At 32.0% G+C, this 72,089-nt stretch overlaps 4 protein-coding genes and 1 pseudogene across 4 annotated transcripts; 2 read left to right on the forward strand and 3 right to left on the reverse strand.

Annotated features, from left to right (window-relative positions):
* The first annotated feature begins 2,102 nt into the window (after nt 1-2,102).
* Nucleotides 2,103-6,376, forward strand: LOC7468901 (TPR repeat-containing thioredoxin TTL1). The gene is made up of 7 exons (XM_024600974.2): nt 2,103-3,413; nt 3,593-3,788; nt 3,928-4,100; nt 4,576-4,909; nt 5,011-5,215; nt 5,328-5,428; nt 5,710-6,376. The coding sequence occupies exons 1-7, from the start codon at nt 2,410-2,412 to the stop codon at nt 5,860-5,862; spliced, it is 2,166 nt and encodes a 721-aa protein (XP_024456742.1). The 5' UTR covers nt 2,103-2,409; the 3' UTR covers nt 5,863-6,376.
* Nucleotides 6,377-14,030: 7,654 nt separating this feature from the next.
* Nucleotides 14,031-15,537, reverse strand: LOC7468902 (uncharacterized). The gene has a single exon (XM_002307350.4). The coding sequence runs from the start codon at nt 15,358-15,360 to the stop codon at nt 14,335-14,337; it is 1,026 nt and encodes a 341-aa protein (XP_002307386.1). The 5' UTR covers nt 15,361-15,537; the 3' UTR covers nt 14,031-14,334.
* Nucleotides 15,538-31,604: 16,067 nt separating this feature from the next.
* LOC7486606 (F-box protein AUF2) lies at nt 31,605-32,801 on the reverse strand. Its single transcript, XM_024600560.2, has one exon. It carries the CDS (start codon nt 32,664-32,666, stop codon nt 31,728-31,730), a length of 939 nt encoding a protein of 312 aa, XP_024456328.2. The 5' UTR covers nt 32,667-32,801; the 3' UTR covers nt 31,605-31,727.
* Nucleotides 32,802-51,167: 18,366 nt separating this feature from the next.
* Nucleotides 51,168-52,315, forward strand: LOC7486607 (NDR1/HIN1-like protein 13). The gene has a single exon (XM_002306545.4). The coding sequence runs from the start codon at nt 51,279-51,281 to the stop codon at nt 52,050-52,052; it is 774 nt and encodes a 257-aa protein (XP_002306581.1). The 5' UTR covers nt 51,168-51,278; the 3' UTR covers nt 52,053-52,315.
* Nucleotides 52,316-70,655: 18,340 nt separating this feature from the next.
* The window catches only part of LOC7468903 (probable trehalose-phosphate phosphatase C), a 2,632-nt pseudogene continuing 1,198 nt past the window's right edge, over nt 70,656-72,089 (reverse strand).

Here is a 72,089-nt window from a genome sequence, read left to right on the forward strand (position 1 = left end):
AGTTATTCATCTCTAACTACTTTCATGTAGATAATTATTCAGCCTTAAGAAATAGGTTTAAAAAGCGCATATTAAGGCTTTGATATGCGAGACTTATATTGTTGAAGAAATTTCAATTTTTATCTTATATTATTTTGAGTCTCACTAGAGAATAAGAATCAATCACACTCCTAGAAATGATGATAGTGTAGAATGGCCTTTGAGTGAGAACTTGTCGATATGTTTTCATCTTAGACGACCATTATCAAAGAAACTAGTAAAAAGAAGATATTTGGCAAGCATTGAATTCAGATAGATATATAATTATATGTTATTTAACTAAGATGAATTAAGATTTTTTTTAGTAAGTCAATTTTATAATTATATTATCTTAAATTATCTTACAAATTAAATTCAGTAACTTCCTTGTAGGCAATATTATCAATTATTGTTATCCCAAAATCTAAATGTTAGTGAAACTTAAATTTTCTAATTATAAGATGAACAATTTTTCACATGGTTTAAAACACATGTAAATGTTTAATAGTTTGTAACTCCTAATTTTAGAATTAGATTTTTTTTTCTTTGACCATTAATGGTTATTAACTTTAACCAGATATTCAACATGGGAGCCAATATTGGTAGATTGAAATTTTTATCTTTGGATCCTGAAAGAAAAGTCCAATTTTATAATGGGTATTTTGTTAATGGATATATGTTTCATATTGATAGTATGGTGATGGTATAAAGACCTTTAATAGTAGAATTTATGTAAAGGGTTCAACTTCCAATGAGTTTAAAGTTAATTAATATGACAAGTTAGAAGAGGTGATTGAATTGCAATATCATAAATCGCAAGATATAGTATTTTTATTCATTTATTATTAGCATGATATTGATAAAGAAATTAGAGTAGATATTCACCATGATTTGGTTAAAATTAATAAAAGAGATAGACTTTGTAGCATCAACAATGTTTTTATGTTGTTAAACAACTCTTTCCTTTAGAAAAGATCATAACATATTTGATTGGTTATTTGTTGTCAAAACAAAATCTAGGAGTTGTATCCAAATAGTTGAAGATGGTAATGGGAAAGTAATTGGATGAGATGATGTATTTTACATGGATGAGTTAGTTGATCCATATTGAGTAGCTCTATCTACTAAGTTAGAAAATCTAATTTTCATGTCACTAGGAACACTTACGTTGATGTTGATGAGATAAATATGATATTGTGTACTAGTAGATATATAGAAATGGATGAAGATGATGAGATTGACCTTGATTTCAATGAAGAAGATGACGTTAGACATGATGATAAAAATGAAGAGTAGGATTCTGATTAAAATGTATTAAATATTTATAATTGAAATTGAACATGTAGAAGATATTTGTTGGTGCTTTATAATGCATTATGTTTATATTTATATGATAATTTTATTGTATATTTTTTGGATATGAGCTCATTGTTTCGATCATTGAACATGCGCTTTTCGTTGTGGTTGTGGATTTAATGTGAGCAATTATTAGCTTGAAGATGTTTGTTGTTGCTTTTGTTATTATTGTGTGTATAGAAGATAATTGTTGGTTTAAAGATCATAACAACAAACCAAAAAAAATAATGAAAACATTGACGGAAATATCATTTCAACGATAATTTCAATGGAATCTTTAAATATATTCTCAAACTTTTGACAAAATTTATAAAATGTTTAGGATTCATTGAAGAAAATTTTATATCGGAAATCCCATGTGCTGAAGTTCGTATATTAGCCATGATAAATTCATGATACATGAAGCAACCTTTGCATTCATTGAACATGCATGGGGCCAGCTGGTTGCTTCTTTGCATTTTAGCATTCCAATTTGAAGTTGCAATATTTGAATAGGAATTTGTTTTGTATCAAATGGGATATGGGTCTACCCTATTAAAAAAATTTCCGCAAAGCATTCTTTTAACACTAAAATACAAATCTATATGAAACAAAATATGTTCCCCTGCCTATGCACTTTTTATTTTCTTTTCATTTTTTAAGTTGAAGCCTCAGCTTGGATACTCTAAACATGTAAAGTTGGTTTCTTAGAAGCCACTCTTGGAGTTTAGGACTTAATATATACACATACCTTCTAAGGAGGAGGCCTATTGCCTCGAATCCTTCTTATTCAAGCCATTCATCCTTCTTTTCTCTCTCCCTCTCTCTCTCTCTCTCCCCCTCTCTCTCTGTGACAATTTCTTCCACATCAATTCTTTTAATTGATTCCGGCGAAGGATTTTTAACCTTTCTTTTCATTAAAATTCCAAACCCAGAAACATCATGCTTACACTAACATTCTTATATTAGTTTTTTATTTTTTTTGGTTAAGAAACATTTTAATTCCTCTGTCCATAAAGTATTATCTTAAGAGGCAATATAAACCTGGTGTGAATCATGGCAGAAATCACAACATACTCTATGGAGAACGATTTGGGCTGTGGCCTGATAGGGGGAGCTTTCCTACGCCGGCATTTCTGGCCGACAAAGACCTCAGTGCATTCACTTCCTGCGAGCAGCACCAATATCATAAGCCTGCCCAGTATTGATAGTAATTCAAAGAAGCCTCCTATCCATAATTCAAAGAGGCAACAAAACAAACCCGAGCCTGTCATCCTTTATTCCTCCAATTTGCCCAAGTCTTCACCAAAAGTAGGGAAAAAACGGCATAGTTTGGTTCCTCCAAGGCCTTCGACTTCTCATCAAAAGAAAGAAGGTAGGAGACCCTCAGATGCTGCAAGAAGCTCAACATCATCCTCATCAAGCTCAGGACGGGTTAAAGTACTTCAAACCGACAAGGCTGAGCTAAAATGGGACTCTACCAGTGACTCCATAGAGCTTAGCAGAACTGTCATAGCTAATCATCGAAAGTCCAATGACAACAAAGCTCTTGTTCGAGCCACTTCTGGCAATGTAATGTTGTTAGGCAATTTAGGCAACCTAAGACAGTCTAGAAATGGGGATTTTATAGGGAATAATAGTCCTAAAGCTACCATTAAGACCGTGGGTTACCTTAACAAGAACCTTCAAGAGGTAAATTTCTCTCCTAGACCCAGAAATGGCTATAGTAAACTTGGCAGTAATGGTGTTATGGGCAACATTGTGAGGCAGCCTAGTGATGAGTTGCGGCAGGGACAGGATCTGATAATTAGCATGGATCCTGAGGTTTTAAAGAATAAAGGAAATGAAAGGTACAAGCAGGGAAGATTTGAAGAGGCCTTGGCTTTTTATGATCGTGCAATTGCTCTTGATTCAGCAAAGGCAACATATAGAAGCAATAGGAGTGCTGCTTTGATAGGATTAGGCCGTCTTATAGAAGCTGTTGTTGAGTGCAAAGAAGCTATCAGACTCGATCCTTCTTATCAAAGAGCCCATTACCGTTTGGCAACCATATATTTCAGGTATGCCTTATTTGACTGCCAATAGAGAGTTTTGTGTACTAAACAGAGCTCGTAAATTAAAACTTGTGTGCTTTTGCTGTTTATTCTATAATAATTAACTTTTATTTATGTATTTATGAATGATAAAACTGGAACGTTAGAGAGGTCCTATAATAATTAATGTGAAATTCATCATGCAGACTGGGAGAAACAGAGAAGGCTCTGAGTCACTACAAACAGTCAGGCGCCATTACTGATTCCAAAGACCTTGCTCAAGCTCAGGCTCTTCAAAAGAACCTGAACAGGTGCATCGAAGCTCGAAAACTAGAAGAATGGTCTCGATTGCTGAAAGAGACTGAGCGCACAGTTTCCTCTGGTGCTGATTCAGCTCCACAGGTGAGCAATTTTGAACCTTTTTTTCTCCTCTCTTTTCTTTTAATACAATGGAAGAGGACAATAGTTCCAGTACAATTGTATCTACTACATGTAGCTATTAAACTTATTCTTAAGCAGGTTACTTCTGTTTTACACTTAGGTTTTCGCTATGCAAGCCGAGGCACTACTGAGGCTCCACAGGCACCAAGAAGCCTACACGGCCTACCAAAAGAGACCGAATTTTTCTGTTGAATCCTGTGCCAAGTTATTTGGCCTGACTATCGCATCTTATCTCTTAGTGATTGGGGCAAAGGTTTACATGGCTGCCGGCAGGTTGGTAAAAGTATTTCATTTGGTATGTTAGGCTCTTGTATCCTGAATTACTGATGTCAAATGTGTCTCTACGCAAGCAATAACTTAAGAAACAGGAGAATAACACTTTATTCTCAGAATTTCCACTAAAGAAAGATGTTGAGCAATGAAAATGTTGATCGTTTGAGCCATCTCTTTCTCCTTTCCTAGAATTTCCAGAGGGATGTCATCAAAAGGGGAATGTTGTTCTCGTTTACTTTTTCATTTTTTTTTCTTTTGATAGATGCTCTTTGGACTTTATTTAATTAATTAACATCGAATAGCGAAATTAATTAGCAAATGATGGTATTTTGGTTTCGAAGTCGAGCTAATTTTTGTAATGATACTAAAATGATTGCATTGATGAACTTATTCTGTAATGCTGATGAATTTACAAATACTCAGATATTTATCACAAAATCGAGCAATTTTAATCAAACTTGGTTGTTGTTAATAGGTTTGAAGATGCAATGGCTGCAGCCCAGCAAGCCGCTCGACTCGATCCCGGCAACAGGGAGGCTAGCACAGTATTAAAGAGTGCTAGAGCAGTAGCATCTGCTAGATTGAGTGGCAACTTGTTATTCAAGGCATCAAAATTCACCGAGGCATGTATCGCATATAGTGAAGGCCTCGAACATGACCCTTGCAACTCAATTTTACTATGCAACCGAGCAGCCTGTCGGTCTAAGCTTGGCCAATTTGAAAAGGCTGTAGAAGACTGCACTGCGGCTCTTAGTTTGCAACCCAATTATAGCAAGGCAAGGCTAAGAAGGGCTCATTGCAATGCCGAGGTAAATTTGAGCACCACTAACGACTAAAGTGTTTCAAGATGGGCCATTTCTCTAATTTCTGACCGATAAGTAATTAGTTTATTTATTTATTGCTTGATTAGCTGGGAAGATGGGAGGCTTCAATTCAAGATTTTGAGATGTTGATAAGAGAAAGTCCAGCAGATGAGGAAGTGGGCCGGGCCTTGTTTGAAGCACAGGTTCAACTTAAAAAGCAACGTGGCGAAGACACCCAGGACCTCAAATTTGGTTCTAATTTGGTGTTTGTTTCCAGCAATGAGCGTTTTAGACACTTTGTAACTTCACCTGGTAAGTCCAAAACTAAAGCTTTTGCTGCTATGGATCTTGAGTGTGTGTTTGTGCGTATAGGGCATGTTTTTTATTTGACGAGGACAACAAACCTTTGTGCATGAATTGGCAGGGATGTCTGTGGTGCTCTTTTGTAGCAAATATAATGGTCAAACAGTGTTGCAGCTGATGGAGCAAGTCTCCAAGAAATTCCCATCCGTCAACTTTCTCAAGGTTTGTTATCTGCAAGCATTACATTGCATTGCATTGCTAATTAAATAAACCCAATTAAAGAAGAAACCCAGTAAGATTATCCAATAATAACAAGTTTTAATGACTATGTGAACTGCCCTGACAATTTTTGGCAGTCTAATTATGAACACACCGACCATAATTAAGCAGTACTATATTTTCAAAGGAAATTATATGTCAGAGTTGAATCCCCAGCTCGAAGCAAAAGGTCAAAGTGGACAGTAAGTCATAATAATTGATCGTTGTTGCATTGATGGTTTCAGGTGGAGGTTGAAGACCATCCCTACCTGGCAAAGTCAGAGAGGGTGACATTTTTGCCATCGTTCAAGATATACAAGAACGGATCGAGGGTTAAAGAAATTCCCGGCAACAACCACGATTTATTAGAAAAATCAGTCAAGTTATACAGCCGTTGAAGACAATTTGACACGAGTGTAGACATGGAGACAGGGAAGAAAACTCATTCAGAGAAAAATAATGCGGGCTGGTTGCGTTTGGTCTACAACTTTGCCAGCAAGGAACATAAAAAAGAATAGATCAGATGAGGAATCACTGTTGCAGCACCACAGATTAAACTAATGTGGTGGAATTGCTTGATGATAATTAAATTCTTTGACAACTTTAAATAGATTAAACTAAGATCAAAGGACGATTTGTGCACTCCTTTATTCTCCCCACCCCAGGTTTTTTATTTTTGTTTTTTGTTGCCGGATCAGCAAACTATCCAGAATGCTGATGATTTGTTGAAAAAGAAAGGTGAAGAATTTTTGCAGCGGATTGGTTAAGGAGAGCCGATGATTTTACCAACAAGAGTGTTTTAAAAGATTGTTCACTAAAAAAAAAAAAAGATTTTTTATAAATATTGTGCTTGGTGATTATTAATGGAAAGAATATGATTTCTGTTGATTATTACAGAGATTTCCCTATGATTGATATTATGGTGTACTTGGTATCCACTGTTTCATTGCTATTGTGATTGGTGATCAGACAAGGAAAAATATATATCTTACTTCATCAACAGCTTGTCAAAACTCAAAACTAGAACTCTGAGTAGTAATTATTATATAATTGATTATATATCTTTATATTTTTAATTATATTTATTATATATCTTTTTATCAAGTTTTTTTAATCAAATTGATAGAATTGTATTATACATTCTAAAATTACCAGTGAGTTATATAAGGATATAGTAGAAAGACTACTCAAAATGAATTAAAAAATTAAAAAATTTCCAAGATTAAAATTAACAAAGATATTATTTTTTAAATTAAAATTATATTCTTGTATAGTTTATGGACATTTTAAAAATAAAAAACATAATTCCATCTATTTGAATCAAAGAAAATGTATTGAAGAATTGTATATTATACACAATGATATAATAGACACAATTATAAACATAAAGATATATTGAAAACTTTTATTCAATTATGTAAGAATTAATCAACATATTTACCCTTATAATTACACCATAAACTAAATGAAAAATGCTATTTTTTTTTTATTGTTACTCATGACTTAGACATCCACTATGGATTGACAAAGTGCAGTTAGCTTTTTTTATATTTTAATAGTTATTCATTTTATTTACTGAATTTTTTTTATTTTATCATTTCATATTGTGATTGTGTTCGCGTGGTTTAAGGAATGATAATTATTTTTTGTTCATGATTCATTGTATTTGCGGTGTTGAAAAAAATCCTAGGTTTTAATTGATGCTTGATTTTATATAATAGGATTTCATTTTACCTATTTAAAAATATTGAAACAAACAAAAAAAATATTATATTTTTGTCCTAACTTTTTAATTAGTCATGATACATGAAAAAGTATACTTTGGTTCCTAAAGTTTTTTAATCTTTTTCTTATTTTTGGTTCCTATATTTTAAGAGCCCGTTTGGCAACGAGGTAGAGGTTGCGTTTCTTCAAAAACGCACTGGCTCAGTGTTTGGTTAAGGAAAAAAAGTTGTTCACTGTGTATGGGTCCCACAATGAATTGCGTGCGAAACGCAGGCAATTTGAAAGCAGAAAAATGCTGCTTTTTTGCGCGGCTCTTTGAGAACAACCATGCTACACTGTTCAAATAGTGTAGCATGATACACTGTTCATTGAACAGTGTATCATGCCTCCACTGTTCACTGAACAGTGGAGCATGTGAACAGTGCGAATTGCACTGTTCACGTGAAATTCCTCTTTTTTTTTTTTTTTTTTTTCAGTGTGTTAATTTTTTTAACATTTGTTTTTTAAAAAAAACACTAGTATAAAATGAATTGATTAAATTCACTCGCATTGTAATATCAATTTTATACCTGATAATATTTATCTACGCTAAAAAAATTATGAAAACTGTAATTCTTATCGGATGAATTTTGTACGTAATGGAATTATAAATAGTTTAATGAAATAATAAAAAGTATTTTTTATAAAGTATTTTTTATTTCATGATGTAATAGGAGTAATTAATTCTACAATATTTAAATTTAAAACCATCAATATTAATATATATTTTTTTAAATTATTTTATAACCTCAATTTCAAAAGCATTTTTAACCAAACACATTAAACTACTTTTTCTTCAACCTCAATTTCAACCATGGTTTTAACCAAACACCTATTTTTTTCAAACCAACCTCAACTAAAAGTACTTTTTATAAAACAACTTTTTTCAAACCACAACCACAACAGCTACCGCAATACCAAACACACTCTAAAGATTTCATGTTTCAATCCTAAACTTCATTTATTTTACATTTCGAATTTTGAAATTTAAGAGGAAAGAATAATTCACCAAAAAATAGAATATGAGAGACAAAAAAAGTATATTTTTTTCCTAACTTTTTAATTAGTCATGATGCATGAAAAAGTGTACTTTGGTTCCTAAAGTTTTTTAATCTTTTTTATTATTTTTGGTCCCTATATTTTGAGGGTTTCATGTTTCAATTCTAAACTTCATTTATTTTACCTTCCAAATCTTGAAATTTAAAAGGAAAGAATAATTCACCAAAAAATAGAATATGAGAGAGAAAGTGCTTAATTGATCATATTCTAGTGATACAAAAGCCTATTTTGATATCAATGAATTTCTTTTGACGAGAGAAATGTCATTAGATTGTTTTTGAGATTTCATTTCGTTGGAAAAAAAAGAGAAGAAAAATGGGGTTTTCAAAAATAAAATAAAAGAGAGAACGATATGTTGTTTATCCTTAAATATTAAAAAAATAAATAAATAAGGTCAAGCATAAGTATATGGGTCTAGCCTTGCAAACTCAGACATGCTAAGCCTTTTCTTTTGTTAGGCCAAACAAGTGGGCTCAATCTTTTAGGCCAAGGCCTCTTGCCTTTTCCTACTGTATCTTTTACAAAAAAATTTAGATTTTGGTTTAAATACACTGTAATAAATTTTAAATTATTATTTAATTTTATCATAATTCTTAAGTAATATTATATGTTTTTTTAGAATGTTAACAATTTCTATTTTAATTATTATATACATAATATGCAAAAAATAAAAAAATATACTCATGATTATTTTATTATGCATACTTAACATAATAGATTTTTGACTTCATTTTATTACTTTAATTATTTTTTTACCTGAAATCACATAAAATATGATACATTATTCTAATATTCTTTATTAAAAATTTATTTTTAAGATCATGATAAGTTTTTATTTGAAAAATTGTTCTTCCTATTAAAAAACATCATTTTGTTAAAACAATAAAGTGAAGCTATAATAAGAAAATAGAGTTTAAATTGAAGAGATGTAGTTTGTTTGATTATTTTAAATGATTGAAAATCTTAAGAAACTTTTATATTAATTCTTACTATCTTTTATTCAAGAAAAACATGCTATTAATAAACAATCATGTCATTTTTTTTTAAAGATGATTGGTTTTTTTTATGATGATATTATTGATTGCTTCATGAATAATTATGAATTAACTTGATATGCAAAATTTTAAAAATAATTTTCTCATTGATGTTGAATAAGAATGAAAAAATCTATTTTCTTATTTTTTTTTATTTTAAACTTATATATTATTTTCTCAAATTTATTGTTCTTATACTTTTTCATATTGGTGTCTAAAAAAGATCAATTCATGGTCTTTAGTTTTTTTTTAATTGAAAAATTGCTTTCATGATCATAATAGGTTTTGCTTAAAAACAATGCTTCTGTAAATAAAAAAATTTTTTTTGTCAAAATAAAAATGAAATGCTTGAATAAGAAAAATAGATTTTTATATTTTATTAATTAAATTATGTTGCTTATAAAATATTTTTTTTAATATTAAAACAAGAATACTACATGAATTAGAAAAGGTATTTTTAACATAAAAAATATTCTTCACCTCATTAATTTCATTCATTGTCTTTTCATGTGAACACTTATTTTCATTATATGCATAATTAAATAAACAATATATTTTTAAAAAATAAAGTTATTAAACTTGATTGAGTCCATGATTTAGTTCATGAGATCAACATGTTAACTCGAGTCAATTCAAAATGATATTGCTTTAATATTTGTTTTTTTTTTTAAAAAAGAAAGTTAAGATGATGTCCTCTTGAAAAACATTTTTTTAAGTCAATCCGGGTTTTGAATGAGTCAATTGGGTGGCGTGTGATCCTGCCGGTTCTATCGAATTAATTCTATATAATTTAATTGAAAATTCAATCTAGATCAAAATAAGTTGTAGATTAATTCATAAAGCAATACTTAAGCAACCATAGTAGTTATTATACCGAAGCAAAATGTTACCGTACACAAAGCTCTTCACTGACCATTAATGAGGAAGTGTGCTCCAAAACAACATCGTGTGTTGTCCGAATGTGAATCAAACCATAGGATGATTTGTAATTTCATGAGGATTATTGTAAAATGTGGTTGGTCTTTTATCTGTTTGAAGAAATGTAGATTGCCTTCAAAACGTCCTTGTTTTAATGGGCTCTAATCCATAAGGACGGGCCTCTCTGGGTGCTGAGTTACAATCGATCATTGGCAACCGAAGCCCACTCGTGCTTATTCATCACCAGTAACTCATAATAATCCTGTAAGGCCACCAAATTCTTACACAATTTATGGTGATGATTTTTTTTTTTTTTTTTAACTTGGGATGGCCGGGTCAGCTTACGCGCACTACAACTAATCCCCGGATTCACTGAACATCCTGCAAGCCCAGTAGGCAGGTAAGACACCGTGGAGGTGACAGTCGTGCACGCTGAGGCTCGAACCTTGCCTCTGCCGCTGGGCCAGAAGCCTCGGTGCACTATGGTGATGGTTTTGATAAGATAAAGGGATGGTTTGAAATTATGTTTGGTTTAAAGTGGTTTTTATTTAAAAATATATTAAAATAATATATTTTTTAATTTTTTAAAATTATTTTTTATATTAATGTATCAAAACGGTCTGAAAATATAAAATAATTAATTTTAAATAAAAAAATTAAATTTTTAAAAATCTCCATTTTAACAAAGATCGAATACTTATCATGAATTTTATATGAATAGATTTGTCCCAAATACAATCACGCTTGCTACTGTAAAATGAATTTTTAATAGAAAATGTCATCGCAAGCATATATTAGAATGTCATTTCTAACAATTGTCGAGTGACATTTATTTAACTTTAAAGGTATATGTATCAATTTTACTAGCAATAATGGTGCACGAATTTTCTTTAGAGTATTTATTATATTAGGGTTGCATAGTTAATCTTGGAATATAATATGTGACTTTTTAAAATATGTCCTTTATATATAGGCTATATTGTCTTTCATGTGGACCAAGATTACCTACCATTTTCTACAAGTATCTAGACTTTTAACTATTATTCAAGAATTGCTGCTAATAAGCGACAACTTTGCTGTTTTAATAATTTCACAAAGAGTTTGTTATCTTTTTTCTAGCTGTCTAGCTCATACAGTTAATCTTTAATTGTCTTAGCTATTTTTTGCTTTTTCTTTCTATATATTATCTCGGGAAAAAACTTGTTGGTAATATTTGTTTGTGAGTATATTTAAGTTATGATCTAGTGAATCTTTTTCTTTTCTCTCTTTTATCTTTTTTTTTTCTTTATTTTCTCTGTAAAAAACAACAAATTCTCTTTCTTTATTTTATCACAAATTAACCTCACATCATCACAAATTCAGCCACCATACTACTCAATTTGTCTGGATCATTATTTTGATTCAATATTTTTTTAAGATCCCCAATATGTACGACACCCATTTTTTTAGCCAAATAAAAATTACCCCTGAGTTGATATTATAATTACAAAAGCCCATTATGAAAAGATTAAAAGCTCCTTGACCTTATATTTATTTTTTTTTATTTTAAAGGCATTTTGATTGTTTCATTGTGCATTTTAATTATTTATTATTTTTTATATTTGATCAAATACTAAATTACCCCTTAGCTAACATTATAATAGTGAAAAAATCATTGTAAAAATACAAAAATACCTCTTAATGTCAGGCTTAAATTTTTTGCTTCTAATGATATTTTGATCGTTTCACTGTGCAATTAAGATGAAAAATAATATATTTATCCTTGATTAATTTGAAAATGATAAATGGACTATATAAAAAGACTTTAATGCCCTTGAAAGTCAGTGTTAAGTTTTTTTAGTAGAGGGATAATACAATGATTACATTGTTATGGTGAATAGTAACAATTAGTCTAAGGCCCCCGTTTGTTTGCTGGAAAATAGTTTCCTTTTGAAAATTGAATTTCAGAAAAATAAATTACGGGAAAGTGAATTATTTTTCGATGTTTGGTAGTGTAATGAAAAATAAGTTGGAAAACACTTTCCAGTGTTTGGTTATGTTATGGAAAATGAGCTGTAAAATAACTTATTAATGTTTTATTTTTTCAAGTTTATTAAAATAATGAGGAATAAATCTTACAAATTAAAAAGTTGAATGAGAATGAAATTGAAAAAAACTATAATTTCATAAATTATCTCAAATAAAATAAATAATAATCAAAATAATAGAGATCAAATCTAAAAAATAAAAAAAATTAAAAGATGAAGAAATTAAAATAATAATAATAAACATTTTATAAATTATTTCAAATAAAATAAGTAACAATCAAAAGAATGAGGACCAAATTTAATAGATAAAAAATTTTAATTAAAAAATAATAAGGGAAAAGCAAATAACAATTAAAAAAATGAGGACCAAAGTTAATATAAAAATTAAATTCTAAGGGATGAAATTGAAAAATAAATATTCAAAACAAAATAAATATAGCAATCAAAAGTTTGAGGACCAAATTTGATATAATCAGCAAATAATATGACATTTCTAAATTTTTCACAACTTCCGGAAAGTGTTTTCCACCCAAAATAAAAGGAAAACACTTTCCTGAAAACCAAGCTAAATTTTTCATTGACCGGAAAGTGTTTTCCGTTGACCAACTTTTTTAATGACAAACAAACATAGAAAAGTTTGGAAAATGGTTTTCTAAAAACCATTTTCCGAGAAACAAACATACCCTAAGTATTTTTCCAAATAAAATTAGGTTTTGTTAATGATAATTAATATTGTGGATAAATTCCTACAAAATATTCTCAGTACTGTGAAGGGACTTGCATCATAAATTTTGTCACATGTGTATAAGGGCATTATAATTAGTCATTTTTTATACTAGGCTGTTTCAGAATGGCTTGAGACATAATTATTAGGACAGCAAGCATTCTCCCTTATGACCGTTTCTTTCTCTACAGTGAGGATAGATTCACAACTGAAAAGACATCAACTGCAGTCACCATATCGGTATAATTATAGAATCTCGACAACCTAAGTAGGATGACAGATATTAGATCTCAGATTCTCAGTTTTGCATAATCCTGGCGGCCAGGTAAAGAGCATGTGAATTTACAGTGTGCATTTATCTTGTTGGGCACACACAGAATAACAAGCTGTTGCTTTTCTGACAAATTATTGCTTCAGAAAGCTTTTCTATGACCAGTTGCTTCTAAATTTCTAAACTGCCTCCTGTTACTTCTTGGGGGTATATCAGTAGCCAAAAAATGGAATTGAATTTAGCTTGGTCTCGAGTTCAGTCCCATGTTTATGGATTCATGGTTAAATTTGAAAATCTACATTTTAATGACAGAATACTTTTTTTTTCCTTTTTTTTGACATGGAATGAACTCTCTGATTGCTATCCATGAGTTAGCAGCAGGAGTAAATTTGACAAGGGCGAACCAAGCACTCCATCAGTTCCCCTGTCTAACTTTTGAACTTCCGGTGGAATTTTACTGAAATTCTTTTGTATTTCGATGAAAATTTTGCTCAAGATTCTTATTCTCCTCCAAGCCAAACCGTAAGCTCATTTTTTGAAAAATGAATCTGCAAACGAACTTGTGAGAGACAGGGAACCTGGATCAAATTGCATGTGACACTTCAATTGTCTCTAGTCTACGCAGCACACGAGCAAGCACTATGTAATAACGTAAATGATATGAAGTTGGTAGATTCAACTATCGTCATCCTCCATACAGCTCAAGAAAGCACTGGTAATAGAAGCTCAAAAAATAAAATAGAAAAAGAAACTGAGAAAATACTAGTAATAGACAATAAAAGCTTTACACTGATCAGATTCTGAATTGAGTAGGGTAGGCAAAATTACAGTACAAGATATACATGGCAGCCAAATTCTTAATTTCCAGGGAAAGGATAGAAAAGCTGTACAAATGTATCAATACTTCAAATCTTATCAATAATAGAACTAGTAATGGTGATCGGGATTTGATTTCCAAATCCCACACAACAATTCTGAAAGGAAAAAGAAATTAATTATTGAACAGAGAGAAAGTAATTACTCGGCAGGGACTTTGTAAAATGGAAAATGTAGCAGGATCACCAGGTTCATGATCATCTCTTCCAACTTCTACTTCTTGATAATGGATCTCTCATTCCACCAACAACCCATGTTTCCTTTGCTATATCAGTTGAAAGTTTATTGAAATCAGTATCATAACTCATCACTACCAAGTTCTCTTTTTTACTATTTCTTTTCTCTTCCTCCATTAAAGCCTTTAAATTCTTTCCTTTCTTCTCTTCTTCCTTCCTGTCTTCTTCTTCTTCTTCTTCTTTTTCGTCTTCTTCTTCTTCCTGCCAACTCTTTGCCGGAGCAGACCTACACCTCATAAGCAGGAGAGCATTAGGTGGTGGAACAGAGGGTGCAGCTACAGACTCATCATTGCAAGACCTCTGTTTCTGTTTAATTTCTTCTTTGAAGAGACCAGTAGTGCTATTCTGATTCTCTTGCAGCATCATGAACCATTTAGAAAATATGGTTCTTGAATCCTCATTGTCATTTCTTCCCTCGACACCAACATGGTTTTCTTGATATCCCTCGTACTCTTCATCAACTTCGTCATCATCACTGGTGATATCTGAATGAGCTGGAAATGAACCAAAGCATCGAAAATCGAATCTTATGTTTCTTAAACATGTCAAGAAATGCATTATATCTTTCTTGAATCCAAGTGAGTCAATCCAAGTTGATTTTTTGGTATGTTTCCTGCTGTTGTGAATTTTTTCAATCTCTTCCATGACTGATTGCCAGTTCTTGCAGGAACTTTCCTTGTGCCTGACTTTGATCTGCCCAGCACACGTTACTTTTGGTGATGTTGGTTCTGATACCTCTGACCCCATTTGCTTGGCTTTGGCCCATAAGAGAGGACTTGCTCGGATGCCAACACCCCTGGTGCTGGATTTCTTCAAGTGGTGGTGGCGTTGCTGTTGGTGGTGATGTCGGTTCTGGCGGGGTTTGCTGGTTTCCGAGGGCCTTGCAGGACTGCAAATGGGTTTGGGCATTAGCGTTAGATGGGCTCTAGAAGGAAAACACACTAACAGATCTGCTGATGGAGCTCTTCTGATTTCTCTTCCTTTCATTATGTTTTTTTTTCCCTGTGGTTAACTTGAACCAATAACTCAGTTTCTCCTTCCTTGTTTAGTTCTTTTCTGTAGATCTTGAGGTTGATGAACTATATATGTTTTTTTTTTTTGGTATGGGCTCTATGCATGGAAGGTTTTAAGAGAAAGGAGGGAAGAGAATTGACAGCTTTCATGTGCTATTATTATTGCCTTTTTTTTTTATTAGTATCTTTCTTTACCATCAGTTTGTTCATTTTTCTAACACTCCTTTTTGCTGCCCTTTGAAATGGGGCCACAAGTGAGTTTCTTTCTTAGCCTTTACTTTTCTAATGCTTGCCAAACTTATTTAAAAACTTGCTAAAGGAAGATGACTAGTAAAGTTGAAACCCACGAGCCCTGTTTCATGAACCAATCATACCCACAACTTGCGACTTCGTGTGCCCTTGCCAGATATTACGCAGTACTATTTTGGCTAGCGCCCGCACACACTCCAAAGCCACCCCTTCATGTAGAGAGAGCAGTTAGCTTCGTTATGCTCATGAATTAGTATATTACTACCATATGATACGAGGCTTTCAGCTTAATAAAACTTGTACTAAATGAATGCCAGAGCAGAAAAAAGAAGGTTATTTTAGAGGGAGGCAGGGAATGTTGAATTTTTACAAGGACAAGAATAAAAATGAAAAGCGCTAGCGCACCGAAAGTTTCATTAACTGTGAAAAAGGGGATTGATTAGTAAAGTGAGTGTGCCATAATGAAGGATGCAACGCACTTGAGAGCATGGGGGGAGATGGGCCTCCTCCAACCACTAAACCTTGCGTTACGATTAACCTTTTGTTTGCTTTTCCTTGGGACCTTCCACGAAGGAGGTCCTATATCTTTTTGCTTCTCTCTACGATTTATAGTTATCAATCATGTACGAGAGACTAGAGCTCGAGATTGCTAAAGTGGGGACCGATGTTGCCATCCAAACCATGTCGCTTCTTATCCATGTATGCTGTTTGGAGAGTAAGAGATTGTTGGTAGTGTGGTGATAAGGTTTTTTAAAGTTTTTTTTTTGTTTGATAATATATTAAAATAATTTTATTTTAAATTTTAAAATTTATTTTTTATATTAACATATCAAAACGATATAAAAATACAAAAAAATAATTTGAAGAAAAGAAAAAAAGAAAAAAATTTTAATTTTTTTAAAAGTACTTTTAAAACACAAAAACAAACAGGTAATATGCTTAATTTGCAACGCCTTCTTAGTTGGAAATATTTTTCTTCATAAATTTGGCTTCTTTCTTTTTGAAGGAAATGGTGGTTAAGTTGAGAATGAATGCAGAAATGTTGATTTGTTTCATCTGAGTTTGTTTAGCAAAGTTTAAATCAAGCTGATGTACTCATTGGTTTCAATTTAATGTTGCTTATCTAAGGTAAGCATCGTTTGTAACACCGTGAAAATATTATTTTTCTTAGTTCAAGAAAATACTTTCTTTTATGATGATTTTATTTTATTTTTTTATTTAGTTTAGAAAATCAAGATTGATAATTTTATTTTTATATTTATTTTTGGGTTTCTTAATTTGTTTAGGATGGTTTATGAGCTTATTTAAAGAGTTGTGAGCCTTTTAAAAAGGCAAACCATAATAGAGTTTTTTCTTTAGCAATGAAACTACGAATTAGGGTTTTAGTGTTCTATCTTATTTTAGTCATTATGTTTCTCTTGCTATTGTCCTATTGTTTGTGTTTCTGTTTTCATTAATTGGTATTAGAGCTTACCAAGCTGTTGGTAAAAAGGCCTGAATGGAAGGAAAAAAAAGGTTGAACAAGGGTCTCTAGCCAATACATAAAATCCATTTTAGAGGCAGATGCGAAGGAGGCAACCTCTTAATAGGGAAGAACATTATGAAGATTTTGGTTTTCAAATTAAACTTCATGAATTTACAAGAACTTTACAAGCAGATGAGTTCATCAATTAGTTGAATGAAGCTGAACGAATTTTTAGTATAAAAAAGTTTTAGAACATATAAGGGTGAAATTAATTGCGATTAGATTGAAGAGTCAGGCGTCTGCCTAGTGGGAGGAGTTAAAGAGGTCACGAGAGAGGCAACGAAAGTCAAGAATCCATAACTAGAAAAAGATTAAGAAGAAAATGAAAGAGTATTTCCTTCCTTTTAGATATGCTGAAACCCTATACCAACAGTTCCACACGTTGAGATTAAAAGGTAAATCTGTTAATGATTACACTAATGATCTCTATCAATTAGTGGCTAAGAATGACTTGGCATACATGAAAAAGCAACTGGTGGTGAGATACTTGAGTGGTTTAAGGTGGTCTATCTAGGACGTGTTGCGCTTATCATTTTTTTAGACAATTTTGGAGGCATATAAAAGGGTTTTGATAGTTGAGAAACAATAGGCTACTAGGACAATTAGCAAGAGTTTTTGTACAAATCAATACAAACAAAGGACAACAAAAAAATAATCAAAAGCCAACCACCTCCAAGCTGGACCTACTCGGCAAAAACAGTAGACAACAAGTTAGAGTACATGTTAGAGTTTTGGTTCAACTTTTCAAATTCATTGTTATAGATGTGATGAATTAAGACATCAGGCTAATGAGTGCAACAAACCAGAAAAGTCATCTAAATAAGAATTTATTAATAGATGAGCCTGCGGATGATGTGACTGATCTTGTTTATGATGACTCAGATAGTAGTGGAGAGATTCTATGTGAAAATAATGGTGTTAACCTAGTCATCTGAAGTACTCTGTTGACTCCCAATGGTGATTCAAAAGAAGATTAGTGGCACACTAACATTTTCCACTAGATATGCATCATAAAAGATAAGGTCTGCAACTTAATAATAGACAGTGGTTACTGCGGAAATATGATGTCCGTAGAGGCAGTAAAGAAGCGCCAACTGAAAACCAAGAGCCACTTTAAGCCATTCAAGCTGACTAGGCTAAATATAAACATCGAGGTGTTTTGATAAGTAAGAGATATTTTGATAATGTTTGTTGTGATGATGTGTTTATGAATGCGTGTCATTTATTATTAGGCAAACCATGAAAATATGATAGGAATGTCATATATGATGCATAATAATACAATGTAATATACAGTGAGAGGAGTTTGTTGTTGAAAGCAATGGTAAAATTATATTGTTTTTATATTGAATTATGTAGAAGAAAAAGAAAAAAAAAAGAAAGAGAATGTGAAGAGTTCAAATAACGGGAGTATGTGTACAATGTGATGACTTTATCAAGGTTAAGGGTGTTTTGGGAATTGATTCTTGGCCTACCTTATCCGAGTCGGTGTGAAATAAGTTAAGGGAGCGCAAGGGCAACAACACTGTTTAAAGTGGTTGACAACAACGAGAACATGACGATCGGAACTCGAGGACGAGTTTTCTTACCTGGAAAGACTAATACAAGAGGATTTTTAGAAAAAATATATATTTTTCTTAGTTATTATTATTATTTTGTATTTAGTTTAGGAAAATATTTTCGCTTATGATATTTTTTTTCTACTTAGTTTAGAAAATCATGTATCAACATTGTTAATTTTATTTTCCTAATTTGTTTAGAACTTTAATTACTTTTCCTTTATTTTCGAGTTTTCTAATTTGTTTAGGATGATTTACGGGCTTATTTAAAGACTTGTAAATTTTTTAAAGAGATAGACCATAATAGAGTTTTCTCTTTAACAATAAAACTATAAATTAAAGTTTTTATATTCTATCTCTATTATCCTATTGCTTGTGCTTCGGTCATGTGTCTCATCTTGCCATCTATAAAGCTCAAACCTGTTTTTATCCTTTTAGTGTATTGAAGATTGCTAGACCATATGGTATTGCTATTGCTGTATGAATAAAAACCATTTTCTTTGCCAAACAATTACACAGTTCCCTTATTCATACATCTTCACCCTTCAAACATCAAGGGTTACTCAAGCACACAGGCTGTAATCCAGGTGCAATGAGCAAAGACCCTTTTCGAGCATCAAGAGAAAAGAGAGGGACAGGGCTAGCTGGGGGGTCATGCTAATTAGTTTATTACTCTCTACTTTGTTGTAGAACCACACGACTTTAAGAAAGGCTCAAGAAGCACGAGGGCCAAGCAAGCTAAGCCTACTGTCGAGCATAATAAAGTAGTATCTCATGATATGGCATGTCCTTTTATCTATTCATCATGGAGACATGGAAGGATTTGAAGCTTAGTTTTAAGAACTGATATTGTTCCCTGTACTTCCTATCATGACTTGCAGCATCTCTATCGATCTTCTTAGCTTGTGGGTCTTAGCTTTTTCATAATTCAAGTAATTTCGGCACCGGCTTGTCAAAGAATTTGGTTAAGGTATGACTCATCTCTTCAAGAGGAGACAAGTGATGGCATTGAGAATTTGAACAGAAGAATGTTGCTTTAAAATCCCTTGAAATTGATTAGGATAATTCCACACTCAAATGCATTTATTCTATTGAATATTTATTATTTGGATATATATCTACTAGTTCATGTGGATTAGACTATATACACAATTACACCATAATTGTCAATAGTAATACACTTCATTAACCAATCAAATATACTTTTGGTCCATATGAATCCAGCCCCCTGCTAACCGAGTAGCTTTTTTTTTTTTTTTTTAGTTTAACGTGGGTGTCCGGACAGTTTGCGCGCACCTCGACTAATCCCACGGGCCCTGAAGTTAACGACCATGTAAGCCTCCAGTGGCCATCATATGAGCAACCACAGGGCTCGAACCTGAGACCACAGAGGGAGCAAACCTCTTGATCTCAAGTTCTTACCACTGGGCCACCACCTTAATGGTTAAACCGAGTAGCTTTTTAAATATTATGCATATACTCGCATAAATTGCTAATATGGCATCTTAGTATTGATCGATCTTGTGTAAATTTAATAGAAGGTTATAGGAAGAAAACTAGTAGAAAAGCTTGTGCAGGAGGAGTTCATTAGTGAATCATTAATAATAATAATAATCATCTTTGTGAGATGAAATCCCATTTTACTATATAATGTTTCTTGTGAGCTAATAATCTATGTTCCCTGTTATATCAATGACGGAAAGGATGGAAATTGGGATGGCCTAAGGCCCTTATATATATATATATATATATATATATATATATATATATATATATATCCACGTGATGAATGAAATGAGAAGCAAAATCCAACAAATCATCCACTCAAAAAACCCAATGAATCATTCTTTTCTCCCTCTGTTTAACGTGATATTTCTTGTTGACATTTTACTAGCCTCCTTCCGCGGACATGAGAATTGGTTTGGACACCATAGTTATTACACCTCAGGAGGGGATCGTAAGATCGGGTTACAGATGTAGTAGTTGAGACAAGTCAATTATTTTTTTAAAAAATCAAAATTATATGGTTTTGATTTTTTTTTTAAATCAACTCTTTGACTAGGTTTTGACCTAATTAACCAAGTAAAATTTAAGTTGATTTTTTTTATACTGGGTTCAAGCTAGGAGCAGGTTAGTTGGGTTCGAGCTAGGAGTAGGTTTAATAATAATGCTGGACACATAACCTTGAGGGGTGTAGCTCAACTGGTCAGGCTCTAGGTTTACTCCCTAGAAGTCACTGGTTCGAGTCTCACAAACCTCAGGGCCACTGGAGACTTACCCTGGTCGTTAACTTCAGGGCCCGTGGAAATAGTCGAGGTACACGCAAGCTGGCCCGGACACCCACATTAATTAAAAAAATAATGTTTGACACACAAGTATAGATCGAATGGCTTGAAACTAGCCACTTTTCTAGACTAAAGGGTTTTATTTCTTTGTGATTTCTATGTTGGGCCAGCCTTCATTAAAAAATATAGCGATCAACAAATGATTATGACCTTAGATTTATTGCATTGTCGATTGGAACAGTGTAATAATTATTCTATCATTCTAAAACAAAATCAATTACCTTGTTATTAGGGATAATATTTTTTTTTCACATGGTCCATTGGTTATTATTAAATTGATTTGGACAAATCGATGCTTTTTTATTTTTTTTATTTTTTTAAACATGGTAAAATGACTGAATTACCCTTAAGTAGAGTAAGGGGTTTTTTTTTTATATTTTCAACTTGGTTTTTTTGTTATAATTAAGTACAGTAAGAAACAAGTTGGTATTTTAATAAATATTAAATATTTTTTTTTAAAAAAAAAGAGGTTAGTGCTTATAACACATAAGTCAGCGTGTAGTAGTCACCAGCGCCATTTGGGCGATGTGTGTGACGTTCGATTCATCTCGGTGGCGCCTCCATTACTAGGTAGCTTGTGTGGCCAACAAACCTCCAAATTGGTGCCAACGGTATTTTCATTTTGTTTTCATTCTTTTCTCTCTTCTCTTTGATTTTAACACCTCACCCTCTAATTTTTTGTAGTAGCTCTTCAATTATTATTTTTTTAGATTTGATCTTTATTTTTGTATTATTTATTTTATTTGAGATGCTTTATAAATTTTAATTTTTTTTTAAATTTCATCCTCCTTTAATTTTTTATTTGTCAAATTTGGTCTCTCTTCTTTTGGTATGTATTTCTTTTATTTGAGATAATATTTAAAATTGATTTTTTTTTTCATGATTTCATACTCATTTGATTTTTTTTTCTATTAGATTTTATCATCATTCTTTTAATTGTTATTTTTTATGCAATGAAAAAAAAATTAAAATGATTTGTTTCCGGTTTTATTTTTCAACATTAAATTGGTTAGGAATTAATTTTTTTGATTATTTATTTAATTTGAAATTGGACTCCGTTATTTATTTTTATTTTTTTTGTTTTCTATTGAATTTTTCACTGATTTTGAAAATGATTTGAGTTATATCACCTGTCATTATTACATTGTTTGATAATTAAGTTTCGTAGTTTTATTCACTTCACTTTCGACGGAGTTACCCTGACATCACAACTAGGTTATGAAATTTACATGCAGACCTGAGTGGGCTCGGGTTAGGTTTTTTCGACCTTTTTTGGATTCTATTTTTTTCTTCAATTTTTTCCTTCAATAATTTGTTTGGTAGAAATTGAGCTTCAAGTCATTTTCATTTTTATTTTAATGGGGTTGTCACATTCTCATTTAATTTTTGCTTCGCTATCAGATAAGATCCTTCGACATTTGATTTTTTTTCTTGAAATTGATTTTTTATTTTAATTTCATTCTTCAACATTTAATTGATTGAGAATTGAACTTTGTGGTTTTTTTGCTTTCTTTTCTATGGAGTTATCTCAATCTTATGCTCATGATCGTAGGGTTAACGGGTTAACCTGATTTGACTCGATTTTTTTTCATTTTCTTCATTCAACATTAAGTTGTTTGATGATTGAACTTCATGGCTTTATTTAATTTGCTTTCGACTGGTTAACCTAGTGTCATGATCATTTTGCATATTTGGTGTGCTAACCCGGATGGGCTCAGATCGAGTTTTTTTTTTACTTTTTTTTTGTTGTTAATTTTTTCTTCATTTATTTACTATCATTGTAATTTTTTTTATTTGTCTTATTAAATTAACCAAGTTTATTAAATCCAATCAAGCCAATCACCTAAATCTTAATTTTTTTTTAGAAACACTTGCATCAGATTAATATTTTCTTTTATATTAAAAAAAAATACCGGCCGCACGCCAGTTATCTAGTTTCTGCTAGACCACGTCATCATGGGATGAGGAAGGTTCCATGGACCATGTCCTTTTTCTTTTGTTTTTCGAGCATAGTTATGGATCCTGTTTGATGAATCAGCCATGCAATATTATTTACAGAACTCTGCTAATGAAATTTAGATTTCCACTAATAAAAGTTAGCTACTCGCAGAAGTGATTTAGACGCTGTTTGGTTTTGTGGCTGCGGGTGAGGTTCACCCGCAGCAACACATTTTGATGTTTGGTAAATGAAGCAAACCTGATTTTACTTGGTAGGGCCTACTGGTTTTTGCTGCCCAGCCGCAAGAATGGAGAAACAGCAAAATTTGCTGCTTCTCCTGGTAATTTTTTGGAACAGTGGAGCATGGCTCCACTGTTGCAATGTTCAATTTTTTTTTAAAAAAAAAATCAATGAAAAAAATTTAGTTTTTTTTTTCCGAACAACACCAGTGCAGTTAATCGTGGACAATATTTTTTTTTGTTTTTTTAAAAAAATTAGTTTAAGGTAAATTAAATTTACTCGTACTGTAATGAAATTGTAATTTTTTAAAAAAAAATTGTGTTGTACTCGAAAAATTAGTATTTAATAACACTACATAAATTAGAAAGATATCGCATGATGACGTAACATTTGTGGAATTTGATCGCAATTCTAATAATAAAGATATCACAATCTTTATTATTTAATATCACTACATAAATTAAAAAATTCAGTTTTTGTTGCGCGCTTAAGAAACCATGAAAAATATAGTCCTTGTTGGATAGATTTCGTATGTAATGACATTGCATATAGTTTAATGGAATAATAAAAAATATTTGATATCAATATTATTTATTTCATGATGTAATAACAGTAGTTAAATCTACAATATTTAAGTTAAAAATCATTAATATATATATATATATAACCTCAATTTGAAAAGCATTTTTTTAACCAAACATGTTAAAACTACTTTTTCTTCAACCTCAATTTCAACCACAGTTTTAACCAAATATCTATTTTTTCAAACCAACCTCAACTAAAAATACTTTTTATAAAATAATTTTTTTCAAATCACAATCATAACAGCTACCGCAATATCAAACACACTCTTAATGTTTGAGAATGATGCTTTATATTGCATCGAAGGCAGGATTTGAATTGCAATCAAACCAGGTGGTAAGAAGTCAAATTCTCACGTTGCGATTCCCATCCACAAGACGTTCAATTTTTCATGCATCATGAGAGCCCTAGTTTGTGCTTTATCCCGTGATCATTGACCATAATAACTTTGTTTCACCTTTTCCGTAAGATTTGAACTAATTTACCGGCCGGCATGCTGCATGCAACTTGATTTACTAGGAAAAGTCTATAAGAATTTATGAACTGGCTATGATTGCCTCTAAAGTATGGTGATTAATGCCGTTATGGTTCCACTTATAAATTAATTCGGATGATGCCTTGATTGAAGATTATTAATCATCTAAGTGACGTTAATTATGTTTGACATGACTTTTACAAATTGATTTAAATTATTTTTTAATTTAAAAATCATAAATATAATTGATTAGAAATAACTTTTTACTTAAATAAAAAGTACATTTCAAAAACGAGTAATTTTTTTTAAATTTTTAACTTAAAAATTCTAAGTTATAATACATTGTTTCTTCAAAAAAGTAGATATATTTTTTTTATGATGTACGATGTGATCAATATACACACACACACTACATTAAAATTGAGGACAGTTCTTAGGAAGTTTCAAATCCAAGTGTTAATCAGATGAGGCCCAATTCAGCCCATCATTTTTTTCCTTAATTTGCAGCTGCATAGAGAGAACCCTAATCTTCAAAACTTGGACGAAAGAGAGCTCAGAAAGGAACTCCAATAATGAAGAAGCGTTTGAGGCATGACTGAAACAAATTCGAGGTGTGCCATGTTTGACTCTTGATCTGTGTTTACTCTCCGTCATGCTTATAGCTTAAAACTCATCAAAACCCCACAAAAAAAATGCAGCCCCGGCCCTATCTGTAGAACTCTCACATCACTCTATCAAAACCTCTCCTCCACAAATCCTAAAACCCCCGACTTTCCACTGATCTCTTTTCTACTTGTAAATCCGAAGTCATAATCAATGAACTTCAATTATCCCCATCAAGAACCAAGTGCCGTATAACTATTCCTCACAGAACTTTCAAAAACTTGTCAAAAGAAATCCTTGCGTGCAATATTGAGAGAAACATTAAGCCCAAATTCAATATTTTCCAGGATTTAGGCTTTAGCCCCACTGGCATCACTGGCATAGTAGCAGCTGATTCCGTTGATTTTATATAGCAGTGCTGCTCAATTTCAGTGTTGAGGAGTGTTTTAGGATTGAATACCGACCTTTATAAGGTGTTAAAGATTTTTGGGGGATTAGTTCTTGAAGGGCTGTGGTTGTGGGATTAGTTCTTCCTAGATTGTCCAGTTTGTGTGTAGTGACGCCAGTTTATTTATTCTTAAGCCAGAGACCTTAAGGACTGTGTTAAAAGGGTTGATGAGATGGGTGTTGACAGGGAACCTTGGGTTGTTTCTTCATGCTATCCGCGTACTAAGTTCCATGAGTAGAAGCTCCTGAGGGAATCACTACTAAAACATGGAAAGATCTAGCAACTTTATAATTTGTTGATGATAAAACTAAAATTCATTACTGGAAAAAACTAGCAATGGAATGAATAATAAAAGATATCAGATGTAGATTTGTAGTCACTGATTTATCAACAAAGGATTTAATTTTCGTTGCAAATATCAGTTTTTTTTTTTAAATGAATAATAATTTGTTGCTGATATAAATCTTGTTAATTTTTTAATCGGTTGCCATGTAATATTTATTATTATTTCATAGTAGTTTTCTTCCTTATTTATAAAAAAATATTAATTATTTGTCTATATTTTAAAAGTGGTATAACATATATAAACAACACACATTAATATTTTAAACTACTTTATCAACAATAACAAGTCAAATAAAAATAAAATTTGATAAACATTAAAAAAGAAGAAATATTAGATAAATATAAAAAACTTAAATTTATTATCTTAAACAAATAAAAAATTATTATCATGCGAGCTTGATACAATGCAAATAACATTGTACCTCTAAAATGAGTGTCTATTTTCACATCCATTTTAGTTAGCCGATTTAACCTTGCACATTATGATCTCATTTGGAATCCAAGGATAGACCAAGCATCTTTGATCATTTGATTCCAATCATTATTGTTTATCTAAGCAAGATCTTTATCAAGGCAATCCATAATATTTGTAGTGTTTCTATCTGACATGGCTTTTTTTGCGAGCTAGTGTGAATTGCTGATTCAAGGCAATCCTAGCCTTATATTTCCAAATATTGCAAATAATTGGTTTGTATTCATCAAGAAATGTATATTTTTTCTACTAAATAAAATAATAAGTAAAATTGAATAAGTTATAATTTTCATGTAATGTGGAACATGTGAATTACCAATGAAATTAAACTGTCAAAGAACATGTGGAATATTTTTCTAATTCATCTAGGATGATGAATCCTCTCTTAATCACTTAAATATCATCATATATTTTATGTTATATCCAATAAATGTCCATTTGTTACATTTACCAAGATAACGTGTAACAGGATCAAAACATAACACTCCCTATATAAGATAACTTAGTGATCTCAAGTCTAAGGATTACTTACATAACTATCACATGAACTTTTCCATAGAAAGATGTGATATCTCCATATGGAATTCTCATGTGGTTCAATTCAGTATACATGTCTTATGGCAAGTATCTACATATTAGTTCTAGGTATCTCTTATACCTCAACTTATGAGAATAATTGTTTCCTTTCATAAAGAAAAGAATATAATATGTATCAGTCTCTACAACTATAATGAATGTCTAGTATTTAAGAGAGCATCGACCAGGAACATTTTAGAAATAATGCTTTGATGTAATATAAATCTCATAATTATAACAACTTTATAATTTCCTTTGCAAAGAATTTTTTGTCTATGAATTTTATTTTTACTCTAGATTCATAAATCAAAATTAGATTTATTAATATTATATTATATGAATATTAAATATAAGTTAAGCCTTTATTAATAATAAATATGTGTTTACATGAATATAATAATTCCATGTATGTAACTAACTCATTGGCTACATGACATATTAAACTAACATAATAAACATAAGAATTTCATAGATCGGTAGGACATGTTATGCCCCAATAAGATATAGACTTTTCATGAAAGCTAAAAATAATAAGTTGCTTATACTTGATGAGCCTACCAATTACATAGAACTAATATATGATATTAATTCTAATAAATGGCTTAAGGTCATGAAATCTAAAATGGATTTCATGTACATCAACCAAGTATGGATGGACCTTAGTTGATCCACCTGAAAGGATAAAATGCATTTGATATAAGTAAGTCTTTAAGAGAAAGATTGACAAGAATGATAATATACAAACATATAAAACTAGACTAGTTGTCAAAGGTTACAAGTAAAAACAAATATGTTAACTTTGATGAAACCTTCTTGTTAATAACTATGTTAAAATTCATAAGAATGTTGCTTGCTATAGTTGCATATCGTGATTATGAGATTTGACAAATGAATGTCAAAACCATATTCCTAAATGGCAATCTTCAAAAAGATGTGTATATGAAAGTTTTGAATTTAAGAAATCTTTCAGTAAAATTTGTAAGCTATAAAAGTCAATTTATCAACTTAAACAAGCTTCAAGGAGTTGGAATATCTATTTTGATGAAATAATTAAATAGTTTGATTTCATAAAAAAATATAGATGAATTTATGTTTATAGAAAGGTTAGTGGAAGTGGAGTTTTTTTTTTCTAATATTATATGTAAATGATATATTATTAATAGAAAATATTTCTTTAAATTAGTGAATAAAGATCTAGTTGTCCAATAATTTTTCCATAAAGAATATGAGATAAGAGAAGAAGCAACCTATATACACAAAAAAAGATCTATAGAGATAGATCTAAAAGGTTGATTGAATTATCCTAATCCACATATATAGACAAGATGTTAAAACAATTTTACATGGAAGAATCCGAAAGAGGATACTTATCTATTTCATATAAAGATACTTTTCTCTAAAGATATGTACCTTAAAACATAAATTGGAAGAGATGGGATAAAAATGATACCATATACTTCGGATATATGATCCATTATATATGCAATACTATGTAGAAGACCAGATGTATCTTATGCTTTGAGCATAACGAGTAGATACTGATCTAATTTAAGTGAAGTTCACTAAAAGATAGTTAAAAAAAACTTTTAATAACTTGAGAAAAACTAAAAATATTTCTCTAGTCTATGAAAAAGATGAATTGGTAGTTCATGGTTATTTGGATGCTAGTTTTTAATCAGCTATTGAAAATAAAAAAAAAAATTATGTTTGGTTATATTGTATATTAAATAATGATGTTGTGAGTTAGAAGAGTTATAAATAAAAGACCAAAATAGATTCTACAATTAAAACTAAGTACATCTCTACATTTAAGGGGGGGGGGGAACGTTGTTTGGATCAAGAAGTTCATCATTGAACTAGGTGTGGTTTTTAGCATTGTTGATCTAGTAGTCATATATTGTGATAACAATGGATCCATTGTATAAGCAAAGTAACCAATGCCTCATTAATGATCCAAAATTATACTTAGACATTTCTATTTGATTATAAAATCATAAAAAGGAAATATATAAAGATAGAAAGAATACCTACTAAATTGTAGATCCTTTTATTGAGCTATTGTTTTAGCATAAATATTATTGTAAAGTTGAGTGATATGGTATTTGATACATGAGTGATTGGATGTAGTGCAAATGAGAGATTGTTAGTGTACATGTCATGTAACCAATCAGTTGGTTACACGTGGCATTGACTTTGTTCATGTTAATATATTTTCTTTTTAATAAAGGTTTTATTTATTTTAACATTCATCATATATTTGATTGATTAATCTAATATTTAATTAATTAATTTATAGTAAAGATAAAGTCCTTGAAATAAATATATTTTTCAAAAGAAATTATAAAGTTGTTATAATTATGAAATTCTTGTTGCATCAAAACATTGTTCCTAAATATTCCTGATCAATGTTTTATTAAGACTAGATATTAATTAGAGTCGTTAAAATTGATACATATTATGTTCTTTCCTTTATGAAAGTAAGCAACTATTCTCATAAGTTGATCTATGAAGGATATCTAAAACTAATATGTAGGTGCTTGTCAAATGACTATTATACTAAACTAACCTGTATGAGAATTCCATATAGAGAGATAATTTATATCTATAGAAAGGCTTACGTGATAGTTGTGTGAGTAATTCTTAGACTTGAAATCATTAAATTATCTTATATAGAGAGTGTTATGCTTGATCATGCTACATATTATCCTAATCAATGGTGATAAACGAGCAGATATTGGGTATAACATGTACTATATAAATGTATTTAAGTAATCAAAAGAGGATTCATCATCCTATGTGAATTAAAGAAAATGTTTCATATTTTCTCAAATAGTATTGGTTGTAAATCCTGGCACAATATGGAATAATATTTGAAAAAAGTTTCAAGTCTTATTCAAAGAGTCAATGATTATGGTGTTTAGAATAAACATGATTTGATAGAATAGATACACTACATGTTATAATATCTAAATCGAAATATAGTTGATCAATCAATGGATAATAATTACATTAAGAAATTGGTCGCTAAGAGGTTATGTCAAACTGCTTATAACTTTCATAATATTTGGAGGATCATGATATGTTGCTAAACAATATACTTGATCTTCGAATATAAATCATTCAATTGATGAATTGATAATAAATTAATTTGTTTAATCCTATTTTATTTTAGAGTGTGATTTATATTTGGGCTAACTTATTACGGAAGCAAATAGGTTACACACATAAGAATCATTGGTCATAAATTAAACTAGGATGATTAATAAAGTGACTTGATTGGAAATAAGTTATGGAAATTAGGGATTAGAATGTAATTAATACAATGAATTATAATTCTAGACTTGGAAAAAAAAATCAAGTAGGGACTTGATTGAGTAAATTTCTAAAATTGTCTTAAAATAACATGTGATATTATTCAAGGGGAAATTGATATTTTACTATTTATAGAGTTTTCAGGTTTTCCTATATAAATAAAATATTATACCTTTTATTTCTTGTACAAAACATAACACTTGAAAAATATTTTTTTAAAAAAAAAGTTAGCACTCAAAGGCACAATAATTTCACTCTCCTAAAAGGATCTAAAAGATTTCTTACTAGAAGTTCATATGGATTATTTAGAGGCTAAATATTTGAACTATTTATGGTTTGCACAATCCAGCCTTGAAGAAATTATTTAAAATCAAAAAGAATATTTGATCTTCAAGTAATTTTAGTATAAGCCCTAAACAACTATAAATCTATCTAATGAGATCCTTTGGACTCCTAAAAGATTTTAAATTTAACATTTATATGCTTACGATCACAGTAAAATTGCATAGGCAAGGTTTACCTTAGCATGAAAAGTAAATCTAAGACTATTTTGGTCTCACATAAAATATATATTAAGAGAATGAATTTTGAGGCCTAAAGTTGTGAAAGTCGACCGAGAGTGCTAAACTTATAAAATGTTATAGCATGATGTTGAAATGACAACATTACTAATGGAAGTGATGATGAAAGTGTTACTCAAGCAAAAAAAAAAATCTTAATAGGCTCTTGTAACACGTTAAAATTGAGTATCTAGCTTCACTGCAATGTTATAATGATATAAGTGTTTGGAAATAGGTTTTTGAAAGAAAGCTAGAATGGCAATAGGCTGTTGTATAACTACAATCTCTGCTAGGAAACTACAACTACTACTACCACTTATGGCAACTTCTTGTACTGCCTCTAAGGTATCTTTCGTTCTACTATATTTTTGTTTTTATAGTAAAACCTGTTTTTATGATCATAATAATTACTTTTTATTTAAAAAGCAATGTTTTTAATAAAAAAATATTTTCATTAAAAAAATAAACACACGAATAAGGAAAGAGTTTTTGATTAAGAAGATATATTATTTTTTCTTGAATTCAAGTCATTAGAATATTTACAAATATTTTTCTTCAAGAAAGTTTACTTGTGCCTAAAATGATGGTTACGATATGTGGCGGCGGAGTGGCTATGTAAGCAAACATTATTTCTCTGCCCTTGTGTGCCCAAATGAATGGTGCAGCAATTGTACGTGCATTCAATTCCCCAGCAAATTCTGCTAGTAAAATCAAATGACTTTTGTGAAGAAAGTACAGTATTTATTTAACTCGGTCTTTGAGTTTGCGGGGTTCTTGCAGCAACTCTTGACACGTCAATGCTGTTGGCATGGGGAGATGATGTTAGAACGTTGTTTTCACTATCTTGTCCCCTCAACGTCGGCTGGCTGTCAGTCTACCATACTCATCTTCCGATACACACCTACCTTGCTCTTTGGTTTCGAGGCCGAGGGAAGGGACATCCTCAAGAAATTCAAATAAAAATATAGAGCAGAGCAGGAGATACAAATTGAGTCAAAATGCTGAAATCCTTATTATTAATTTTATTCTTCTCAAAAACATGTACACGTAAATACAACCTCGAGTGTAAAATCTAAAACATGAAACAACAAGAACAAAAAACACACCAGCATTAGAAGGAATTCATTTCCAATAAATAACTCTTATTCTTAAGGAGTACCTGTACAGCTTCTCCGTAAATCCCACCACCGAACGCACCTAATGCCAACTCAGCATCCTCCCCATCCCCTCCGCCGCTACAAGGCCTGACCACCACCAACGTCACACCTTCCATCCAAACTCCATCCTTCAACTGCACTCTTTGCTCGTGCCTCATCCTCATCCTCACACTCGGCACTACCGTCCTCCCCCCGTCCTCCTCCCACTCTCCTCCACGCGCCGCCTCCCTACACTCCCTCAACCCTTCCTTCTCCATCGCCACCGTCCCTTCCCCTTCTCTGTCCACCAACACCAACCTCTCCATCTCCCTATGCCCCTTGACGACGTCGTTTAACAGATAATGCCTCGCCGATGCTGCAATCAACGCACTTATTGCCCACACAACTCTTGTTTTTAACCCTCCCGTAAAATCAATTTCCTCGTCAGCACTATTTCCCTCGGGATTTGCTACGCGGCGAAACCCTAGAATAACGCAGCTTTTTAACGACTTGCCGAATTCAGCTCTCCATTTGATAACGGCTCCTTTCTCTAATTTCAAGTCGCCAGCTGGCAGTTCGATTTGGAGGTCACGGATCCGGTCGAACTGGGAGAGGATTCGGGCCGGGGAGTTCTGGGTTTGGTTTCGGGCCGTGGGTTTGGGGTCGGGTTTGAAGAGATCGTGGATGGATTTCAGGAGAGATTTGAAGAGAGTGAAGAGCGAGTCGGAGTCCGACTCAGGTGAGATGACGCAGTCGACTTTGAGAGAGAGGGATTCGGTTTGGGGGACTAGTGAGTTGAAACGTTTCGAAACGGAACGGCAACGGATTAGTGCCTTGATGTCGGAGATAGAGTTGAAGATGAGGAGGATTAAGGAGTCCGGGAGCCGATCAAAGCCGTCCATTGCTTCGATCATCTGGCTTTTTGACGATGATCGTTTGATTTAGATTTAGATTTAGATTGAATTGATTCCGTGTGTTGTCGCTCAGCTCGCTTTTTTAAGGAGAGAAGGCATCAGGGAAGTAACTGCGGGTTTCCCTTTCATTTTAGATGAACTATTATAACAGGAGCGAGCGTGCGCTTTGGCTTTCGAGGATTGCTGTATCTTTGACCGTTGACCTGGTGAATTCTGGGACCCACTCGGTGTTTTCTTTTCAAGGAAGGAGAAAAAAAAAAAAAAAAGAGAAGAAATTATAATGCCGACTTTTGAATTTTAAAGGCCGGTATTGGCTGTGATTAAATACAAGGCCTTTTCAGGTATTGTGATAGAGTACGGTCATGCGTTACTTAATACAATGGTAACAGTCTACTTTATGAACGTAGATGGTTGTGATACCACCATGGAAGCTACGTGGCGCAAGTCAGAGCCCCCACAGCCAACTGTAATACACTAATACCGGGTTTGGTGGTTGCACCTTCTTTTAAATTTATCAACAACTAGATTTTCCCATAGCTTTTTATATATTTTTGGTTTTTTGGCTTTTCTACAAGCGTGCTGTAGGTAGAGAAGATCATAGCTGCTAAGGTTTCTTATAATTGTTTATAGTTTAGTTTATTATTTAAATAATAGTTAGGTTTGCGGTACGATGGTATTAAGATGCAAGGTATTTTTAAAAAATATATTTTATTTAGAAATATATTAAAATAATTTTTTTTATTTTTAATATCAAAGCGATAAAACTCATCTAAAAACATTAAAAAATATATATATTAATTTAATATTAAAATATTTGCAGGCTCAGTTGGTAACCCAACGGCAAAGATGCTATAAATCTTGGGACGAGGTGAAGTAGTATTTAAATACATTAATTTGATCCGCCCGCATCGCCAAACATTGCAAACAACGATTATTTTGAGGCATACATAAATATAATGGTGCCTGCCTTGGACCCCTTCTTGAATCAGGTCTCGGAGCATAGAAATTAAATAAATGCTAGTTGAAATTGTTTAATCCGTGACCACAGAATTGAGATACGTGTAGGCTCACTAGGATGGTGACATTGCGCTTGTCAGCCGGCTCATTCAAGTAATTAGCTAAACAACAAAAGCTGATAAAGAGGTTTGTGGAAAGGAAAATGCATGTGATTGGATTGGGCATTGTTTTGTTGGGTTTATAAGTAGCTGAACTCTGAGTCTGATCTGTTTTCAGACTGCCCTCCACGCTCCAGCTGCCACTGTCTCGTATAAGGCAAAACCCAGGCCCCTTGGACAGTTGTAACTTTATCTTACTACTCGAGACGAGAGTAACTTTTGGTACCAGATAAGTTACTATTTTTTATGTTTTATTTTTTAGATTATTTTGATAATTAAAAAATAATATTTTTAAAATAAAAAAATTATTATTTTAATATATTTTTAAGTAATAAATACTTTTAAAAAACAAGATAACAACTACTCTTCCACCTCTCTGTTTTTGTCTCTCTCGTCTCTCTCCCATTCTCTCTCTCTCACCCTCGAGAAGCACAAATAGGCTATCCCTCGATGTTTCTAGGCCTACCTGGTTAGGCATACACTTCAGTATAATTTTATAGTTTCAAGATGTTAGAATCCCGTACCACCGAAGGCGCAGAAGCACCAACCTCTGCATCATTGACATAATGATCACCACAATCTGATGACGAATGTTATAGCTTATTTTTTATCTCTATTTTCTAACTTATTTTAAAAAATATATGAATTCTAAAATAATATTTTCCATGCAATTTCATAATTTTTCAGCACTTTTGTTTATTTTATTATGTGTAAATTTTTATAATAAAAAAAGGTAGGGGGATGAAAAAATAAAAAATATCAAAGAGTAATTGAGAAGAAAAACGAAAAATCATGAGAGATCAAATAATATAATGAAAAATTATACAAATGAAGAAAAGATAATAAAAGGGGATTTAAACAATTCTGAAAATTTTGTAGGAAAAAAATCTTCATAATAAAGAAAAAAATAATAATTAATCTTTGACCATAAGATTTTCCAATTAAAGATCCACGATTAAGAACGAAATAATATAAAAATATTCCAATGTTATTTTTCTAGCTTTGATGGGAACTAACATTATAAATTGAAGCTTGAGAAAATAGACTGATATTAGAAAAATCCCACATCAAAAAACCTTATAGAGAAATATCTTATACATAAAGTTACCTTATAACAACAACCCATATTGTAGCCCCAATTCCAATAATCACAACCATTATCACACCTTTTCATCTCCCAACTACCATTATAAACCACCAATTCTCCTTTCTCTATCCCCGACTAGCAAAACAAGGTAGTTGTTATCTCCCTTTGACCTAGTTATCCATAACCATCAATCCACCTAAACCATTATAAACTAGTTTCAGTGTAGTCTTACATTTTACCAACATTTTAGGGTTCTTTAAAAGACATAAATGAAGCGAAAACGATAATTAAAAAATACAAGTTTCAAGGATCTTGTTATACAATCTATAATCATTTATGGTTTGAATTAATATTACTTGAAGATCAAATATTTTTTTAGGCTTGATCAACCTTTTCAAGACTGAGTTGCTGCAAACCACAAACTATCTAATTATCTGGCATCTAACAATAATTCACATTAATCACCAATGAAGAATCTTTTAAAACTCTTTTAGAAGAGAGAAATTGTTATACCTTGAGTGTTAGCTCTTTCTTTTCTCTACTCTTCCTATTTGTATAGTAGGAGTATGTAAAATGTATTCTATATGTTTATAAAATATGAGGCATTACATTCTATTTATATAAATAAAATTTAATAACCCTATAAATGATAAAATATCACTTTACTCCCTAAATAATATCACATATATTATTTCAAGATAATTTTAAAAATTTATTCAATCAAGTCCTTACTTGATTTTTCTAGGTCTAAAATTATAATCTTTATATTAATTACATTCTAGTACTCAAATTTTAAAACTTATTTACAATTAATTCACACTTAATTAATCATCTTAGTTTAATCTTTGACCAATGGTTCTTAATGTTTGTGACCCATTAGGTTCTAGTATGTTGACCCAAATATAAATCACAATCCTAAATAAACTAGGATTAAATAAATTAAATAATTTAATTCATTGTCAATTCAATATGGCTACTAGATGGAATTGTCTAAGTACAAATTTGGATTATTGATAAGACCTTGATTCCTTTGCTTCTGCACGGGTCCCATTATTATCACAACAATAGGCTACTAGATCAATAAATCTAGAAATCATATCCAGTTCATATATAAACTTCTTAATCCAAACAATCTCTTTTATCCCTTCAAACATAGAGGTATACTCAACTTCAGTTGTAGGATTTGTTATGGTCTCTTGTTTGCATTCCAACTCATAACACAACTATTTAAAGTAAAAACATATCTTGAATGAGATTTGCTTTCATCAATAAATGATTGAATACCATGATTTACTTATGGGTAAATGGATCCCGCTATGAAGGGACCTCCTTAACGTTGTGGCATCACACTCAATGACCCTACATCGTGAGTCAATGCATGTGCCTCAGGTGTCTGTTCTCGATTAGCACGTAATAACTCGTGGTCGTCAACATCGCTATTAGAAGAACTAGAAGTGATCATGTCCTCACGATACGTAATAGACTTTCCCCTAGGCATCTACACAAATTAACAGAAAAAAATTCAGAATAATTCAATTTCACACAAAATTCTCATTTTCTAAGTGGTAATATATTTAATCCTAATTTTACAAAAAAAATCTAAATTAACAAAAGTTCAAAATAATAATTAAAATTAATCCTACACATGTAATTGAAATTGAACAATAAAATTGAAAAACAAATAACTAAAATTCTTCAAAATAATGAAAAAATTATTTAAATAACAACTAAAATTCAACACAAAATTGAACAAGGAAAAAAAAGTAATGCAAAAAAAAAAAAAACAAAAATAAAGAAGAAAAATGAATGAAAAATTCTTACTTTTATGGCGTGCTTGGTGTCAATTGAGAATTAATAAAACAAAAAAGAAAAACAAAATAAATGAAAAGGGATTGTTAAAAAAACCTGAAAATAAAAGGAGAAAATAGAAAAAGACAACATACCTTAGGATGAGAAGAGAAGATGATACTTAATTTCTGTGTGCGACAAGAGTCTTTCCCCTACCAGTTCTGGGTTTATAATGAAAATGCCTACATGTTCTGTACTCGGTCGACTCTGTATTTTCAAGTTAGTACAACATACATAAATTTAGACACATGTCAATTTTTTGATATCCTAAATCGAGGGGTTTCATCATAAACTTAACAACATAAAAGTTTTCTTTCAGTCTATTCTCTTTCTGGTAAAATGCTTCTTGCCTATTTGACAATTTTGTCATAACCGGCCTCACTAAACCCATAACCTAACTTGATTGTGAACACTTGTGCAACGACCGATAATTTAATGTAATTTGTGCAACCATCCCATAATGGTTCATCAGAATCTTTCAAAAGATCAAAAACCTTGGCCATGTCTGCATTAGATTCTTCATTTATGATTGAACATTGATCGGCATGACCATAATTCATTCCTATCGCATCCATAATCATATTTTTATAAAGATTACTATTGTCATCTATAATTCCATGCACATTGCTATCACTAGAAGTTGACCCAACCATCCTCTCTACCATGGTATCATGAGGAATATATGGTTCTCCGTGTGTATACCAATACATGTATTTCTCCATAAACTATTTTTGTAGAAGATGCATTGTTACAACATCTGGATCAATAAATTTTTTATTTTTACACCTCTTGCATGGACATCTAATACTACGTCCACTAATATTTCTTGGATTAAATAGTGCGTAATTAATAAAACCTTGAACCCCATTATAATAATCCATCATCCGCAGCTCCTAGGGTGAATCTCGATACATCCATGAACGATCATCCATTACTTATATCAAAACTATTTAAATAATGATGACAACATGTATTAATTAACTACGTTAACTAAATAAATTTGCAAAAATATTGGTTTAGCTCAATCTTATTCAATCTATTTTAATAGTTATCTTAATTCATTATCAATTATATATATTCATAAATTCAAATTTCTACACATTTACCAAAAATTACAAATCGGGAATAAAATTGATAAAATATAAAACAAACCCGTTAAATGAGTCATTATTTATTTCATCACAAAACACCGAAGTAAAAAAATTGATAGAAGTTTCATCAATTTACAAACAAATATAATTTTACAAAATCTAAAACAAACTATAACACGTACAAATATAAATCCATACAACAAAATTGTATGAGAAAAAATTATAAAACAAGTAAACACCCAAAACAATACATATACTACAAAAATATACAAAAAAAAAAAACATTTAAAAATTATGTTCATATAAAAAAATGATAGATTTGCTTACTTAAGATGGAGAATCCTCAATAAAATTTAAATCAGAACATGGATGCTACCAAATAGAGTGTTGTGGTGGCCGAATTTGTTATGGAATGTTGAATTGTGTTGAGATTGAGTGGGGGGGAGCGGCTATTTGTTGCAGAAAAAATACATAAGGAAGAATGAGAAATAGGGGAGGGGGAAAGGATGGTTGATCACCAGGTTATAAATTAAATATTATCGATGGATTTACCTATGGAATTATTTTGTCGGGCATTCCATCGGTCATTCTGTCAGAAAAAGTGTCACATCGCCATACGATTTGCCTTTTTGAATCCCACTACAATACCGTTCATAATTTTATCGGTATATACCGATGAATTATTTTCGTCGGTATATTTACAAACAAACTTTACCGTCAATACAGTTGTTGGTAAAAGTTACACATCATCGTACTTTTTTGTCTTTTTTATTCCTTCTTTTCCCATTGCAATTCTCTCTCTATATATATCGATAAAATATTTTCATCAGTGTTTATCGATGGATATAGCATGGAAAAGTCTATCGGTAAAATTCACCGTAATCCATCGATGAATAAAATTTCGTTGATGTTTCTGTTTGTATTTGCTAAATTTTTGATAGTGATGAGTCCATTTACCTCAAATTTGGGTAACAAACATTTGCTTTTACAAAGACAAGGCTAGTGGTTATATTATTTTGAAAAATTAGGTATGTCGGCCTTATAGGCCTTTTAATTTTGGCTAAGTCCTAACGAACTTAATAATGATTATTAAGTCCAAATATACATTAAACAAAAATATACTTGAAAATATGCTAACACCAAAATACATATTTTTATAAAGATACTAGCATAAAAAAAATGCAAATTAAGTTTTCTCTTTTTATTTTTTTTAAAAACCTAATGATAAAAAAAATGCTAAGACAAACATTTTAGTTTTATTTATTTTTATTTTTATTTTTTTCTTAATAATGCTAAAACATGCAAGTTTTTTTTTTTCTTAATGCTTGGCCATATAAAATTAAGTTTAAAAGAACTTGACATGGTGAAGCAGATAGGAAACTCATGTTTTAAAATAGTGTCATGCCCCCCACATCATACCTCACCCAAGATTGTCAATTCCATTCCGTTTCGTTTGGAATGTCCGAAATATTTCATATCAATTCAAAAAACAGAACAAAACGGAATAATTTTCATCTAATTTCAAATTTCGGTCCGTTCCGGATTTTTCGGCTAAATTTCGGCCGGAATGTTCCGGTTTCATTTCACATGTTTCATTCTGGTCTTGAAAAGCTATTGAATCAAATTGAACCTGGTTCAATTTAATTAATTAAACCACCCAAGTATAAAAATCTCCTTTTCATTACTATTTTCAATAAAAATGATAATAATAATAATATTGAAAATTATTATTACTATTTTCATTGACAATGATATTAATTTTTTAAAATTAGATTTATCACTAATATATATGGTTTATATTCATGTTGTTTTTTTTCATGTTTATACTTTGTAGGAATTTGAGCAAAAAAAACGATGTTTTAGATCCCATTAGCTTTGATAACATTGACCTAACTTTATATTTAAAATATTTGTGTTAAAACATTTTACTTTCATAATATTTTGATATTTTATTTAAATTAAATTACTTTAAGTTAAAGATCTATTTAATCTTGACTATTTAGAAGTATTTTAAATTTTAAAATTATATTTGTTTGATATTGTGTTTGTATTATATAATTTATAATTAATTTATCTTAAATTTAAATTATATTTGTTGAATTATATATATATATATATATAATCTTGAAAGAATATACTGAAACACTTTAAAAATAAAATATTTTATTTTAATTAAAAAAACAAAATATTTATCGAAACGGTAGTCTCTCAAGTAGCAGGAGGTCACCCTTTTTGTTTTTCCCCTCAAAGCCCGTGCACGTGTTTTTATCTCAAATATAAACATAATGCATCAGTATACTTGACAGTATTGCATCAGTTTTCACAACACCAACAGAAATAATAAGAAAATTTATCTTTAGTCGCGTCAGTCAAGAAACCATGCTTTCAAACACAAAGCTAAAAACCTTAACTTTTTATTTTAGGAAGTTTGAGAATATGATAATGATTATTAATATTTTTTTAATATTTTTATATTATTTTAATATATTAGTATAAAAAATAATCATTATTTTTTAAAGTATTTTTTATTTTAAAATATATTAAAATAATATTTTTTTATTTTTTAAAAATTATTTTTGATATCAATATATTAATATGATTTGAAATTATCAAAAAAAATATTAATTAAAAAAATAATTTAAATTTGTTTAAAAAGACATGCTATAGAGGGTGCTTGGCAGTGTGGTAGCGGTTGCTTTTCAAATAATGTTTTGTGCCGAAATGCATACCAATAATGTTTTTTTATTTTTAAAAAATCATTTTTGACATCAGCACATCAAAACATCCAAAACATACAAATCATATTAAATTTTAATAAAAAAAAATTAATTTTTTTAAAAACACGGTTTGCATCGCATTTCCAAACATATTTTAACCGCAATACCAAATACTATCTATGCTCACTCACGTAGACAAATCTTAAAAAAAAAAAAAAAAAATCACGGCTCGTTGGTTATCAGCTGATAAAGAAAAAAAGAAAAAGAAAAAGAAAAAGAAAAAGAAAACAAAGCACTATAAAATGATAGGACAACCCTGGTTCCTTAAGACTTCTCTTTCCACTGGCAAACACCCACAGGTTTTAACTTGCCAATCACAACACAAAAAAACAACCACCCTCGCTTTTCTAGCAGACATATAACGCAAAACACAAACCTTGCTGGCTTGGCTGCGAAAACATGAGGTAAACTTTTTATCAAGGCACTAATGTGTAAAACAAAGAAATAAGAGAAGGCAAAGAGAATCAAAGCCTTTCATACACAGAGTGAAAGGAAACAACAGGTCTTAATATATATCATGTCTAGAGACAGCAGAGTAAGACAATAAAGTGTAGTTATGAAGGGAAGGATACAAGAATTATACATGCAGTGGTAATGATAACCTATTGGCTACACAATGGCGAACACTGCTTCCTGTATTAGGTCTGCAAAAGAATCCCAGAGCCTTTTTGTTCCTTGTGCAGGTTGATAGCTTTGTGGATTTGAGAATCTCCCTTGCTGTTGTTGTATTTTCTCTTTGAAACTTTGTTGGCCAAGTTGAAAACGAGGGGTTGAGGGTGCAGCTGATTTTGGTTTTTTATTTGACAGTTGTATTTTTGGTTTTTTTATTCATGAGAGAACACTGTGACTGAGGTGTGGAGCAAGACAGGAATGAATGGTCAAGTATTTTGTCTAGGATTTTTGGAACTCAAAGGCAGTCATTTTCAGGAGGTTAATGATGCCCCCCCCCCCCCCCCCCCCCCCGCAACAGTGACATCCTTTCGGTTTTTATAGGGCAGACATGGGATCACCTCCCATAAAATCCGTCTTCCCTCTTATCTTGTTGATCTCTTTTAAGAGAGAATGAGATTCTCTCAACATCTTGATCTTGTTCGGCATTTGGTGAAAATGGGACACCAACAGTCCTGCCAATGTTGGAGCATATTTGGTGGGAAGATTAGGTTGAATCTAAGTTGTTTTATTGGCTTCTCTAGCAACTTTCTCTGATTCAAAAGGAAGAAAAAATAAATAGTGGTTTCAGGTCCAGAATGCTCCCATTACTTATCGAAACCCAATTTCACCTCCAATTAAGTCAATTAAACCCATACAACCTCAATTCCTATTCATTTTCATAACTGAATCCTTATTAATTTTAACTAGAATTGACTTTTGAACTTTGATATTTATTCAATTAAACTCTTGACTGCACTAATTAAATCAATCCAAAGTTCAATTACATCCCCAGACCTATTGAATTTTGGAAGAGCTTAAATGGTTTAAACAAAGGCTAAAATGAAAGAAAAATAAAGTTTTAGATGAGGAACCATATTCCGATTGCTCATTTAATACATGTTCTATGTATTATAACAAGGAAATCACATGATTCAATCAATTATATGCATTTTCCAAATGCTCCCATTACTTAACGAATCTCAATTTCACCGTTTACATAAGGTACATCCTTGCATTCATATCATAATACACAATAAATGTATCAAACACATTAAGTAGCATCTTTATTTCAAGGTTTTAAAAATTTTCCTTACCATTAAAAAAACACTTTTACACATTAACATCTTATCCCAACCCTTCTGATTCATGTTATATTGCCATATAACATTAATAGTCAGCACAAAAATCATTTAGTATGACGAACTATTTCTTTCCCTTTCCCTTAACATACTTTTTTTAGCGAAACTTTAACAATTGTTTTATAAGTTTCTTTCCAAATTTTTTCATTGAAAGTCCTAACCTAAAATCATCCATATCCTAAAAATTACAAGTCCTTCCCAAACTTGTGCATAATAGTCGGTCCTTTACATAACTACTTTCAATAGACTAGTAGTGTGGATGTATTTTGAATTTAGTTCATCATGTACACATTTGTATGGATGCATCGTATTTTGTGTAATTAAACTTAACGATATTATTAATAATGGAATTATAACATGTGTAATATAAATAGATAACTAAATGAAGTTAGAGCACAATCGAAGCATATCCATGATTGTCTATTATTTAAGTCAGAATGTATTTTTATTATTTCTATAATTGTTTTCAGTTTATAATTTTTAAGCACCAAATACTTTTACAATTTTTATGTAAAGTATTGTAAGAAATGGATTTGGAGAATTGATTTTGTTACCAGAGAATGGATGTTAATTAATCTTGTGTGGAACATTTTGATAATGGTCCAAGATAGTTGAACATGATTGTGATGTTAAATTGTTACGTGTTATGACATTATTGATAACGTGGTACGATCTAATTATAGAGAAAACTCAATTGAAATTTTAGTAGATTCATTAATAATGAATTCACATGACACATGAAATGAATGGGTTAGTAAATATATATAGGTGTATGTATTTACACACACACACACACACATATATATATATATATATTATGAAGGAAATCATAGAATTTGTATTTTAAAAATTTAAGGATGTTATAATATGAGTCTTGGTAAGACCTAATGTTTATTTGTTTTGCCTTTATGGTTTGTGTTTTTGGTTTCCCCTTTAATATTTTTTGTTTAAGCCTTTTTTAGTGGATAGGTCAACAAGTCTTCTTGTTCTAAAGACTGACGTAGACCTAACACATGATTTTTATTTCTAAAATAAGTTTAAAAATGCATAGATAAGTTTTAATAAAGTTGGTGATGTTTTAATTAAATTTGTTTTCAATGGTTAGGGCAACGAGTGTTTGATGAATTTTTGTCAAGTTATCATATACGTCTCCTAGTTTTATGGACTAACATGGACCTAACACAATGTTTTTTTACCTTAAAATGAGTTAAAAAATGCATCAACAAGTTTTCATCAAGTTTTTCTCAAATCAAGAATGTTTTGGTTAAACTTGGTTTTAATGGCTAGGTCGACAAGTGTCATAATCCAACTTTTTACCCCTATTTTTTTTTAAAAAAGAGAATTCTAAAAAATATTTATTTTCAATATCAGTCAATTTAAATCATTTAATTATTATTTTTGTTTTATTTATTTAATTTTAAGTGTAAAATTAAGCTATAAATAATAAATAATAATAAAATAAATGAAAATGAAAATGATATATAGATTAAAAATAGAAGAAAAAAAATAAATTTGATGATAAAATTAGACAAATAATTGAATTTAACAAGCCTAGGAGTAAGTGCAAGAAGAAAAGAATATATAAATAACTTTGGGTGTAATTGGAGGCTCAATTGAAAAATACTTATGGAAAAAAAAGGATTAAATTGGCTTTAACTAAAAGAAATGAAGAACCAATGACTAAATTTAAGAAGAAAGCCAAATTGGAGGTTTAATTCTAAGATATGAAATTGAAGAGAAAATTAAATTGGCTTTAACTAAAAAAAAATGAAGAACTAAGGACTAAATTTCAGAAGAAAGCCAAATTGAAGGTTTAATTCAATAAGGAATTAAATTGAAGAGAAAAAGTGAGGTTGAGGCAAAATTGGTCAACATTAAATAATGTTTTAAATCAAGTACTAAATTGGAAAAGAGGACAAATTTAGGGATTTAAGTAACTCATTTAGGGATTGGATTAAAAAATAAAAAAATAAAAACTCCAATTGAATGAAATATAAAAAAAGAGCCAGGGTTTGTAATGAAAATGTAGAAGTATTAAATGGTCCAATTAAATTTTTATCCTACATTGTTCATCTTCCTAGCTAAAATCATAGATAGTCAACCCCTAATTATCATCTAAAAAACTCAGCCAATTCAATCCCAAGATTATAGACATTTAATCTAAGAAATCTAGCAATTAATCCCTAATTGATTCTTAGCCAATCAATTCCTAATTTTCAACAATCAAGATTGAAACTCGATTTATTATTACAATTCAACGAAGAAGGTTAATGCAGAATAAAAAGGTTAATACTGAAAGAAGTAATTATTGTTGTTGATGTTAGTTGTAGTTGAATAATTTGTTTAACACTTGATCAATTCTATTATAGCACATGATGAAGTCTATTAAAAACAATTAAGATAGTTAGAAGAGTTAGTTGAAGCTGCTAGTTGGTAGGAAGGAAGACTACTTGTATATAAATAATAGATTATACAGTGCGTATTATTCAAGTAATGAAATAAGAGAAGTTTTACTCTTTCTCTTTTCTTCTCTATTCTTTATTTTTTTTCTCTCAAAATCTTTCTTCTTTTCATCTTGGTAAGGGAGATGTTTAGCAATTAGTATTAAAGTAAATCCAAGCTCATCAATCAACTAAATTTTGTTCAAAACTTAGAATAATGATGGAGAACAATAAATTAAAGGCTATGGAAAAGCATTGTAGGAAACTAGATGAACAAATGCAAAATATTTATTAGACACTCTAGGAATCCATAACTAATCATTAATAAAAGAGGCAAGAATCCATGGTACAAAGTAAGGAACGTTGGTTAGAGCAAAGCAAGAGAAACATGTAGATAATATGGCAGGTCAGAATCACCTGAAGATTGGATATAACCTAACACTACTAAGAGTTGATTTACCAAAAATTTTTTTCTGAGATAATTCCAGAGGTTGGATAAGGAAGTGTAAGAAGTTTTTCAAATGAGACTTTATTCCTATACAATAATAGGTGGAATTGACTTCATTGTATCTTGATGGAAAAATATTAATTTTGTATGAGAGGTATATGTGTTGAAGTGAGTTATTAGTTAACTATAAGGAATTTTCTAAGGCTATTTACAAAATATTTAGTAGTGGAGATGATATAGTTAAAGAATTCAGTAAGATGGTGCGAGAAAGAAGTGTGGAGGATTATATGAAGAAGTTTGAAGAATTAAAATCTTTAATGAATGTATTGACCTTTCATTACTCGAGTCTTATTATGTTTCCACTTTTATTAATGGATTGAAGGAGAATAACAAACCAATGTTAAATATTCTCAAACCAATGTCTTTGATGCTAGTCTTTGAACAAACAATGTGGTAGGAAGAGTCTAATAATGCCATGGCAAGAAAGAACAACATTGTGCAAGGAATCAATCCTCCTTCTAATACTTGAAAGCTAACATGTAATTTTCCAATCAAGTCCTTCAATCATTCAAAGAATGAAGCATCAAAATATCATTTAGATACCTTGTATGTACAAGGAAAAAAACTAGGGCATTGTTTTAAATATGGTGATAAATATATGTCTGGACATTAATGTAATGCTAAAGCATTACATATGATAGAAGGAATATATAATGAAAAGAAGGAATTTATGTAGGTGAAAAAGGGAATTGAAAATGATGAAACTAAGGTGAATGGAAAAATTAAAGCGTACAGTTTATCACTAAATTCCTTAGTTGATAGTATATTACAATTATAATTAGAGGAAGTTGTCAAGGGAAAGATCTTATTATTCGAATTGACAATGATAGTACTCATAGTTTCAATGATGAGTATGTTATTAAAGAAGTCAAAGTATTTATTGATAAAATTACTATATTAGCAGTTATAGTAGTAAATTGCAATGTCATGTTATGTGATGCTTAAAATCCTAGATTTACTTAATTTATGAAAGCTTATGGGTTTAAGAATGATATAAAAATGCTCAAATGAGGCATTTGTGATGAAGTTTTGAAAGTAGAATGGTTGAGAATATATATATTTGTAATTTCATTGAGATAAAATTATCTTTTAGAAAAAAAAAAGGATGATAGAGTTGAAAGGCATTGTAAATGAAGCATGATTGTAGATGATGATAATGGGGAACGTACAGAAGAGTCTAAAGAAAGTTGTGTTTGGATTTGTGGGATAATGTTTCTATTTAGAATTGACAAAAAAACCAAAAAAAAAAAAAAAAGTGGAAGCTACACAAGTTAAAGCATTTTTGGAAGAATTTGCATTAATTTTTGAAAAACCAAAAAATCTTTCACCAGTTAGAAGATTTGATCATAAAATACCTTTGAAACTTAAAGCATAGCCTGTGAATATCAGGCTTCATAAAAGCTGTTTTGTACAAAAGGGAGAGATTGAGAAGATGGTTAAGAAGATGCTTATGAATGATAGAATTTAGTATATTTGTAGTCCTTTTATAACACTTATACTACTAGTAAAGAAAAAGAACAATTTTTGGAGATTCTATATGGATTATAAGTAGCTTAATATATTAACCATAAGAATAAGTTCTTAATTCCTTTGATTGATGATCTCTTAGATGAGTTGCATGGTTTTATGTTCTTTTCCAAGTTAGACTTAAGGTTTGGTTATCATTAGTGAAAAGAATGTGAAAAAAACTTCATTTAGATCTCATTAAGAGCATTACAAGTTCAATGTAATGCCATTTGGTTTGACTAATGGACCTGCTACCTTTCAAGCATTAATGAACAACAATTTAGAGCTATTTTTGAGGAAGTTTATTTTGATATTTTTTGATGATTTATATCAATCTACAGTTTACTGAATTATATGTTAATTGAAAACTTTAAATGCTAACCAATTGTATACAAATAAGTGCAAGTGTATATTTCGTGAACAATAGGTACAAATCCAAAAGATGATACAACTAGTAAGAAATTAGCGAGAACCACAATCATTGAAGAAGATTGGAGGGTTCCTTAAACTTGTAGGTTACTATAGGAATTTTATCAAAGGATTTGGTACCATTAGCAAACCATCAATAGATTTAATAGAAAAGAATAGCTTTGTTTGGAATGGAAAGACTCAAGAAGCTTTTGATAAATTTAAAAGTGCACTTTATGAAGCTCTGGGTTTAGCATTGTCCGAATTTAATAAGACATTCGTATTGGAGACAAATACATGTAATACTAAATTAAAGGCAATACCGAGTCAGAAAGGGAAGCCTTTATCTTTTTTTAGCGAGACATTGAGTCTTAGGCATACAAAACTATCTATTTATGAGAAGGAGTATTTGGAAATTTTGATGGCAATAGAAAAAAGGAGTCATTACTTGAAATAGAAGCTGTTAATTATTCAAAATGATCATAAAAGTTTTAAACATCTTTTGGATTAGAAAATTCATACACCAATCTAAAAGAAATGATTAACTAAGTTGTTGGGATTAAGATATCATATTTTATATAGGAAAAGAAAAGAAAATATAGTTGCAAACTCTCTTTCTAGAAGGAACAATAGTGAAGTAGTTGATAAAGAAGTTGTTAGTGTTAGAATGATAACTAAAATAATATCAGCATGGTATGATGAAATTCACGCACTTATATGCAATTATATGATGAAATTCACGCACTTATATGCACTTATATGATGAAATTCACTATCATGATTGTGTTTAACAAGAAGGAGATTTGAACTATATTCCTTACGCTTGTGTTTGAAATAATTCTTGAAGTCTTTACATAAAAGTGATAGCTTCTTAATCATTGTTATCACTAGGAAGCACTCACTCAACATTATTATTATTATTTTTTGCTTGAATCTCATGAAAGCTTAAATAGAGATTTTAGACCTAACTAATTATAAACTTAGAGACCATCATTTTGAAGTCTAGAAACTTGTGAACCATAAATTTCTTTATATCAACATCCTCAATCTTATACTTCTTATCCAAGGATTTCCACAATACTTTAGCACTCTTGATTGGATTATACATCTTATACAAAGTATTGTAAACCCATTAAGAATATATTTATTAAATATAAAGTTTGAATGCTTTCATTCATGCTTCTACCATAACAATAGTGGTCAAATCTCATTCTCCTTTATAAAAAAAACATTTGCCTTTTCTCCTATAGAAACTATACAAGGTTCAAAGTGATCAAGTAAAATAAAATCTTTTGCTACTATCTTTTAAAGTCTACACCACTTAAATTTTTAAGATTTTTCCTATACAAAGCATGTGAAAGAATTAGGTTAGCCAACAGGGAAACTAGGACAATGAGGGCTAGTAGGGTAACTAGTGCATTAGTATTATTAACACTAGTTTCAGTCATATGTTATCACAATAACATAATAAACTTTACACACACACACACACACACAAACTAAAGGTACACTAATAAAATTAAATAATCAAAACAAATCACACACACATTTTTATATATAAGTACATACCATAGTTATTAAACCTGGCTTGGGGGTTGACCCGGCCAAGGGGCCGGGTCTCAGGTTTCATGAGTCAACCCGGATCAACCTGGAAAAATTTTAAAAAAATTAAAGTTTTAATATTTCATATGAAAAAATCCATGTAAATATAGGTTATACATATTATAAACAATAAAGTTTAAAAGAATATTAATTTTTTTTATCCCATATTAAAAAGATATTATGTTAAGCTTTTAAGTTGAAGTATTTAAACAAAAAAAGTTTTTTTATCCCACATCGAAAAACATAACTTCTTTCTTGGAAACATAGAGTATATATACTAATAGGTTTCAAATCCCACATTGAAACAACATAACTTCTTTCATGGGAACATAGAGTATATATACGAAAGGGTTTCAAATCCCACATTGAGAAAATACTATGTTATCCTTTTAAGTTGAAGTATTTAAACCAAAAGGTTTTTTATTCCACATTGAAAAAACATGATTTTTTTCTTGGGAACATAGAGTATATATACTAATGGGTTTCAAATCCCACATTGAAAAAACATAATTTTTTTCATAGGAACATAGAGTATATATACGAAAGGGCTTCAAATCCCACATTGAAAAGATACTTGTTATCCTTTTAAGTTGACTATTTAAACCAAAAGGTTTTTTTTATCCCACATTGAAAAAACATGATTTTTTTCAAGGGAACATAGAGTATATATGCTAATGGGTTTCAAATCCTACATTGAAAAAACATAATTTTTTTCATGGAAACATACTAAAGGGCTTCAAATTCCACATTGAAAAGATACTATGTTATCCTTTTAAGTTAAAGTATTTAAATCAAAAGGTTTTTTTATCCCACATTGAAAAAATATAATTTTTTTATTGGAAACATAGAGTATATATAGTTATACACTAATGGGTTTCAAATCCCACATTTGAAAAAAAACAAATAGGGTCGACCCGCCGGGTCGCCCAGGTCATGGGTCGACCCGCCGGGTCGCCCGGGTTTGACCGGGCTATTGCCCCAACCGGTCTTTTAGTAAACCCGGATCGGTCCAGCCACCGGGTCGGCCGGGTCCCGGGTCGACCTGTCGGGCTGGGTTTAATAATATTGGTACATACACTATTAAATTTGGAAAAAATAGATTGCTTTCACTGAGATTGTAACCAAGCACTTTAATTAAGGAGAAATATATACATACATATATGTATGTATTAAACATAAGGTATCAAGAGCAGCAGTTGTGGTGCAATAGTAAAAATCTTCTAATTATGACCCATCTAAGTTTGATTCTCAGAAACTGCACAATCACTTATTTATTTATATCCAAAAGCACAAAATATATGCATATATGCATACAAATTGAAATCAAAAGCACAAAATAAGTTTGGCTTGTAAACCTTGGTTTCAATATTATTTAGGGAATTGTAAATTCAAATATATAATACTCATGCACAAAAAAAAAATGATTAAATTATTTTAATATTGTTGTTCTTTTATAATGATCTGTTTATACAAAACATAAAACATAAAAAGACATATAAATCAACATATAAAAGAAAATCAACTTATGAGTTTATTGACAAATTACCAACTTCAAAATTTAGATTGAGATAAAGATTAATTCTCATGTCTTAAAATAATTTATTTCATGTCCTTTGATATTTGTAATGTAATTGTAATATTACTACAAACTAATTTTATAAATGTTTATCTCTATAAGAAGGAACACAAAACATTTGATAGAAGAAAAAAAAGTAAAAGAGAAGAGTTTTAGACAAGAGTTACTATGAATATTTTTAAAATTTATTTGGAAAGCTCTTTTTATATAAACAATTCTAATAATTAATTCTAATATTTATTTATTTAAAAACAAACTATTTTTATTTAAGAGAAAATTAAAAAAAACACAATTTTATTTTAAATAGATTTTTAACGGACATAATTTTTCATTCACCATTATAAAAGATTATTGGTAATATTATGATGGAAATAACAAGAGATTATGATTATTTAAAATAATATTATCATAGCAGTATTTTTATATACAATGACATGAGTATTTTTTTTCTTAGAAGGCATAAATTGCTCTTTTTAGTATTTGTTTTTTTATTCAATGATAAATTCTTTTCCACATTAGATTGGTATATTTAAAAAATAATAATAATTTTTTTAATGTCAATCAAATAAAAAATAAATCTTCTTGATCTTTTCAAAATTTATTGCCTTTCATTGATTTGACGTCTCAAATCATTCTCCACAAACTGTTGCCTAGAATAGAATTGACCCAGTAAACGGTGTCTAATCATGGTCCAGTGTCATCCCAACTAAAAATAATCTCAATAGTCAAAATAAGTGATCCTCCCTATCTCCTAGCCTCCCTTAGACACTTGCCACACAAACCCTTTCCCATGGATAACTTCAATTCTCCAATCCACATGCACCACCCTCGGCCTCCTCAACACTGCTGCTCCCCCTTTTCCAATGACGGAGCAGGTCCCAACAGTCCCACATTCTGATGCAATCCCTAAAATTCATGACCCCGTTGCCACCTCGAACCAACCCTTTTTTGAGCCTGGCACATACGTGATCCAAATTCCTAGAGATCAAATTTATCGTGTTCCACCACCTGGAAACGCCTCGGTCGCTCAACGCCAAAGAAATCCCCATCAAAAGAAGCACAAGTCATGTTGTGGTTGCTCTTGCTTCTGGTGTTGTTTTATTGCCATTGCCAGTGGTATTGCAGTTGCTGTTACCATTGTAGGACTCTCTTTTATTTTACTCAAGCCTAAGGATCCCGAATTTCAAGTTCAACGCTTTGTCGTAAAAAACCCACAAGTTTCCAAGCATAAATACTCATATACAAACTATGACATCAGGCTGAATGTTCATAACTCAAATCGGAGATCAAGCATTTTGTATCAGCAAGGTGGTGCTGTTTCACTTTCATTTAGGCAACAAAATGTTGCAACCGGAAAGTTTCCAACTTTCCACCAAGGTCACAAAAATTCAACAGATATTGGAATAGTCCTTAAGGGGACTGGTGTTGGGTTACCTAAGGATGTACAAAATAGCCTGAGAAATAGAAAATCAAAAGTACCTGATTCGTTCTCTCTAAAAATGAATGTCCCAGTGAAAATGAAAACAAGTGGTTTCAAAACTGGGCGTGCAGAAATTGTAGTTACATGTGATTTCACGGTGCAATCATTGGCACAAGACACGCACATACTTTCTCAGGAATGTCAAACCAATCGCTAGTCAAAGCATCGGCAGTGGTCGATCCAGTTTGCAGGGATGGCGGTGGTGGAGGAGGAGATGCTTAGTGTTTGTGCGAAACTTGTCGATGCGAAAGATTTTTTATATAGGTAATTCATTTTGTTACAAATTTTATTGGATACATGTTTAATGTCTTAGATGGGAAAATTGCTGGCAACGTTTGTCGCTGAATATTCAGTTTTCCTATCCTAAAATTGTACCATAAGAAATAAAAAATGATATGGAGACATTCTTCCTCTATGTTCCTTACTCTTCTTATATTAAGATCACAACAACAGCTCCTTCTCTACGTATATTAACCTAACAGGCCATCACCAGAAATATGAATCCACCATCAAGCATGAGCATCTTCTAGTAGATCTAGCCCAGAAACAAACTAAAAAAAACAGACGCAGCTTTGAAATAGCAACGGAGTAGTTGTAACTTGTATGTTCTTTTCGAGGCCAGAACAAATAGTTTCATTGAAAAATATGAACCAGAGAGAAGCATTGGGCTAAGCTCCAGATGCAGACAAGTAAAGTTAAATTCAATCAGGATGACTATGTTTTCATCACAAAAGCCCAATAGCCAGAGTAGCCCACCCTCAAGAGCCTAACACTCTAGAAATGGACCCCACCAAGAAACGTCGAGAAGCCTTCCTGAAATGTGACAAATCTCAGACCACCATTTGAATCCATGAGATCGAGATGGTTAAAGGAGAAAGCGCCGCACCTGCTCTCAATGCGACCATATAGCCACGACAAAATAGGATCATGCTCTGAAGCAAGGGAGTTAATAAATGAACCTCAGCATCTACAGGCATGATTATTCCTTCTGATCCAACCATAATGGTTATTTCACTGTAGAGCCAATAATATATTCAATCATTACATGGACTATCGTGTGTACTTCTCATCTTTCTCTCTCTTTTTTCTTTTCAAATTAGCTTAATAAAAGTAAAAAACTGACAAAAATAACTTTTTTTTAAAAAAATTTTATTAAAATAATATATTTTTATCTTGTCATGTTTTAAAAACATAATATTTATTAAATGTTATTTTTAAATGCGAGAAGATCGTTGTCGTGCTTTAGAATAATAACATTTAATAAATATCACACTTTTGAAATGCAGCAAGATGAAAGTTCAATCATTTGACTCAATTTGTCGGCTTAGTAACCAGTCAGCTTGCCAATATTCACATAATAGTTTTTCTCTGTTTTTCAATGTCAATGATAGTCAGACTTGTAATAACGAGTGATTTTGAGAAGTTATGTGTGAATCGGCCAGAACTAAATGAGGATCTGCCTCAAATAGATTGTATGGATGGCATAGTAGAGGCATTTAAGAACCAGTGGGGCAAGTTTAGGCCAAAGAGAAGGTTTGGTTGTGCTAAACCAGAATAACAGAGCAAAAGGACCATTACTTTTGATTCGATCATTTGATTATGCTTAAAACTTTATAAGAGTTTTTGGAAGTTTTTTCCTATAGTAGCCACTATTTCGCTATGCGGACCGTCAAATATTTAGATATAAAAAATCTCGCCGAGGCCCCCTAGTTTTGATATTTTTGAGATTTTTCTTGTTATTTTTTAAACCGATCGATCAATTTCACTGACCATTATGAACCAGTCAAGCTATCGAGCTAGATGATAGAATACTTTTACCTTGTCATGTTTTAGAAACGTGACATTTACTAAATGTCACTATTTTAAATAGCGACAACTATCTTATTGAGCTTAGAAAAAATGACATTTAGTAAATGTAGCGCTTCAAACGCGCAACAAGATGAAAGTATGTTATTTCATCAATTTGTTTTCAAACACTACAAGATTTCACAGTTTTACCGACGGACACAATTAGTTGGTATGAGATTCAGACTTCGTCGGTAATTTTTTTACCAACTAAATCCCTGAAGGAAAGTGTCCATCGGCATGTCTTTTTTCGGTAATACCACATTCCGTCGCTAAGTCTGTCAGGAAAAAAAAATACCGATAATTTTACAGAAGGAAAATGCGCGCAAAAAAATTCCTGCTATAAATGTACCGACGGATTTATTCCGTCAGTGAAAGTGGCATTTCCAATAAATAGTTTTCAACTCTCTGTAAAATACTGACAGACTATATCTGTCGGTGATTGTGGCATTTTCAGTAAATATTTTTCAACTCTCTGTAAAATACCGACGGATACATTCCGTCTGTAAATTAGTCGGTGTGGTTTTTTAATTTTTTTTAAAATATTTAGAATAAATAATATAAAATTATATAAATTAATAGTAAAAAAACCAATTATGCAAATAAAATTTTATGAAACATAAAAAAAAAAAGTTTAATAATATTTATTACAAATTGAATGTGTTTAAAAAAATATATTAAATTAGAGCAAAAGCAGAGCTGGAGGAGGAGGAGGAGGAGGAAGAAGCTGGTTGTTCCCGGGACCATACGACCAAAAAAGAGCCGCACATGTATCACTACTTTGTGATGTCATGTTCATGACCATTTGGCGAAGTTGTTCATAATTCGCCAAGAGTTGCTCGTATTTTTCTGTGACATGGCTGTGTGTTGCCAGGCCATGAACTCCTTAGATTGGGTGCTCGATAATGATTGGGAGCTCCCAACTATTGAGATACTACGGGCCGCCCATAAGTTCTCGGTCATAGTGTTGGAGAGCTTGTACACCCGATTTTTATCGGGCCCACCAAACGATCCTACCTCCATCCATAAATCCGGATCGAAATCCGAATGGGTCGAAGGATCATCCCCATATCTCTCCCTCAACCGACTATTATAGGTCTCCTGAAAATGAAAAAAGAAATCATCATATTTAATTCAAGAAAAATAATAACTTACGAAATAAAATAGTTGAACAAATAGACCACAAAGTGTTGAGCGTGATTGTTAACGAACTGTTGCACCCCCTTTTGGCGGTTTTCACTCCGTACGTGCGTCTCTATAAACAGCTCCATTGGGCTCAGCTCACATCCAAGAGACGTAGCTTGTAAGAAAAAAAATTAATTAAGTAAAAACAAATTGAAATAACAATATATTTCATTTAAATTATTTTTACCATCCGTTTCGCATGTGCAACAAATGAAACGAAGCCGCCGGTGTTCGTTGTCACCGAACCATGAATTTGCAGGTTATGGTTGCCAGCACCGGATTGTGAGCGTTGTGTGAATCGCTCAGATGTCACGTGCTTAATATATTGCGGCCATATATCTCCCCAGATGTATAGGGGTTTGAAATCCCTCTAAACCGCCACGTCGTTCTAGCCTTGGATGCCGTTATCTCTCGCGTTGTTTTGGCCTTTTTTTGTGCTTCATACCAAAAATCACGCAACCAACTTCCATGGTGTCAAATTAGATTTTAAAACATAATTTTTTTGTAAAAAATATCGTATTGTTTTTGGTGTCATACCTAGTTGCCGAATGATTTTCCCACACCCTCCTCACAACATTGTCAAGCGCTCTGTCCTAGTCGAATTTGTACTGTCTATAAAAAATTTATTTAAAATAAAAATAATAATTTATTTACAATTATAATAATAATTTGTTAAAAATAAGCTTGAAATTAGAAATTAACACCAACCTCAAATTTGTCAAACCATGCATCAATATAAGGTCTCCATTTAGGATGTCTGGAAACCTGACTCTATTGAAATAATGGAATCTCCATTGACGATTTAAACGCCGATGGTATTACTCGGGCGGCCTCAATGTTTGTGAACCTAAAAATAAATTAAATTAATGAAATATTGATTAGTTGTTCATAAATTATGTTACAATTAAAAAAAAACTGAAAACGAAACAAACTTACATTGAAAGGTCATCCTTCCAATGTGCCTCGTACTTGCGGGTGAATTGATTTCACTGTGAAGGCACACCTTCTCTGCACTGTGAATCCGCGCTGGAAGAGGCAGCATTGCGAGTCGGGGTAGGTGCCTTTTCTTGATCGGCACCTAAGGACATGTCATCCTCACTACTAGAAGAACTAGCTGCTACCATATGTAAACGACGAGCTGTTGATTTCGTTATATGCATCTACACAATTTTATACGAATAATTATATAATTAAATTCGATTGTTAAAAAAAAATTCGGCAGCACCTCCCATATACTGGAGACTACCTAAAGTTTTCAAACCTGCAAATATTGACAATAGCCACAACCAATTGACCCCATTCAAAAATCTTATATATAACCTAACATCTATACAAATAACAATTAAAATTAATGGAAATAATTAAACACATATCATGCAATAATAGAGTAAAATTAAAATTTATTTCTATATATTCAATTACTAATTACAAAGTAAATTCAACAATAACAATTAAAATTCAACAAAGTATTCAATTATTATGGCAATACAAACAATAAAATATATTCAACAAATTACAAAAAAAAAAACTATAGACTTTAGGAATGAAAAATGCTTACCTTAATAATGTGTTTATTTCAAGACTTTATCTACATTATAAAAATACACCAAAATAAAAAACATAACAAAAATAACAATAACTAAAACAAAGAAAATAAAAAAAAAATAAAATCATTAAGCATATTAAATGGAAATACATACCTTTTAATTTGTTGAAGATATAAGTAGAGATTACAATAAAAAAAACAACAGATTTGAAGCAAATGAGAGGAAAAAAGAAGAAGAAGAGAGATGTGAAATGAAGCAGAGGAAAACTGAACTGAAGGGGCGGTTGCAAAGATTTATAGCACAGTTTTACCAACAGACATTTTAATAATATTAATTTTAATTATTCCGTCGATGAAGTTTCAAAACGAAAAATTTTGAATTTCGCACCAGAATTTTTTCATTACCTTCCATATTTTTCGCAATCCATCGGTAATTCCATCGGAAAGTGCACGAGGACAAAGATTCATTAATGCCCGCCCTTTGGAAATCACACTGTCCGTTAGTGATTCTGTCGGTAATTTTGGATCGCCGACAAATACCGATGGACTATATCCGTCGGTATAAATGTCGGTGATGCATTTCCAGTAAATATTTTGCAATTCTTTGTGAAATGTTGACGGACTGTATCCGTCAGTAAAGTCGTTGGTGATTGTGGCATTTCCAGTAAATATTTTTCAACTCTCTGTAAAATGCCGACGGATGTGTAATCCGTTGGTATAAACGTCAGTGATCTTGCACTATGCATGAAATATTATGTTTGTATTGCATATTTACCTTCCTACAAACACTTAAATTACAAATAGCCCATTGCACAAAAATATAACAACAATTAACACTTATAAAATAAATATTTTGTGTTACAAAATATCATCCATAATATATATTACATTAAAAAAATAGCTTTACACATTGCTGCATTCTGGTAGTTAGTCTGAATTTTCTTCTTTTTCGTAGTCAATTGAATAGTCATCAGCTGCATCGCAATCGTCAATATGGATATCATCATCATCTTCATCGACATTTGCTTGTCTACTAGAGCTCAAAACAATATTCAACTCCTTTGCGTCAACATCACCAAGACTATCATCGAAAACACGAAAATTTAAATTTTCTTCCAAGTCAATCGAAGGAGCAACTCGATATGGTTCAACTAATACACTAACCCGAAAGACTTCATCTCGTACATTTGTGTTATCGTTCTCATCCTGAACAACCTCGACACGACCCCTAGGTTTTGTTTTTAAAACAGATAACCAATCAACTCTTGATCGATCCTTTTTAAAGGAAGAGATATACGTGTAATAAACTTGTTGGCATTGCTTTGCGAAAACAAAGACATCGTTTACGTTGTAGAGTCTCGCTTTTGAGTTTATTTCGACCAGACCATAGTGAGGATCAACTCTGATTCCTTTGTCAGTGGTGTCATACCAATAGCATTTGAATAAAAACACTTTATTTTGCTCGCTATGATATTGTAGTTAGATGACCTCTTCTATTCTACAATAGTAGTCAACTTCTAACTCACTACAAGTCAATCCCTTAACACAGACACCACTGTTGTATGTCTTTTTCAATGCCTGTATTCTTCAGTATGGAACACATATTCATTGACAAAATACCCGTTGTAGCACCTAACTTTTCTTTCAGGGTCCAGGCTTAGTGAAGACAATGACTTAGCAACACTCCTTCCCATTTGATAAACCTTGTATATAATGTACAATAATGAACAGTAAACGAGAATTTTGTAATGACATACAGTAGCTTTGCAAGAGATAATGAGTTTGTGATAGTACTTACATGTGTTCTGAATCATGTGGCAAATTGTTCATCTTGTAATTGAAAGATTTGAGATTCGGTCAGCTGTGAATTATTAGACAGTAAATATTATCGATGTTGCTTGCAAGGTTGTTCCAAATTATATGAGTTTATGATATTACAATATATAAATAGTACATTATTAACAAAGTTAAATTAGTAGTACATATACTTACTGAATAAAAGGTTTTAGCTTATCACAGTTAAATAGAACATAATTGTGTGTTTGTTTGAACTCTATTTCAGACAAATATCTTCCACTTACAATATTTTTAGGTGTGGGTCATTCAGATTGGAGAATATTGATAAGTTCCCACTGGAAGGCACTTCACCACCATCATCATGCCGTGGAACGCGATTGATTCTCGTTCTCAAATGAGGTTTGAAATAGTACGAGATAAATGTTGAGATCTCTTCAACAATATAGGCCTCACATATCAAAGCCTCAACATGCGTTTTGTTCTTAACCTTTTTCTTGAGATTGAACAAGTACTTGCATTGAATTAATCATATATTTTCAATTAAGAAAAACAAAGGAAATACTTTTAATTATAAATTACATTGCAACTGTAATATCTAACCGTTCGAATGGATACATCCATCTATACTGGACCGATCCTCTAATTTTTGCCTCGAACGGTAAATGTATGGGGAGATGCTCCATTGAGTCAAAAAATGATGGAGGGAATATCATCTCAAGTTTACATAATGTCTCGATGATATTTTTTTTAAGCCTATCAATGTGATCAACATTTAACTTGCTGAAGCATATATCTCTAAAGAAATTATTGATCTCTGTGAGTGCATCCCATATCCCTTTTGACAACAAATCACGATAAGCTAATGGAATGGGTGTTTGCATAAACACGTGGCAGTCATAACTCTTCATTCCATACAATCTGCATTCCTCCATATTAACCAACCTTGATATGTTCGAGGCATGTCCATCGGGAAAACACAGACTCTTAAGCTATTTATAAACTGGTAGTTGTGCATTTTTCTCTAACATGAAGCTTGCTCTTGGTTTTGCGACTCGTGACCAATCACAAACCAACTCTATATTTTTATGGTTACAGAACAAAGCTATATCCAATCTAGCCTTGATGTTGTCCTTTGTCTTCCCTTTCACATCCATGACGGTGTTGAAAATGTTCTCAAACACGTTCTTTTCTATATGCATGACGTCAAGGTTATGGCGTAAGAGATTGGTCTTTCAATAAGGAAGCTTCCAAAGATACTTCGCTTTACCCAATTGTGGGTCGAACCAAAACTAGGAAACTTCTGCTTACCTGATTGGAGACCAAGCACAATGTCACCGTACTCTGATACAACATTATGCAATTCTTCACTAGAAAGACACGGGCGTGCAACATTCTTTTTAACTCTCGCAACAAAGAAATCCTTTATGTTCTTTCTGCACCTGTGATTCATTGGTAAGAAACGACAGTGACAGTAAAAAAAGAAGCTTTACCTCCGTTTGTTAGCGTGGATGCCTTGTTGTTTTCCATGCAGTATAGACATGCTAGTTTTCCATGCGTGCTCCAACCAGAAACCATTTCATAAGATGAAAAATCATTGATAGTCCACATCAAAGTCGCCCTCATAACAAAATTTTGTTTCCTCGATATATCATAAGTCAAAGCTTCAGAGAACCACAACTGCGTCAACTCATCAATCAACGGTCAAAGACAAACATCTATATTCCGACCCGGGCTGCTAGGACCAGGTATGACAGTAGATAAAAACATGAACTCCGGCCTCATACACATCCTCGGTGGCAAGTTATAAACTGTGAGTATGATTGGCCAACAAGAATAAGGAGTAGCAAATGACCCGAATGAGTTGAATTCGTTTGTACACAACCCAAGACACACGTTTCTTGATTCAGCTGAAAAGTGAGGATGCACACTATTAAAGTGTTTCCATGCTTCGCCGTCAGAAGGATGTACCATTACTCCATTAACCGCATCATGTGATTGGTGCCATGTCATATGCTCAGCAGTTCTTGGTGACATGAATAACCTCTGCAGTGTATGTGTGATTGGGAAGTATCTAAGTTTTTTTATATGCCACGAGAGTCTTTCCTCTGCTAGTTCTGGGTTTGTTACGGGAATGCCCACATGCCATGCACTCGGTCAGCTCAACATTTTCAAGGTAGTATAACATGCAGAAGTTAGGGCACATGTCAATTTTCTAGTACCCTAAATCGAAGGGTTTCATCATGGACTTTACAACATAAAAGTTCTCTTTTAGCCTGTTCCCTTCAGGTAAAATGCTTATCGCCCATTTGATAATTTTGTCATAACCGGCCTCACTCAACCCGTGATCTAACTTGATGGTGAACACCTGTGTTACGACTGATAATTTACTATAGTTCGTGCAACCATCCCATAATGGTTTGTCAGAATCTTTCAGCAGATCAAAAAACCTAGCTGCATCTGCATTAGGTTCTTCTTTTACGATTGGATATTGACTGACATTACCTTGATTCATTCTTATTGCATCCATAACCATATTCCTCTAAGAATTACTGTTGTCATTTGCAACTCCATGCACGTTGCTAGCACTAGAAGTTGACCCCACCACCCTTTCTCCCATGCTCTTATTACGAACAAATAGTTCTTCGTATGCATACCAGCACATGTAATTCTCCATAAACCCTTGTGTAGAAGATGCATCATTACAACATCTGGGTGTAGATACTTTTTATTTTGACACTTCCTGTATGGACACCTAATACCGCCTCCAGTAAAATTTCAGGGAATAGATGTTGTGAAATTAATAAAACCCTAAACCCCGTTACAATAATCCATCCTCCGCAATCCTTGGGGTGAATCTCGATACATTCATGTACGATCATCCATGACTTCTATCGAACCTCTATAAAATTATGATGACAACATGTATTAATTAACTATGTTAGGTAAATAAATTTGCAAAATATTGGTTTACCTCGAGATTATCCAACAAGCTAATTACAACTTCTTATAAATATTCATTATCAATTATCAACGTCCATACAAATTTATACATATAAATTTACGGAAATTACAACTCCGCAATAGCATTGATAAAAATTAAAACGAACCTGTTAAACAAACTATTAATTATTTTACCACAACACATGTAATTCGGTAATTCAACAAAGTTTCAACAATTTACAAACAAGTACAATTTTACAAAATCTAAAACAAACCATAACAAGTACAAAATTATACATTCATATACTATAAGTTTGTTTGAGAAATTACAATAAAACATGTACATACACTTACAAAATACATATACTAAAAAAACAAAAAAATTGACATTTAAATGTTAAAATTAAAAAAGATAGATTCACTTACAAAAAATGATAAAATCCACAATAAATCAGAACACGGATGTTATGACCACAAAACTTAAAGAAATATGACTTGTGTTAAGAAGAGGGAGATTTTTTTTAGGGGCATGAATGTTTGCAGTTTGGGAGGGGAGAGTTGGGATAGGGAAGAAGAAGGAGAAATAAGGGAGGAGAGGGTCGGCAAAGTGGTGATGTATTCACTTTTGCCGATGGAATCACCGACCGAAAGAGTTCGTCGGTGATTCCATCGACAATTCTGATGGAGAATTGGTCACGTCACTGTACGGAGATCGATCATGGTTTGAATTCCTCAGTGATTCCATCGGTAAAATCGCCCACAAAAATTTCCACGTCAGCGAACCATTTTTTTTTTGAAATTCTGAATATTCCATCTGTAATTCTGTCGGTATATACCGACCGCAGTATTTTATCGATAATTCCGTCGGTAATTATCACCATAATTTACTGACAAAATTTTTCTGTCGGTAATTTCATTGGTTTTAAGCAAATTTCTGGTAGTGAAAACAATGTTAATCCACCATTTTTTTAGGTTTACTAGTTGCCTAATTTATCCCATTTTAGGAGGTCAAATTTCTTGCCAGATAAACCATACAAGTGCCGGTTTGGCAATGAGGTGTTTGGTAAAAAGAGCATCCGTGATATGATCCAGGTAAGGTCAAATTCAGATTTTGACGTAAAAAATACAACTATCTAATTTTATGGCAACAGTCATAATTGTCAATCCAACCATTGGATCGCACTGACATTTTACGTGAAGTCTCCTGACATGTTTTCCTACCTTGGGTTAAAATTTTAGGTGAATCGGAGTTCGGGAAAGCATCTCAATACGGGTCAACAGAGGCTGTACGAATTTTGTTATTTACTTCCTTTTGACTTATGGACTTTCTATTTGGCTGAGATTCTTTTTCTAAAATGATGTGGCAGTTTATTTTGGAAATCTACTAATTCTACAAAGATCTTTAATGGGCTGCAACATAGTTTCCAAGTGTGGCAAGGATTCATAATTATTTCAGAATCCTTTTCTTACAAGGATTCCGTATTCATCCTAGCTACAAAAAGGAAAGAAGACTTCATAATAAATTCTACCTCCAGATCAGATTTCCTAGTCTATTTAGGACTTTTTAATGGTGACAAATCTCATTCTAGCATATTTAGGATGGTAATTTTCGGATTTTTATTAATTTCTTCTTAGTCTTTGGGTTATTATTACTTATTTGGGTCAATTGTAAGTGGGCTTAATACAAGTCCACCTAAGGGGGGTCCATTAGGGTTTATTTAAGTCTAGAGTTAGTATAAATAAAGGCATAACCAGACATGTAAGTTAGACAATTCAGATTAATAAAACTTCTTGTTTGCCGCACTTTGTGTATGTGTGTTGGTGAGATAATCTCCCTTCCATGGTTCTCTAAAGAACTGAAAAATGACTTATCGAAGAACAACTGTCTTTGTGGCGTCATCCTTATACTTCTCATCCGCGAATCAATATTCGTTGGGTGGGGGTTTTCGTTTTTAATAGTGTTGGTGCCTAGGTACAAGTTATCTTTGTGTCACACTCCTATCAAACCTGATTTACTTGGCTTTCTAGGAATTGGTGTCTTTGCGTATGGGTTGCGTGACCACATGATCACGAGGTTCGCATCATTGGGTATCAGAGTTGAGCTCCATTAATCAGGTTATATCCTTCTGAAATTTTCCATTTCTTGTTGTTTCCGCAAAAAAATTCCTTAGTGTCCAATTTCTTCTTCTTCTTGATTTTGCAGCATATATATATAGTTATTTCGTTTGGTTTCTGTCCAAAATATATTAGTTGCATAAAAAAATTAAAAGAAAAGAAAAAAAGAACAAAAAAAATCGTTCAAAAAGACATTTATTGGTTTGTGCCGCAGAAAACTAAACAAGAGAAAATTGGATCAAATTAACTCGGACTTAGTTCAAATGTGAGACTCTGATTACTGGGGTCCTAATCGCACCACATTAATTTTTGGGTCAATTGGATATCGTTTGCCTTGGGTTTCAAATTCGAGTCTAATCAGGTTTGATTCATAACGTTTTTCCGTCAGTATATCAAACCTTATCATAAATTATTCAAACTTTACATTCTATCTATTTGGGTTGATATCGCACTATATCTGAAATGTTAACTCAATTGGACATCATTTACTTTAGGTTCCAGATTCGGACTTAACTCGTCGTAAACGAGTCTGTTTTGCGTCAACTTTTGAAATTCGCTTTCTTTCTGTTGTTTTCATTTCTTGCAGTTTATTTTAATCATATCCAACATATTTGGGTGTTGTTTCATCATTTTGCATATTTTTATTTCTGTTTTTATTCGAGTCTTCAATTTCGTTCATATTTCGGACAGACTCGCTTGCTACTCGCAAGACTATCATCGCAGTTTTGTTTTGCTTGTTTTCTAGTTTTTATTGCCTTTTAAGTCATATATATATATATATTTGGATTGCGCTGCCAAGTTGATTCTATTTCGTGTTGGTTTTAGTTGTGCAAGAAGGTGAGACGAGAGGTGTGAGCATGTGAGGATTTTTTTTTACCACTAACCAATTTTTACAGGTACTATCATGTCAGATCAAAACAACACACCACCTCCTCACGAGGTAGAACTTAAATTCCAAATGCAAGCTATGATGTAGATGATGGAAATAATGAATTTCGTGATGGGAAACGTGTGTGACAGACTTGAGAAGGTGGGAAAACATGGTAACATGGCTGGAACATGTACCTAAGACGTTAGAAAGGTTGGGGCTGAACCGAAATCAAACAATGGCAGTGGGGTTGAAAGGCCAAGGTGGGTTGATTATGCGGATTTTGAGGAGGACATTAATGATATTGGTGATGGTGGTTTTAAGGATGAGACCATAGGCCATCAGGAGGGTTTTCGACAGCCTAGAAACCGAAGGGATTTCATGTATTGTGATAAGGTGTTATGGCAAAAGAAAATGAGGATTCAAAAGGTGAGGTGGTATCAAAGGGAGAGAAATAAAGAGATTAGTGTTCTAAAAAATGAATCCAAGAGTCTATCCTGTATTCTAGGGGAGATGAAGCAAGAACTTGATGTGTTAACGACATCAGTCAATGCCCAGCAAGCTTCAGAAAGAGAGGAGAAAATACGCTGCAATGATTATATACGAAATAGAACGACTGCAACTTTCATCCTAAGTTATTGGCGACGATTGTTGGCAAGAAAAGAACTCCAAAGGCTTCAAAAAGAGGCCACAAAATTGTCCATTCAACTTTTTGGTGATTCGAGGATGAATCATCTTGAAGAGAGAGGGAATGATATGATCCAGGCAAAGTCAAATTCGGATTTTGATGTAAAAAGTGCAACTATCCAGTTTTACGACAATAGTCATAATTCTCAATCCGATCGTTGGATCGCACTAAGATTTTACGTGAACTCTCTTGACATATTGTCCTACCTTGGGTTAAAATTTCAGGTCAATCGAAGTTCAGGAAGGCATCCCACTACGGGTCAACAGAGGCTGTACGAATTTTGTAATTTACCTCCTTTTGACTTGTGGACTTTCATTTGGCTAGGATTCTTTTCCTAAAAGGATGTGGCATCTTATTTGGGAAATCTACTAATTCTACAAATATCTTTAATGGGCTGCAACATAGTTTCCAAGTGTGGCAATGATTCATAATTATTTCAGAATCCTTTTCTTATAAGGATTCCTTATTCATCCTAGTTACAAAAAGGAAATAACACTTCATAATAAATTCTACCTTCATATCAGATTTCATAGTCCATTTGGGATTTCTTAATGGTGACAAATCTAATTCTAGCATATTTAGGATGGTAATTTTTTGGATTTTTATTATTTTCTTCTTAGTCTTTAGGTTATTATTACTTATTTGGGTAAATTGTAAGTGAGCTTAATACAAGTCCACCTAAGGGGGGTCCATTAGGGTTTATTTAAGTCTAGAGTTAGTATAAATAAAGGCATAACCAGACATGTAAGTTAGACAATTCAGATTAATAAAACTTCTTGTTTGCCGCACTTTGTGTGTGTGTGTTGGTGAGATAATCTCCCTTCCATGGTTCTCTAAAGAACTGAAAAATGACTTATCGAAGAACAACTGTCTTCGTGGCGTCATCCTTATACTTCTCGTTTGCGAATCAATATTCGTTGGGTGGAGGTTTCCGTTTCCTATAGTGTTGGTGCCTTGGTACAAGTTATCTTTGTGTCACACTCCTACCAAACCTGATTTACTTGGCTTTCCAGGAATTGGTGTCTTTGCATGTGGGTTGCGTGACCACGTGATCAAGAGATTCGCATAATTCCATATGTACCCAAAAATAAAAATAAAAAAAGCAACCGTAGAAATGACATAGGTGGTCATCAGACTGCCTAACTACATGTTTTTAGCTCTTTGATTTCTATCTAGCCCAAGAAGAAGTGGACGATGCGTATATTTTCCAAATTAAAGAAGTAAAACTTTGTCTAAGTATTAAGAAGAATAAAAATTAAATGATCCCCAGTTAAACTACTTTTAAAAAGGGACTGAAATGTGGCAGCCGGCCATTGCCAAAAGGAAGAAAAGATTAGAGATTAATGACAGAAGTTCAAACTAAACCTACCCCTACCATTTTAAAACAAAAAGCTTCTTTCGTTCCTGCCAACACGCACACACCCACACATATAGTGACATTATGATTTCTTGATTACAAAAGTATAATTCTTGAATAAACTACGAACATGTATACATGAAAGAAGAGGACTGTGTATGAACACGTACGATAGCAGTGATATTTTTAGTACAGAGTCTACAGACACCATATATATAGCTTACCACTTCAGTACTCTTTCCTTGACACCCTGCTAGTTATATTCGAGAAATCATCTATATATGATCGGGTTGTTGTGGATTCCTTGGTGTCACGTGTTATTATTATCATTTTTTTTGCACCAATAATATGAACAGGTACGATTGAAGCAGCAAACCTAATATACGAACACATTATTCATTTGTTCCCTATGACAAGGTCATATGGGTCACATGGGAAATGAATTATACAATGCTGAAAAATACCCTACCCTTGCCTTATACCGTACCTTTTAACTTTAATTATGCTTGTGAAAACTGCGCCAACTTACCTGCAGGCTACAGCTCGGCCCTCTAAGCGGGGACCATTTTGCCTTGGGAGGACACGTCCCATGAGCTTGTGTTCATCCATTATTGAGTATCTCCAAAGCAAAATTAAACTTGGCCATAGGACCACTCTTAAAGAGACCAAACATTGCCAAATCAGAAAGCTTGGATACCTTAACAAGGATGTATAATGTGGATGAAAGGGGTTGGCTTCTTTTTTTGTATGATGGGCGTGGGGCTTCAATGGTCGTGAATCATGGTTTTAAGCTGTACTTTTGAATGCAAAAGGGCTTAGAATACTAAACTAGGATATTTTATTTCGTAGCCGTACTTGTGGTTTGTTGGGAGCAGGAAGGCGTGTCTTGAAATTAAATCTGCTTTATATATATAGGAGATCTAATAGATTCTTTGATTGAATGATTTGTCTGAAATCTCTTAGATCTATGCTGGAGATCATGGTGTGCTTTGTTATGTTGGTGGTTCAAGGAAAGTGCCTCTTTCGCCCCAATAATTAGAGCTTCAAGTAGTTTAGTTTAATTAGGTTTATGGCACCCAATGATGGATTGCATCTAGTGGAAGCTTTTCTTTACACGTTTGATTGAGCCAGAGAGGTATTTTCCATTGCTTGGAAGCATGTTGGATGTCCCCATAAAAAAATTTATGTCCTCTTCAAATCAAGCACTTAAAGTGGATTCCAACTCCTCTGCAACCATGGATTCCCCCTTCACCTATTAGTGGGTTTCCCTTTCACTACCTAACCCTTGAAAATAACCATTATACTAGAATTTCGATCTATCAAAAAAAAAAAAAATTCCACATTTCGGATTTCTTTAATCCAACTGAAGGTGGGCTCTCGCAAATCTCAGTGCCCAATGGTTTAGCTCGATATTTCTGTTTGTGAGCAATCGTCTGGTTTCTACTGATTCAGGTCTCATATCTCTAAACCTGCATGGTTTTCTTGTCCTTTTCTTTATAAGGGTTACTGGGAACATATGTTATCCTTCAGCCACAAAGAAAAAAAGAAATAACAGTAACAAGAAGAAAATCCTTGCTTTCAATTAACTGTCTTAATTAAATACCCGCTCAAGATGTATGATTTAAGTTCTATTAATTATTATTATGTCCCTCATGGCCTCTACGCGATTGCATCTCTTTCCTTCTTTAGCTTATTAAATTTATTTGTTTTTGTCATATAGTAATACTTCTGTTGCCTTGAAACTATGTTGAATGGATATTTTATTCTTGAAATAGTCAGTTGCTGTAGGATAAGAGTTATGATTTCAGGGTTAGAATATTGACTCGATCGAAACACATCAATCAGTTTATAATGTTGTCATTGTACTATATATAGAAGGTTGGTAATAATTGATGGACATGTGTGGATAATATGTTTAACTAACGTACTTGATATATCTAAGGAAAATGTTGCTGATCTATCTTGAGTAAAGACAGTACTGAAGGACGACAAGTTTGCGTGAATTAATTGAAGAACAAGATCGTTATTAACGATATATAGTTAGGTGACAATGCTGGAAAGTAGTACTAATCCTGGTTCAGTAATGGATCGATGGAGCAAACACAACTAGTAGTCGAAAATGAAAAATCGAAGGAAAAGACTTATAATCACAAGATAAAGCATCCAGCAAACTTTCTTTCAGTTTCAATATTTGAGTCACATCTATAAATTGCTCTTGTTTTCTTTCTTCTTTTTTCAAAACCCACTGTTTATAGCTGACATTATCGTCAATCAGAGGGCCATGCATAATTTGGATTTTTTTTTTCATTCCTAAGTAAGAATTACTAGGCAGCTCAAAGATGTAGAACTTCCCGTTTATTGCAACATATGGGCTGGTTTAATTATATGCTAAAAGTGGGTTACAATCAGAGAAATGAACTGCTATATAGTTTTTATGCTGATAATTGATGCAATCTTGCCATATAAATGAGAAAGGTACATTCTATTTTTTGAGAGGAAGGTATCCACTTGAATACAAATGATTTTTTTTCAGATCATCCGGTATCCAAAACCATATAAGGCTAGGACCACAAGGACGAAAAAGATTTCCCTACCGAGTATTTAATTAATGTAGCTGTATTTCTAAGCCTCTAACCAAGGATTTTGGTTAAGCTAGAACAGATCCGTGCCAGCTAATTAATGTACCCTAAAAGTGGTTGAATACAAATGATTGAAACAATTTGTTGTATGTCTGAAAGGAGCCAGTGATCCACTTGCATTTTGTAAAGGCTAGTGATGGGGGCGATTCCCTAGGGTTCATTGGATTTTACTAGAAAATATGTAGCAAAGCCTATACCTTAAGTTTAATGTCCAAAGAGCTCCATGATACTGGCTCGCATGGTATCTTTACAACTGTTATAGATTCTCTCCATTATTGAGTTTTCAACACAATGTGTGTTGGCGTGGACACCACGGTGGTGAGACGCTAAGTTCAAGAACTAATTTCACGTTGAGTTTGACTGCCCACCATTCCATTTGCCTATTTCTTGGCGTCGAGGAAATAAAGAAGAGACCACAGATCTCCTACAGAACACGGTGACAGTTCTTGGATATATAAATCCCATGAAAACTAACGAGCCACCTTATACGTGAGGGATTGCAAAAATATTGGAGGACGAAGCACATGCCACACGGAGTGACATCATGCACTGCTGCACAGCATGACTTGATTAGTATGGACTCGAAGAATGCACAATAATAATAATAAATGAAGTTCAGGTCTCCTGTCGCACGAGTCCTTCGATAACCAATAGAAACCTAGCATGTTTAGCCAGTCCAGGGATATGTGCTGTTACACAAATTGTAACCCACTGAAAAAATGCTCTTCCAACTAATATCTGACAATTGTTTTCCTTGCAGACACTTCAAAGGTTAATAAAATATTGCATACAGCTGGAAATAGTTTTTGTCGGTTTGTGTAGTTAATTAGTGATAAACTAGTTATTTCAATCGCTGTTAGTGTATATATATATATATATATTTTAACAATATGTAATTTTTTAAATACATTTTTTCACAAAAAAATAAATTAAAAATTAAAAATCTATACATGTATTTAATTAAATAAATAAAAAATTATTTGTGCCACTAAATGCAAAAAACAATTTTAATGTGTTTATTCAACTCTTCTAACTGCAGGTCGAATAATGTTTTTCAAACACAAAATAATTAATGTGCATGTATTATCAACGCGTTTTTTTTTAACTTTGAGTAAAAAATATATATAATTGCAAATAAAAAAATCGATACTTATATATAATAGAATATAACAAAGATTATATACGTTAATAAAAACTTGTAAGATCTTAAGATCATTTTTAATGTAATAGAAAAATAAGACAATATTGCATTATTATAGTGAAACATCTTTTTATTAAATAAAGATAAAAACTAAAAAAATAATATAAATAGACCAAATATAGAACATAAATATTTACTTAAACTGGTAGGTGAGGTTCTAAGATATGATTTATATTATTCTCTAAAACACCTCCTCAAGTGAAACCCCTTTGAGCTTGAAACTTACACAGACTCACATTATCTTGTGCTTAGTTTTTATCAAATAAATAAAAATGATGAGATTCAAACTCGTGATTGTTTGGTTATCAAGATTATAATATCAAGTTAAATAACCATTTCAATCCAATAACTTAAACTAATAAATAAGATTTTAAAATATAACACACACACTAATTTTCTCAGTTCTTCAAATAGTGTATTTCATGTTATATCGACCATACGTGGCATTGTCTAAAATAGCAAGCTCTTACTCGTTGTGTGCTGTAAACCAAACAAATATGGCAAGCCACACCTCTTGTTTTAAGTAATTATCGCAAGACATCTCACAGAAAACAGTGGGCATGCTCGAGAAGAGAGAGAGATCCAACACTATGGAATTTCTTGTATTCCACTTTTTTTTTTTTACCATCAATTTACAATGTCTAAATAAACAAGAAAAATACATATTTTAATCCACCCTCGACCAACTTTTAGCTAGGGTAGAATCAACTTCATCTGCTATAGTTTTTACACTCTGCTTTGTCCTTGTAACGTTGATCGCTTCCACTCAACCAAACGCCGTAAAAAGTCTTTAACCTGTTGAAGACATAATTCATCAGTCCATCTTGTAAGATTGAAAATCAACCATAATTAGCACCAGAATTAATCATAACCCCTTTGCTTGTTAGATTAAAGAACTTGCCTCTGTTGGCTCTTGTAGAGAATACGAGGCATTTGTTTCCTTGGGAACTTTAGAAACAAGAATCCCAAGCCCTTGTCCCCTGTTTCTTAGAACCTGTTTAGTATGCATATAACCAATTGTTTAGAAGAAGAAATGAAATTTGGAGATAAGATGTGGTTAATTAATAGTAAAAGAAAAGGCAGGGATCAATGGATATAATATGATATATATATACCTTGAATGCATCCTCATCAGTTCGATCATCTCCAATATAAACTGGTACAACATCAGTAGAATTGGCATATCCTGACAAAGAAACAATCAACTGTTGTTAATCTACCATTATATGAGAGATTAACTAGAGTATTGACACAAGTATATATTCACCTAATGATTCCAACAAGAACTCAAGAGCTTTGCCTTGTCCCATTTAATGGTGGGTCGGATCTCTAAAACCTGTTTCAATTAATAAAAGATTGTTGGGCAAATTAATCACATAGTACGAATGAAAATAATCAAGCAGGTTCTTGTAGAGAAAAGGAGTTCTTGTAAAAATACCTTCCTCCCTTGAGTTAATCTAAGTTTTGGATAACCATTGAGAACTGATCTTACTTGCTCTACTAATGCAGCCCACATCTGTCGGGGGGGAAGTCAAGAAAGCTTTTAGAAATCATTCGCATTATGCATCGAAGTAAATGAAGGTGAAAGGAAAAATACGAGAACGTACCTTTTCCTCGACACAACGAAAGTGTACGGATATGCAAAATTTGTTGTCTTCTACTCTAGCCCCTGGGATATACTTTGTTCTCTCCAGCAAAGCATTGTACACCTGAAAAAAATTAAAAAAAAAACGTACAAATTTAGATTCTTTTCATAAATCAATTACTTACTTATTTTTAAGAGAAGGTCAAGGGAAGGAAACAAACCTCATCAATCATGGGTAAAAAATCACTGGCAGGTTGAAAAAGTACACCTTGATAATCCTGAATAATACGAAATTATTATTTGGTGAATAAATACGATTAAAACAAATAGTAATAGAAAGCCCCAAGTTGAAGACATCCGTGCTCACTTTTTTGTTTATGCAACAATTCTTGGATGGTCCCTTGATGTCCATGCCATGGCTACCAGCG

Source organism: Populus trichocarpa, chromosome 5 (assembly GCF_000002775.5).
Source record: "Populus trichocarpa isolate Nisqually-1 chromosome 5, P.trichocarpa_v4.1, whole genome shotgun sequence".
NCBI lineage: Eukaryota > Viridiplantae > Streptophyta > Magnoliopsida > Malpighiales > Salicaceae > Populus > Populus trichocarpa.

Excerpts from the sequence above, each read along its gene's own strand:
- LOC7468901 (XM_024600974.2), top strand. The coding sequence starts at position 2,410 with ATGGCAGAAATCACAACATACTCTATGGAGAACGATTTGGGCTGTGGC. Across the intron at positions 4,101-4,575 it reads GTTTACATGGCTGCCGGCAG|GTTTGAAGATGCAATGGCTG; the intron begins GTTGGTAAAAGT and ends TGTTGTTAATAG. Across the intron at positions 5,216-5,327 it reads ACACTTTGTAACTTCACCTG|GGATGTCTGTGGTGCTCTTT; the intron begins GTAAGTCCAAAA and ends ATGAATTGGCAG.
- LOC7486606 (XM_024600560.2), bottom strand. The coding sequence starts at position 32,666 with ATGATCGAAGCAATGGACGGCTTTGATCGGCTCCCGGACTCCTTAATC.
- LOC7486607 (XM_002306545.4), top strand. The coding sequence starts at position 51,279 with ATGACGGAGCAGGTCCCAACAGTCCCACATTCTGATGCAATCCCTAAA.
- LOC7468902 (XM_002307350.4), bottom strand. The coding sequence starts at position 15,360 with ATGAAAGGAAGAGAAATCAGAAGAGCTCCATCAGCAGATCTGTTAGTG.